Source organism: Falco cherrug, chromosome 8, assembly GCF_023634085.1.
Source record: "Falco cherrug isolate bFalChe1 chromosome 8, bFalChe1.pri, whole genome shotgun sequence".
Classification (NCBI taxonomy): Eukaryota; Metazoa; Chordata; class Aves; order Falconiformes; family Falconidae; genus Falco; species Falco cherrug.
The window spans coordinates 39,407,203-39,479,291 of record NC_073704.1 but is presented as its reverse complement, the minus strand read 5'-3'; the positions used below and the strand labels follow the sequence as shown (position 1 = coordinate 39,479,291).

Here is a 72,089-nt window from a genome sequence, read left to right as displayed (position 1 = left end):
TTTGCCTTTTTAGCACAATGCTAAAGCCTGTTTCATTTTCATAGTGCCAGTTCAGAGCTTCCTGACATTTTCAGTGGAGAAGGGGCAAGACAACCAAGGCTGAGGATGCCCACACAGAGCACCGTGGGTCACCTCAGTCTGGGCCTTTGACAAAAATGCCACCACAAAGGATGGCAGAAAAGCTGAGTCCAACACAAATCTGCTACACAGCAGCTTCTGAGACTCCAAAGATTATTTTTATAAACACTAAATCAAGTCTTCAGAAAATTTTTGCAATAGTTAGGCTGTTAAAGAGCCCATTCCAGTCCCAAACGCAAAAACTTAAGTATTGGAAGTCTGTGCTGATGTAAGCTGGCCTGGTACATCCTGAAGTATAGCATTTTCCTTCATTCCTAGCAGAGTGTCCAATTCAAAACACACACAAAAAAAAAAAAAGGCACAAAAACAAAACAGCCCCCCGTAAACCAGGTAAAGCTGAGTTTCATGCTGGTCTGACACACCATGAGCCACCTACTTTGTATTATCACACTAACTAAGCATTCTAACAGCAGTGGAAGGTGAAAAACATTTTGGATGTTCTGAATCTCCTGGAGCTGTATGACTTTCCAGGCTTTGGTTCTTCAGAAGCCCATCCAGTAGATTAAGATCTTGCAGTGGTCAGTTGAATTATATATGGTTCTCATTAGAAGCCTAAAGATAAATATGAATTCCAAAGTATATGTGTGTATAGACACACATAGCTCTGGGATTTAATCATTCCGATCACAATGGAAAGTAGTTTTAGCACAGCAGTGAATTTTGCCTTTCCAGTGTGTTAAAGAAAGAAGTAGAGCTGTGTATAGACATAAATCAGAGTGACCTTTACCACTTCTTTAACTCACAAGGAAAAGCCATCACATTTTAGGAAAGAATAGTCTCCGTTAAAGGAAGAGACAAGCAGCCCATTAGGTCAATTTTAATTTTAAAACCAGAATATTTAATACTCCCTTTGATTATGAATTGTATTAAAGTGATTAAAATCTTCTAATAAAAAAATCCTAATCCCAGACCTGCTGTCATATAAATATATACAGTTCACAATGTTTCAGTGCAATGTAACATTTGTAATGAAGTACATAATTTATTAGAAATATAATCTAACCACATTTAAATCAATTTTGAAACTCAAAAACATACACTTTTACCATCCTACTGCCTGATATAAAAGAATTTAAGTAAAACCACTGATTGCTTCTAGCCTTTTACTTCTCTTCTGTTAACGTGACCACCTCTACAACACAAAAACGTCTTGAAGAGCTCAAGAGAACTTCATCAGACACTGCAAGAGATGTGACAAAAGCTACAGGCAGAAATCCTAAGATTTTCCTGAAGTATCTTTGTTATTATTTATAAACACTTTTTCTGTTGCTGTAACACAACTAGGAGACATATGCAGATAGATAAAACACCAAATGTTTATTTATTTTTTTTTTATGTTTTAAAGTGATCTTTGCATTATGCAGGATTTTTCCTTCAGATCACTGGAACAGTCTTCTGAGAGGCAAGCTGCAATCCCCATTTGACTCATCAAGTTATGTGCTCGTATTAAGTTCTGCATTAAATCCCAGTGCCAACTATAACTTACTACTAATATCTTTACACCACCGAGGCTTTGATATTTGTTGGAAAGCCCCTGAAACCTCACCGAGGGTCTCATCAAATCAGGCAAGCCTCACTTTCCTATGTATTTACCAACTGAAGCATATATTCAAGTGAACCTAGTTTGAGGAGTCCATGGTTGATTAATTAGCTATGCAGAGTTTTCTCAACCTATTGTTTCTGTCAATATAGCCAAAATTCTATGAAATGGCATCCCTTGATGCCATACTTGACTATCAATGCTTTACCTGAATAGAATCAAAATGGTATCTCTCGGTCACACTAATTCCTTGCTTCTCGCTTAGTGCAACACATCTAAAGAAATGAAACTTATTGAATCAAGTTTAATGACATAATAAATTCTTCCCTTCAGACAACACTGAGGCTTAATTCACTAGTGCACTTTAAGCTTTTGCCTTTAGCATCTGATGGGTCATTAGTCTGTAATCCAGCAGCTAGCCTGCTTGGAATCTAAACTAAATCAGCAAGTACCATATCAGTACTTTCTGAAATATGACTGGCAGGTCAAGTGGCCTCAAAAAGACTGCCTGGGGCAGTTAAGACTAGGATAGGGCACGACTAGAACAGAATCAGTGATGAATCTGGAAGCATGTACTCAATAAAGACTTCATTCATTCTAACTCACTAAACAGCAGTTCTTCAAATGACTTGACTTATATTTTTGATGTTTTTAACTAGTAGGTCATGCAATAAAATTGTCCAGTATGTGCCAATAGGCTTAACACACAGATCATTGACTTGCATGCTTGGGCATATTTCATTTGTATTTTTCTCCTCAAGTTTTTCCGTAGCAGCCTGAAATAGGCAATAAAACTACCATCGGGTGGGAAAACATGTAATCTAGTGGACTTAGATCACAGAATTTTCAAAAGCAGAAAGTTTGATGAAACACCCTTTTGTCCAAAAAGAAAGAAATTCTGAAATGCCCGTTCCTACACCTGAAAAGTCACATTCTTGAGATGCTACTAATAGTCTGTGCTCCCAGCTGAATGTTTCTCACATTACATATTAAAAATAGCCCTTATGCAATCATTTTAGGGTTTTTCAATGCAAGCCAGAAAACCAACTCTGCTTTAGAATTTCAGGCTTCTTGGCAAATGTGCTTTGCTCGTCTCCATCACCCTCCGTTACAGCATATGCTGAATGCTCATAAGACTTGATTCAAAGTCCACTTCAGTCAATTGACCCCAGTGGTCTTTAGATCAGGTCCTTAATCTGTACATTGGACTCAGATAATCAGTAACAGCTCAGTTAAAGGACACACATTATTCTTTTTTTTTTCCCCTCACCCATCATTACCCAGATTCAATGAAACATTTCCAAACTCCCCAAAATAAAAGACTAGCACTTTCAGCGAATACAGTGTCATACACTATAGTCACGATTTAAGTGATATTTGGAGATTAAAAAAAAAACAAACCACACAACACTTGGAAAAAAATAAATAGATGAAAAGAAAACATGATCTTGGCACTTTGACTCCCAGAAGATGCATTTTCTTCGCTGCTCCCCTGAAGCATGTTTCAACTCTTATGCCATAGGAGTTCCTCAGTGGACACAGAGGACATCGGCACCAAGAGGAGGGTAGAAATGGAGACTAATTCTTGCATCAAGGTCCATTTTACTTACTTCTCAACTTTGTTTCTTTATTCACAATAACGTCTGTACTATAAAACAGTACTTAATTAACCAAGTAGGACAAATCCACTTTATGCTAGCTGAGATATGCTGAGCGTGTCACAACCCTGCAAAGGGGCTACTGACTTGCACATGACACAAATATCAACATGCAGATGCTCCAGAGAGCAGCAGTAGCAGGAAATGGTTGTAAAGCAATTCTAAAGAGCACAGCATTTGGGGAAATTGTATGGGCTTGGCCAGTTCCTTAAATCAATGCCTTGCACTGTAGGTCTGTGGTGAGACAAGAGTTTCCAGCAAATCAAGTTGTAAATTATCATAAAGAAACCTGCCTCTGCTGTTATTACATGTCACCAAGGGAAAACAAGGTTTGGAAACAGAGCATGAGGTTGGGTTACGAACTGCAGACCAGAGAGTTACCCCACAGCCCTTACAACAGCAAAATACCAGGATTCAGAAGGAAAACAGGGTCATCTCAGCATCCCCACTCCCACCGCAGGGCACGCATAGGACAGGAGGCCACAGCAAACCTATCTGATAGTCACCTTTCATGGAGCAGTTGCGTGAAATTCAGCAGGGTGAATCCCAAAATATCCCCAATTAGAAAGATAACTCATTTCCAGATCCAGCTTGCTCAAAGTTGTCTACAGAATAATTTAAATATGCATTAAACACACTGTGTAACAGAGGCAAAATCACTTATTGCTTTAAGCATGCCCATGCTATTTAAAATAGGCTGGCCGTCATGAGCATTTCTCCTATTGCCTTTGGTGACATTTAATCAGTGCTTAAATGCTGGGAACACAAGGGAAAGAAATCAGGTTATGTATTTGGGAAGGCGACTCTTAGAAATTAGGCTTCTTTCCAAAAGAATACTTAACCAGTTGCTCACTGACTAAGCAAACGGAGTCAGCACGTACGCTTTCTCCCTGGTAGGAGGAAAGTCAGAAAGTCACAGGATACACCAGCCAGGGTCAAATCCTTTCTGGGGACACACCGGCAAAGCTGAATTCAAATTCCCAGGAGATTCAGACCAGTAACTTCAGCCTCTGTGCTAGTACTATTCCCTTTTTCCCTGTCTCTCACACACACTGCAGAAGTAGAAGGTATTTACAGAAATGAGAAAATGTTTTTTTTTTTAATTTATTATTGAACTATCAAAGGCGCTCTGTCATTTGGGATCTCCCTCCATCTCCAGCCTTTGTATTCCAAGGTACTTCAGTAACAGCAGTAAGTGAGCCTAAAATGCCAACTTGAGATTTGCATTATAAATGGCATATACAAAGAGATATTTTTTTTTAAACTTTGGTTGATCTAGCATATCAAAGATCTTTTTCTCTCTTTTTCTAAGCTACTTCAGTGACTGTATTGAAGTGAACTGAAAGGATTAGCTTGAAAGTGGCAAGAAATCTGGCATGAAAATTTTTATTTTTTTTTACCCCCACTTATTTCGGTTGAACTTTTCATTATATGGGGGGCCCTTTCCTCTTCTGAAACATGTTTTTCTCTCCATCTCTCTTCATGCTACCTCGTGCTGTGTCAATACCAAACGAGGTGAAAATATAAAGCATGCAAGAACAGCTCCTGACACCAGTTCTTTCAGCCCCTGTTCAACCTTCTGCGCTGCTGAACCAAGCACTGGAGTGAAGATTACAACACACTTGTTTGTTATTTCCTCTTTAGCTGGAGCTAGTGGTAAATCCAGCAATACTAATGGCCTCTGCCTCTCCCACACCTTATCCTGAGATGCTTCTCTGAAGCACAGACCATTTGTGTGGCTGCGGTACGGGTGGCAGAAACACACATGGAGCATGTTCTCCTCTTCCAAAGCAAATCACACTCTGTTTTCACTGCTTGCGGTGCGGTTAGCATAGTCTTGCTCCAGTAACATCTATCTGGGAAAAATGAAACAGCATGGAAAAGTCACCGGGGGAAGAAGAGCAGAAGGAATGACTCAGCTGTGAACCTGAATTCAGACGAAAATGAGTAAGAGCTCCCAAAATCAAAAAAAAAAGAAAAACCTTGACCGCTGATACCAATTCTCCATTCAGACATGTTCCTATTTAGACAGTTTACAAGTCAGAATATTCTTGTAGAAACATGGGTCGCTTTGCAGCTCCCTACCTAGCCTGAGATCCCTTTCCTTTCTTGTTTTTAATAATTAAGCAAACCAACTGCATTTACTTTTTGAAACAAAAGCCCTTTATGTTCGCCAACACCTTCAGTGACAGTCCTACCCAAACAACCCGCATCCCCTAGATAACAGCCTCAGAAACCAGCTCCCAACCTGCGTTTGGTGAAAGGCTGAGGGGAAAGAAGGGGCCAGCGGGCACAGGCAAAGAGAAGGGCTTGGGTTTCCCATGCAGGGGCTGAAAACAAGAGGGTGGCTGAGTCAGAGCTGCAGGGCTCCGCCAGCGCTGCGTCTTTACAGACTAAATTGTTATTCCCATCGCAGAAGTTTTGTGCTGGCCGCTCTAACCCAAGCTCGTTCCTCTTACATCGGTGACTTCAGAGCAAGATTAGACAGACAAGCAGCAGGGAAAGAGTGGGTTCGGGACAGTGTAACCCTCACTTTCCAGACTGACTTGCTTGTGCCAGGATAGCCCAGGCACTTGCGGTGGAAGCGGTGCACGCTTAGGCTCGCTGCCGAGTGCCACGCACGTGAGGGCAGACTGTGGGACAGACAGGGTGCACAAAATACAAGGCATGTTATTCCAAACATAACCAAATACAGCTTATAATGACATGCCAGTGGGGCAGCCTTTAATGTGTGTCTTCTAGAAGTTGATTTATCAGCAGCTAATTACAGAAAATACTGGGGGGCTTTCTTCACATCACGTAAGCTACAATAGAGGCTCCATCCTTCAGTGCCAATGACACAGGCCCCCTGTCAAAGCTGAATAGCTGCCTACTGACCCCTCCTCTTCATCAGGGAGGACTTGCTAATGTCCAGAGTTAAAACTGCGCCAGCAGCAGCTGGCAGGCATGCTCATGAACCTACAAAACCCACCCCGAAGACAAGCAAGACCTCTGAAACCTGCAGAAGACGAGAATTTTTCCTTCATCCCAAGATTAACTGCAGAAGAGTGCTACAACAGCTATTCATCAACACCACCACCTAAAGCCTTCCTTACTGCATATGTCAACATGTCTAGAGCTGTGACTAATGTAAAAGGCACCACCCTATAAAAAGGAATAAAAATGAAGAAACCATCAGTAACAAGCATCAAGTCAGCTGTATGAAGCTAACTTTAATGGAAAGATTTGAAGTAACTACAGACTCAAAAAGAGGCCTTTTTTTTTTTTTCCAAATCTCCTCCTGATAAAGAAATGCAAAATGTTAAATCAGTTTAGTAGTTTTAAAGAGATAAATAAAAATAAGCTTCCAAAACACCCAGGAAAGCCACACAAGCCTGTGATCTGACGCATCTATATGGATCCTGAGCCACACGTAAAATATTGTTTGCATGTATGAAGTTCAGCACACAACAGGCTTCTGAAAACCAAGTAATATCAAATAAAAGACGAGCTGTGTTAATAGCTATATTTGCTTATGCTGTTGCTACACTCGATTTTCCTATAAGACAATGTATATGTAGAGGAATTAATTGTCTGGGTGCTCACAGAGGAGAGCCCACCTTCTCCAATGACCCATCCAACTGGGTCAGCCTGAGCCTGATGGCAGAAACGAGCAGTAAAAAGTTTAACACTATCTGAAATAATCCCGGATGTCATTTAATCTCCCTCCTAGTACTAAAAATAACAGAGAGCAATAAAATCTCAGATGGTGCATATTGCAAGAGCTGCCGTTTAATCTTGCTGATGGGAAAAAGCGACAGACCCCTTTCTCAGCTTCCCAACACTCAAATTTTGGGTTTTTTCCTGCACTGTTGGAATATGCACCTACTTCCTTGAATTAACAGATCTCCAAATAACACACATAGGGGCTATTTTCCTGCACATAGACATGCCTCCTCTGTTCACAAGAGCATAACTGGCTTTGGGAAGAAATATGAAAGAGTTGCTAAAGCCAGTAAAGTAATTTCCTCAGCCACACATATGGCTTCTAAGTTTAATAGCAATTATGTCACTTTTATATATGATTCACTTGATGTTGTTTTTATATGAATCATTTGACATATATAACTCCAGTAGATTTCTTAAATAAGCATATCACCGGAGAGTAAATTACTAATCAATTAACCAATTCCCGCCCCCCACCACCTTTCCCCAACTTGACACGCAATTAAGAGAGAAGACTAAACTTAGAAAGGCAGTAGAGGCACTTCGAGAAAACAAGGTTTGATAAACCATGGATTTTCATTTGCGGGGAGGAAAGGGATTGCAGAGCAATGAACTGGGGGCTACAGCAAGCAAGCACATAAAAAGACTTAGCATTCAGCTGTCTCCCTGGTGTGACCTGATGAACATCCCTGCAGCACCCAAGGCTTCTCCAGCACCCCAGCTGTGGTGCAGCCACCCTATGCACGGCTCGTGGGGCTGCAGCCCTTCCCTTGCAGGAGCAGCAGCACAAACGTGGCCACAAACACCTGCAGTTCAGCACTTCAGCAGGTGCAGCAGGGACACTGACACCCCCAAACACACCATGTTTTAATTCTCACTTCTCTTCTTGCTGGGGATAACAGGGGAGGGCAGCGCTGCAGAGGGAACAGGGAAGGAAACAGCCCAGTCAGAGAGGTGTTTACAGTTTTCTTGCCTGACCTCCTTGTGCTCTCACCACAACACACACCCTTCTTCCCAGAAGAAATTTTATACCCTGTGACACCCCTTCCTCATTTTCAAACTGTTTGTCGTCCTGGTGCTGGGTAACCTGCTCCTCAGCCCCAGGCAGCAAGATGGCTCTCCATCCCCTTCCCTGCAGACATGCAGCTGGCCATCCCCTTCCAGTATGGGATCAGATCAGCTCTCTGTACTTCCAGGATCAATGATCAGAAAGGTTTTATTTTTCCAACTTAACCGTTTTTAAGCATATTTCTAGTAGCTTGCAGCTCAGCATGTAAAGGCGAAATACCTGACTCATTGCATTTATGGGGCTTGAGTGAACCAGGCACAGACATTTTCCACACTCTTCTTCTTACTCTGCTTGGGGAACAGGCACCTTCCAGAAGGAAAGTCACTTGTCTTGCTAGAAAACAGCACTGAAAACCAGTTGTAATGCCTTCAACTTTAACTGCACACAAACACTCTACACCTACAGCAGTTTTTCATTAATTATTTCTTTCCCCCTTATAAGCCTCACTAGCTAATACATAAACAGAGGGGTTCTCGCTCACAAACACACAGAAAGAAGAAAAATCAGTTCACCAAGACTATCCAGGTCAGCTATCTATGTATATTGGCTAGTAACAAAAGAACAATTAAGCACATGCTTACTATAATCACACAAGTAAATGCACTAACTCCTTTGAGACAAACTTATTTGCTTATTTTATCTAAGAACACATTCAAGAGATTTACTTGAAGAAACCAAAGCAAACAGCAAGACCAGAGCTCAAATACTAAACATCCACAAGACCAACCACTCCAAGGCTTTCACAGCACAAAAAAAAAATTCAAGTTTCACCATTTAGTTTTTAAACAGAAAGAAATAAAAAAGCTACCGTAACTTTGGTTGATGTACCTCCGGTAGCTGTTTGAACCTTAAAAATGAAAATGCTTGCTTGCTTCTTTTTTTCCTTCTTCCTTGGCCCAAAAAGCAACAGAGCTCAGCTCTTCTGCTAGTCACCTCCCTGCAATCAGACCCAAGTGAAGGCACCTGTGCTGATGCAGGAACAGCCCCACCTGTGCCAGCAGCACACCTGGGCCGGGAAGCCTCAGCAATGCTAAGTGTCAAGGCTTTCCTCTACCACACACACCTGGGGGCACATGAAGGAGGTTCATGACATTCCATAAGCCAAGCTGTCTAAATTGGCGAGACACGTGCGGCTTGCATGTTTACATCTACTGAGACCAGTAATAGTCTGCCTCCTAGGGTGAGCAGGCATTCTAGTCACCTATTCTCTGTTATTCATGGTAGTCATGTATAGCTTTGCCTCCAGGTAGCAATCCTGAGGTGTGGGAGTAGAAACTGGTCATTTCATCCCCAGCATGTACATCCCAAGTCGCTGCAATGAGAGGGTCCCTCAGTTTCTATAGCTGAGGTTGCTCCTCTGGGTCTCTACCGCTTTACAGTAGTATATTCAAGATGACAATAAGAGCAGCTGTTGGGTGAAGCCCTTCCTGAGCAGCCCTAGGACCTCAAACATGCCACTGCACTTACACACATGCTCATATTAAAGTGCAATGGTTTCAAGAGGAGTGGAAAAAATCTTTGTACATTCAAGAGTAAATTTTTCTGGATGTTGGGTACTCGCCTCCAGATCATTACCACAAGTCAGGAGAAGGTAATATTCAGTGCTGGCCTTCTCCTGTAGCAAACCCACTGCCTGCAGTGCCTCCTCGCCCCTGCGGGCAACCCAGCACACTCAAAGTGGCTGCTGCAGAGTTGAGCCCCTTGGGCAGGATAGGTGCAGGGCAGAGATGTAGTGAGTCACAGCAGCTTTAGGCACGAAACAGGCAGTAAATCACCTGCTGGCATCCAGCGTTTGTACATCTGTGTGGGACAGGAGCATCAGCATCAGGAACTGAAACCCAGATGAAGGGAGGAGCAGGGAGGGTTTGTGGCACCCAAAGGGCAAGATGAATTTCCCTGGTGAAAACACCCCAGAGACACCAGGATACTTGTCATCTCCCAAAAGAGTTAGCTTGGAGGTGAGATGTTTTCACACTGAAGTGAGCAAGTTAATGAAGTTTATTTCTTATAGCAGTGGTCTTCTCTCTTGCTGCTCACTTATTTTTTCAGGTGCCTATCCCAGCTGCTCATGCTCAGATGTTGCAGATTATCACTGATAGGAGCTCTTCACTCCTAAAAGTTTTGTTCATTTTCATTCAAAACCTGTTATTTCTCCCTTTTCCTTCTGCTGTAGAGATCTGGCAATCTGTTTTTATAAAACAAGTGATTCCCCAAAGACAAGTGTACTGACAGGAATCAATACAGCTGGTTTGTCTCCCCTGAGATACAGCTTGTTCAAGGTGAAAAGCCTGCTGGGCTTTCTTTACCTGCTGGTTAACGACTGTTATAAATAAGAGAGTTATGAGCAAACAGAGTTCACCTCTTCCCTGTGCATGTCTGACAGGACCATCTTCCCTGCACAGGAGACAGAAAGTTCAGCATCTGAGATGCGGCTGCATCATGGAGGACCAGCTTTGGAGTAGCTATCCCAGCTCTTGCATGTGACACACCCCCCAGTTTACTGGCCAGCATTTTCCAGTGGGGTGGTACCTAACACTGCCATCTTTTCTCCACATCACAAACATTATCTCTGCTGGTGTACGTGCCACCGGTCCGGTGTTCGTCCCAGGACCCTACCTTTGTTTTGTGAATACTCAGTTCCCTTTGCAGGGGTGCCTGCAAACCCACAGCAACTGGCTGTGGCTTCCAGGGAATTGCTTGTGCTTCCTCAAAGCTTCAGAAAACACTGAAGCTCGAACACTTCTCAAAAGTGAATCCCCCTGCCTCCTTTTCGATCCTGTTTACTATGTACACTTGATTAGCAGACTCACACTGAGGCTGCACGTTATCAACACCACATGCCCTGGTCTAACAGAAACCAAGGCAAAACGTTAGTAATAAAGCCCCTGCTCTGCCAAACATGCCTATGCCGCATACCAAACGGCGCGTCTTCTGTTGCATCTCCACCTTCCTCGCCTCCCTTTTTCCTGCAGCTGGTCCATCTGTCCTCACTTGGGACCTTTGATTTCACACATCTTTACCCACCACATCTCACTGTATAATCCTCAGGCACTTTGTGATTTGTAAACCTGCACAGCAGTTACACTGTGTGGTTTCCCATCGCCCCTGGGCTGCCCCGACTTCTGTATTTTCTACTGCCAACAAACCCACCTTCCATCCCTTGCCAGGCCCCAGGGCACATGCTTCCACCCACCCCCTGTTTCATGTGGTCTGTGCTCAGGGTGTCAGCGGTGAGAGCTCCTTGCGCGCTCTGCCTGATGAGCTCCAGTGATCAGCACCCCATACCCTGCCATAACCAAATGAAATAATCCTGCTGGCAGGTGGATGGAGGTAATTTTACAGAGTGGTTGCATCCTTCCCCCCATTCTCCTCCTCATGGCTTGCTCGTCCAAGCTTTGCCCCTGTAGACCTCCATGTAGTCACACCAGGAGGGCTGATGATGTCCTGCTGAGATGTGCCACCAGCTGCATCCAGCTCAGGAGCTCCTGCTCTGCTTAACTCACTTAAGAAAGCATCCAAAGTCCAGATGAGCCGTGAGAAGCATTCACACAAAGAAGACACACCAGCTGCAGAATCCTCAGTGCAAGCAATCTCTGCAGTCCCAAACCCAACACAGTCAAAGGTTGGACTGGACTTGTCAGACATGCTCTGAAAAAGACATAGACAAAAAACTAACCAGAAAAGCAGCAGAGTGGCTATTTTTCTATGAAAGCAAAACAAAGTAAAAAAGTTAAGGACCATCCTTGCTTCCCTGTGACTTAGTTGGCCAACTAGAAAATAACTAGCCCAGTCCACTTTAGATGTCATTGTATGCTGTGTAACAAAGATATTAAAATTTTCCAGGTTTTTCTCTTCCTCAGACTGATTGATGCTGCAAAAGGACAGAAAAAGCTTAACCTAAATGAATTTTCAGAAGTCTTTTCTAAAGTAAATGTCATCTATTTGGTGAACTGGCATGCTGCTTAAATGTGTTATTGGCCTACAGAATGAGACAAACACACCCACCCAAGGAAAAACATTAACTGAAAAATGGTATTTCTAGGAATTAAAGTTATTGGAATCCAAGCTGAAGCCCATTTCCAACACACCATCTTAATGTGATCCTCAGGGAGCTCTGGAATTATCATCTTCAAGTAAGTGATCTTTTCATGCAATTTTATTCTAGCACTATATCTAGGTATCTTCTCCATAACTTCTATGTCCACAAGCTTATTTATCTCCTTGCTAAAGTTCAAAATCTAATTTCCAACACAGGTTACTTACTGTAATAAACTGTACAAGCTTTAAAGTGACAAGTTGAAAGATACAATTTTTTAGAGTTATGAATTAATAGCTATATATGTCAAAGAAAGTGCCAACTTTTTCATATTTATAGATATATTATTGAAATGATAAAAAATGAACTGAGGAAAGAGAAAAGAAGTGAGGAGAACTACATATAATGAATCAAACATACTTAACAAGACATGTACAGACACTTTAGTGTGCATCTCTTTTATTACATTACATTAATCAAATTCTGCTAAAGACATTCATCTAAGCGAAGTGTCACAGTGATATTCTATAAAAACATTCTTTTGAAAAAGACTCTTCCCTGACAGCAGTATCAACTATACTGTCTTAAGTGATTGTCAGGACTGCATTACTCAGAAATTAAGAGAATTTATGTAAGTGCCTTGCGAGCGCCCCTGAAGAAAAAATAATTTAATTGGTGCAAGTGTACAAACTCTGATAAAGGCTGGTAAAACACGGATAACTGATTTAACTAGGAGAAGCATGAACAGGGGGGGTGGGTCTGCTTCTTCCTTCTTTCGTTCACAGCACCAACAGACTTCCTTCATCTGGAAAATCCTGAAAGAAAATCCTCCCCTCTGCTATGATGGGTAGAATATAAGCATTTTTTCTAAATTATCCAGCGAGATCTGATCAGCTGGGATTTGGGGTTTGTTTTGTTGGGTTTTTTCTACGTGTATTTATTTATTTATTCTAATGAGCTTACAAACAGCTCTCAGGAAGGTGATGGAGGTTTCCTTGCCATGCACATGTGAGCCCCAGGTGTGGCACCTTGGGGAGCAGAGACCTCTCTGGCAGGCTGGGCAGTGGGTCATGTCCGCATGTGAGCTCATGGCGTACATCAGACCTGGCACAATCTTCTGCCTACCTACTGACAGCCAGACACTGCAAACTAATGGTCTCATTACAAGTAATGTGGTATTTTTACAACCTATTGTAGCTGCTCATCTCATGGTGGGATTTACACTGGGTTTCCATTTGTTGCTTTAAAAAAAAAAAAAAAAAAAAAAAAAAGATGTGTAATTAAAACTTGGGGTTAGTTTTTGTGTTATTTCATCTCTTTTTTTAAAACAGTCTAATCCAGGATTTCTTAACTATGAATTTGCTTGGAAAAAATATGAATACCAAAACTCCCATTGAATAGCAAATTTGGATTATGGGAAGCTGCTTTCAGACCCCAGCGCTGGCAAGGCACAGAGAACAAGGGGTGAAGGGTATTGCATCATTTCTGCTCCATTATTTAGATGCAATGGGATTCATAAATCCATGGAGGTGACATCCATTAGGTAGCATTAAGGTAGCACTGGTATTCCCACTCAGTTCTGGGCTTCACGTTGGGGAGCTGATTTTACTCCCCTGCAAATCAAGGGAAAGCTCCTCAGGGTAATCCCTTAGTGATGTGGCATCAAGTGTCAAAATAAAAGGCAAGGAAACAATTCACAGGGAACAGTTTTATCTAAATGATTCTCTGACAGATCCCAAAAACAATGATTTGACATTCCCAATTATTCCCTAATTTCATCATCAAACTATGAGCCTGGATGCTATTCAAAACTCAAGCCCACAAAAGCTAAACATAAAATTCACCATTTGCATAAATTATTAACTGAAATATGTAATTCATGTGACGGACAGAACATCAACTTCAAACTGTGTTTTCAGCCACAACGTGAGCTGTTTGATCTACGCGGGTTAGTTCAGGCACCTACTCGGGGAAAAAGCTCTCACGCACACACACACACAAAGTCTGTCGAAGCAGTAGATGCACTGCAATTTTGCAGTGAACTGTGTAAATACAGGAGAATTGAGAACACATCGGATCAAAATTCTGCCGTGAATTCAAACTAATATTTGCCGAACATCCAGTTCGCTGTTCGCTCAGCTGCTCTTATCAATGTTATAATAAACTATAAATCCTAGCGAGCCCTGAGGCAACTTAACTGCTGTAGTGATGCTGGAGGGTGATTAGGAAAAAAAATAAAGATAAGATCCATTGTTTTTTTTCATGGTTGTGCACATCATTTTTCTATTTCTGATGCTTTATGTGTGATAATCTGAGCTTCCTCAGAGGTAAATTCTCATCTAATCATAAGTCCCCACACATCAACAGAACATATCCTATGTGGTCTAACAACAGAAAAATAGAGAGCAAAAAGTGCTTCATTAAGAACATGGATTTAACCTACTGTAAGCTCATTTTTAGGCTGCAACAAAGGCCCCAGAAAGGTGAAAATTAAAAGATGCCACCTAAAGAGATCTCTAAAATTAAAATTAATTTGAATCTGCCTGAAAAAAATCTGGATGGTGCTGAAAGCTATGAAGATGGGGGCTATTTTAAAAATACATACAGTATTAAACAGAAGGAAAAAGCAGCCCTATTAATAAAACAGGGCAGGTATTGTGTCCTGCTGGTCAGTGTTATACCTATAGCAAATGAAAATGTATTGACAGGGCCCATCCTGTGGCGTGTTTGATATATACAACATATAGGGATGGGATTCAGGGTGCAGTGAGGTTAGGGCAAGGGGAGGGAGGGCACCAAAAGCAGGGGCAGAGGACGTCCAAAGGCATCACCTCTCATTTTGGTAGCCCCACAAGAAGGGTCTTGGGTTTCAAAGGGACATCAAAAGGCCATGTTGGTATACTCTGATCCATAACCACTCCCCACAGCACTGGGAGGCAGGAGACATCTCCTCTCACTATTTCGGGACTGGAGCATACCTGCCCCAGACAGGTTCTGTTGCTTGCCCTGATCCACCACATGCAGAGCAATAAAGCAGGAGGATGTGGTGACTTAATATCAGGTGGGTCATTGATAGTTATTTCCCCCTTTCCTGGTGTTTCGGCCTGCGGGGGGTGGCGCGCAGTGTGCCCACCCCTGGCTCTCGCAGGCCAGGCCAACCTTTCTCCAGGCAGTCCCGGCAAGCCGTGTGTCACTCATACACACAGCACTGCCAGGATCAGTCCCAGCAACTGGAATTTGTCTCCCTCTAAGTGACAGCTGCCATTTTAATGATCCAACAGCAAAGGTGAATTTCATCTCAGGAGGCAGAACAGGAATAAAAAAAAAAAAATTAAAAAAAGTGTTTCCACAAGAAGCTCCTGAAGATCAGATGGCTAGGAAGCGATTTGGGGGTGAATTCTATATTTAAAAAACATTTTTAGTCAATTTAACAGATAACCAGTTGCTACGTTGCACTGATGTATATTTATAACTCTATTGGAATGGATCTGTATTAAATTGTCTGATTTTCAATGGTTCTTAACAGAACCCGACTCTTCCCTGTCCTCATCTGCCTGGTGAGATTGTCCAAAGACAGCCCCCTGCCAGACTATTACACTTTAAAAATCATTTCGATGACTTTCCCCCTTGGTAATGAGATGGAGTGATTAGAAAAGCTTTCACAATTACCCCGCCGTTTTCCTTTAAGACACATAAGAAAATTCCTTCCCTTTCTCAGCCCTTGGCACATTCAGAGTTACTGTTCCCACTCACAGCTGTCACTACCATGCAAACTTAATAAATTCCATCTATGCATGACTTACTTAGCTAACCTCCATCCACCAGAGATATACGCTTCTTACTCAGACAAGCAGGACAATAACATAGTAAAGCTTCAAAACAATAGCTCTCATGTTTCAAATATGTATAATATTGCAAGGGGCTTATCCCAGCCCTGGTGATCCTACCCTAACAGAAAGGAGCTGTTTTTTCATACTATTTAACTTTTGGAATTTCTTTTTTTTAAGGGGGGTGTTCTTTTTTTTTTTTTTTTTAGTGGATTTTAGGGGATTGGGTTTAGGGTTTTGTTTGTTTGGGGTTTTTTAATTCAAAAGAAATTTGAAAATGCACAGGATGGCCAATTGGAAAAAGAGAGCTCTTCCAAAAACATAGAGGTAATTTATAAAGGAAGAATTAAATAAAGGAAGAGTTTGGACAGGATTTCCCTCACTGAGCAGAACGCACCCCAAGACACAGGCAGCCACATTCTGACCTAACCCACCTTTGAAATTTCCAGTAGCAAATGGAGCCTCTGGAACTGTTGCAAATTTAAATCCACATAACCTAGAGTAAAATCTGTCCCCTGAACAATTTTGTTAGCAGCAAATTTGTCATGCGCGTTAAACCCTCTCCAACAACAGCCTCAGGTCACCTCAGCTGGGACCCTGCACCATGCCCAGTACTGTTCCCCTTTGCCACCTTGCCCGTCAGTAGAGCGATCAACACTTTTTTGAAAAGCTCAGCATTTTTCAGAATTAACACCATAAGAGAAGTAATCATGCCCATGTTAAATAAATACTCCCAAATGCCAGGTGAAATGCACATCAGAGTGCATCGGGTGGCCACACAAGGTGTCTGGAGGCAGAAGAACAAAGTACACTTCACTTCGCATTAGAGCGGCTGAGCATCGAAGCCTGCGAGCAACAGAAAAACGCAGGATGAGTAATTTTACTAGGTGCTTCCTCGCAAGATTTCCTGGAGCCAAGCACTGTCCTGGCTTCCAACCTATGTAATTTCGAATAAATCGATAGCTGTTTATCAGTATGCCATAAAATGACAGGAGGCAGATGCAACAGGATTGAACCCTAGCACAGGTAAGGGAGGAACAGCGGCAGGGCAGCTAATGCCAGCAGCTGCTAGGCTGATTAACTTTGGTCTGAGAATGGGCATTGGGAAAGTTCATTCGAGCCTTTAATAGTTTGTTTCTCCCATTGGGTGTCCTCTAGATCATATTAAACAATGGCTTTTCAGACAGATTTAGCCTACTATATATTGCCTAGGGGCTATGAGACAGTAGATCCAGTCCAATTTTGAAAGAATGAATCCAGAAGAGTAGGATTTGAAACACGATGTGGACTACCAGAAAACACCTTTTCTTTTTGTTTATTTGATATTTCGAAGCTTTTGGGCAACTTGAAAAAGGGGGCCACAAGAATCAACTTTTGCTTGGAGCATGTCTTCCTCTGCTTGCCCTGAGCTGCTGATGGCACTCTTGACCTCACTCCATGGTCCATGGTCCATGGTCCATGGTCCTTGGACTCCAACCCCTTGCTGCTACCAGACATGATCCTGCTGGGTGCCCTTGCTAAAGATGGATCAGAGGAAGCTTGAGGGCATTCAGTGAGTTTGCAAGAAATCTGGATCTTTTCCTAGATGAAAGCTTGCTTACCATATCTCCCCTAATCTTCCAAAGAAAAAGATTGCACAAGTGGGATGCACAAACATATCAGAAAGGTATGATGCATAACAAATATAGTTTAAAGGTACCATTTCTTATAGCATATTCATACAATTAAATTCTATTATAGTCTCAATTTCCACTCGGAAAATGGATGTCATAAGAGCATTTATAAATTATTCACATCTTTACTAAATGAGGGGCTATCAAAAAATTGTCATAGGCTATCCATACGCAGTATGACTTGAGACGCAATTGACAATGTAACTAATATTTTTAATATCTCAGTTATTTCGTAATTACAAGAACGCTGATATTTTACAGTACTAGTTCAAAGTGTGAAACTAGGAAGACTAGTAAACTTGGTGAAACCTATGGGCTGGATCCTGCATCCTCTGAAAAGCCCAAGCTAGAAGCGTAGGGTGTTTTTATGGACCGGTGGGTACCTTTGGGTATGCGCAGAATGAAGAAATAGAGCCCCATAGTGGTTAATCCCCAAAGCTAAAAATAAAAACAAAACAAAACCCTACTGAAACCAAAGGCTTTTAAGCTGCTATCTCATATTTTAAGCAATTTATTAAAATGTTAATTATCTGAATAACATTATGCTTGAATACAAGGGGAAAAGACATTTTGAAAATTGTGTGCTTTTTTAACTTGGAGGGTAATTCACAGATTTCTTCCAAAATGACAATTTCTTTTTTATTCAGCAGCTTGAACACTAAGTCAGAGCACTCTTCAGACTGCAAATATAGCAATTATCCCAAGTAATGCTTTGACACTGTTACCACAGGCAAGTGGCCAAAGTGCATCAGCAGTCAAAATATCTAAGCAAGTTAACAAGCTCCTTTTACTCTCAGCAGAGCAGGAGAAGAAAGGGAATCCAACCCCTGAGAAATGTTAAAATAAAGGAGAAAGAAAAGCTGCTGGTGTTTGTTAAAGAAAATGGTGTCACTGTCTCAGCCTGATCAAGGTGTAATATCTGAGTCCCTGACAGATGTCCCTGGCTGTGCGGGATGGGGAGGGCTCTTCCTGAGCATCTCTGCCGCGTGTCCCTGGCTAATGACTGGCTGCAGCCCACCAGGACCCGCCGGCAGCCCACACCTTGCTCCTTGGTTTGGTGCTTTTTCTTCTCTCTCTTCGCCCCATTTTTTTTTTTTCAGCTCCATTTGCAAAATACCCCCACATGTACCATACAAAAGACATCTAAACTCATTAAGGAAATTCCCAAAGAACTATTAACAAATCATTTTGCTTCAGCCAGAGATATCAGATTTAATTAGGTGAGCGGTGTTGATGGGGTGCAAAAACAAAAGCCATCTCCTGTCTGAAAAGGTTCAGGTCCTGTGTAGGCCCCATTCTTTCCTCTATGGCACAGACAATAATTGAGCATTTTTTTAAAGGACATAGGGATGAAAAGAGGAGTCTGTCTCGCAGACAAAAGCTTTCAACTAAGATTTGTTTTCCTTTCTCACCAGGTGACTTAAAGGGAAAAAATCTTCAGCTGTAAAGAAATGACTATAACCTACAGTGAGAACACAGCGACAGAGAATATAAAACAGCTCTAACAAGCATAATTTTTGCAAGTGATTAATCAAAATGTATTTAGCCAGTCATTCTCAATGATAATCAAAAGACCTGCTTAAAACAATAATCATTTTGCAATAATAACAGTTATGTTCATTCAAACGCAGGCAGGCTCTGCTGCCTGGAATGAAATGTCAATGTTGGACCCCGCTACGATGCCCCGAAAGGCAAAAGGGTTTCTCCGACCGGGATATCACCAAAATGGAGCCTACAGGTTGCACAGATTAACGCCCTGTATGGCACTGCAATGCAAAGTACCGGGGAGCCAAAGGTTTATTTTTCCTCTCTTGTTTTAAATCTTGGGTTAATGCTATTTGCAGGTCTGGCCAGTTGTCATTTTAGGGCAGCATTATCTGGGTGGTGGGATAATACCACCGTGTTACTTGGTGTGTAATGGGAATGTTTTTCTAACAGCTTCCAGAAACTCCAGAGATCACATATTGTTAAAGAAAAGACTTATCCCATTTTTTAAAATATATCTTCAAATTAAGAGGCTTAAGAAATACTAACAATTGACATATGCCTTTCTGGTACCAGCTATTCCTCCAGACCTTCAAGCATATTCCTCATCTCTCCTTCCCTCTTGTACTGAGATGGGAGGGGTGGGGGGGAAGAAAAAAAAAGCAAATCCCACGTTAGTCATCAGCATATGAGATCTAAAACCGCTCTAGGTTCTAAGAATATATCTTTATAATTTAAGGCTTACAAGGAGCATGCACCAATTAACACCATGGAGCAAGCTTTTGATACAAATCATCATTAAATAAACACGCCAAAGCTTTTCAGAACTAGAAGCTACAAATGATAACAAAAGAAATCAGCAGATCCAGCGTGAAAGCGCAAAAACCTCCTCTGAAACGTACTCTGATGCCATGACACAAAAAAACGGCGGCTGGCAGAGATGCCGTCAGCAAGAAAAAAAGGGGGGAAAAAGTTTCAAATCTGCCATTCTAATTTTTAATCGCTTGAAAATGTTGAACAGCATATACTTTATGCCTGTGAGAGATAAGTACTGCAATCCAGGGCAGGAAGAGTAACAGGACGCTCTTCTAGTCCTGAAAGTCAACAAAAAATAATTTGGAAGTATTTTTAACTTATTTTATCTGAAGACCTGACAGTTAATTTGGTGTGAAAAACTGCAACAGTAGAAAACAGATGTTAAGGGGCAAGCATATAGTTAAGGTCAAAACAAACATAAAACACTGCTTCCATTTCTAAGGGGAAAAAAAAAAGATTTGTCCAGCAACAGGTTTTATGCTAAACCTGCTTTTTTATTGTTCTGCTTGTGATATCTGTAGACTACACAATGCAATACTGTCTGCCATAGTGCAATACCTCTCAGCACTAGTAATTTAAGACTTTCTTCTCTGTAATACACTAAACCATCATAACCTGTCTCTTCCTATTTAGTTTAACCTACAACCACCACATACTGATTTGGCTGTGTGTGGCTTTCTCTATTGCCATTTATTACTCTGCTCGACTCCTGAAATTCTGTTTGCAATTTAAGGCCACAAATTAGAAGCGTAAGTCATCTGTTTCCTATAATCCCCCTGTCAGGGCTGGAATCACATTTGGAGCTCAGCACCAAGCGTGGTCCTGGGCCGGCGCTGCCGCCCCGATTGGCCACGCGGGCTAAAAGCTGCGCTGGGAATAAAGAGCAGGCAGCCCGGCGTAGGGCTGGAGGCGGCGCGGAGAGGGGAGACGGAGAAGCCAGCCGGCTGCGCAGGAGAAATAAATACTCTTTTACAACCGTAACCTTTTGGAAATATTCTCACCAAGTGATGGGGGATTGCTGGGGGGGGCTTTTATATATGCATACATATATATAAGTGTTTATTTTTTCTGCGTGTTTTTTCAAGCCATCTTATAGGGATGGTCATAACTTACTCGTTCAATGCGAATCTTTGACGAGTTCTACCACCTTTGTCACGCAGCACATTTGCTCGGTGCTGTCTTTTGCTGTACTAATTAACTGTTTTCCCCCCGCGTGGCAGGCACTATACAGAGCTAAAATGGAGATTTTTAATGCACTGACTCCATTTTTCTCTTTTTTTTCTGTAATTATTCTAATGAATCCATGCATTTGTTCCTTTGATGCCAGTGGAAAATGATTTTAAGTATGTAGATGAGAAATCTTAAAAGTGGGTCCTTTTTTTTTTCCGATAACAAAACCTTAGTTAAAATAAAAAAATACCAAACAACAATTCTTTCATGCAACATTTGGGGTTATGTCCACAATTTAAATATTATTTTTTTTCCTTTAAGACATTTTAATGGTAGTTCCTGAGCACCACTGATTGGAGCAAAAATCAGTCACTATTTCTTACTCTAGATTATTTTAAACTTTATTGCACTGTGAGAGAGCATATCCTGTTACAATCTGAAAAAAAGCAAGATAAAGCATCTGTAAAGACCCCAATCCAGAACAGCAGTCAGTGGGGAAAATATCTCCAGCTAATAGCCCAATGAGAGAACTGCTTTGCTTTGAGGAGGGCTGAGAAGAAATAAATAAAAAATAAAGCTAGATTCCATTAATAAAAATTCCTCTGACTGACTCATATTTACTAATAGATATACTTTTACACAGGCTTTGAACTGCTAGCAAGGCAAATCAACTTGTTTTAAGTAGCATACTCTGGTTGTGTAGACAGCCAAATGCTGAATTTTGCAGTGTGATCCAGGCTGAGGCAAATATTTTTTTTCTCTTGGATTTAAGCAAAACAATAAAAACCTTATAATTTTTGTTTAAGTTAGAGGAGTCCTAAAAAAGAACATTCCACTGCTCTTTGTGCTTCTGTAACTTAAAAATTGGCTGGGCTTTTAAGTGAAATTTGGCAGGCTGTTAGTCTACAATGTGACTAGGATATTTGGACATAACAAAATTGGCCAAGATATGATATTTTAAATGGAACTACTGTTCACGCAATTTCCTAAGGGTTTGGTGGGGTTTTTTGGTTTTGGGTTGGTTTTTTTTTTTACTATGTATTCGGTATTACAGTTTTATACACACAAATAAATACATATTATGAGTCCATAATATACTGTCAAATGCAAACTATTGTAAGATGCATTTACAGCGTGTACTGTGATGATTCCTGAGCAAAAAGGCGCTCTCATAATAATGAATGCCCATTATTATAAATAAGCACACAGTAGAAATAACTCATGGCACACAAAAGCACATGCAAACCACTTGGTTTGTTCCAGAGCTCAGACACCAGCGCTACTATTGCTGAGCTCTGCATTGGAAGAGCAACTGGAGTCCTGCCATGGAAATGAGCAGCATGCTAAGGAGCAGATGTTCCTCTGTGGAGGGGTGGTGGGGGGAAGCCCTGCACCAAAATGTTGGTGGCCCCTTCTGGGTTTACGAGGTGACCCAACTGCTGAGGTGCTGCCCTGAAATTCTGGTGGAGCTGTCTAGCAGGAAGGTGGAAGCTGTAGGAGGTGAGCCTACACTGGCACTTAAACATTTGGGAAGTTGCATGTAACCAGAGTTTCAAACCCATGTCAGGGGCCAGGAGGCTTCTTCCCCTTCCCCAAAACTTCACACATGTCCAAGTTCTCAGAAAAAAACGCATGCACATCAAAAAAATACACTGACCATCTTGCTTGGTAGAAAAAGGGTTTGCGTGTGCCAGGTTCCACACAGACAGACACATGGTATAAAGTCAAATTGGCCATTGCTTTTATTAATTACCAATTGAACCAAACTGAGCAACTTAACCCCAGGCCTGGAAGCTGTGCCAGCTCCACTGTGAGCTACGCCACCGCCCAGCCTCCCCCAAACCCTATCAAAGTGAGCATGTCTGCCTTGCATCTCGCTCCACCAACACGTACAACACAGCCCCGAATGCTGCAAGGCAGCTCTGCAAACAAGAAAAAGCCTTTCTGCTAAGCCATGCTCACTCTCACTTTCTAAAAATTAGAGAAAATCTGTGTTTGTTTCACTTGTCCCAGGGTCATGAATTAAAAAATGATTTGTCATATGAATGATACAACTATATTTTACCTAGCAGCACACAAACCACATCTCAAAATGCATTATGCACTAAAATACATGGCAGCAATCTTAATGCAAGTTAGAGACCGGAGTGGTGTAAAACCACTGTATAGTGAATAAATGAAAATATTCTAAAGGCCACCTGGCAAGCTGGTAGCAGAGGCAGGTGCAGGAATCATGTGGTTTCAGAGCTTCAGCTCGGGCCACACCACAGCACTGGGAGGGTATGAAGAGCTCTGGAGTAGAAATCAGAATCATACAAAGCAAAGCACCTTGAGAAGACATGGGAAATGCCCTTGGTTTTGAAGACACAGAAAACCAGGGAGCTGAACAACCACAGCAAGGCAACCCAGGAAGAAAAGATGACACAGAAATGGCTGAAACAATATAGGAAATGAGAGGTGGGGGGGAAACCACAAAACCTGATCTTGGCCAAAGCCCTGGATTAGCTTCCAGCAGTCATAGTCTGATGCTCATCTTGTGCTTCCTCAAAACCAAATTAGACAAACCTATAGTCCTTCACGCGAATTCAAACACCACTTGGGGACCACTATTTGGAATAAACTGGAGGAAATGCACGAGAGGTTTTAAACTAAGAATGCAGTTTTGAACTAAAAAATGTGGATTTGATTTCAGAATGAAGTTCTGAAGCAGAGCCTAATATTACCTGTGGAGAGAAATGCTTTTGTCCTGCTCCTTGGAGCACAGAGGGTGACAGGCAGCGAGGAGTGCTGGCTGTGGTGAGAAGGCGAGCCTTTTGGTCTGTGCTTTCCAGGTCCTACAGGAAACATCCCAAATCCACACAATGTTCCCGAGCGCTACATTTTGCCTATGGATCTCCAAGCGATCTGACAGATGTGTAAATTCACACCGAGCCAAAAACTGCCCCGGGATAATACAGCTGTGCACTCTGAAGAGCGCAAGTTATTCCAGCATTAACTGGTGGACAAAAAATAAAATGTCATTTTAACCCACCTTTTGCTTCCAGGTGTGCCTGAGGTCATTTGGGGCTGATTTCATGGCATTGTGGTCAACCTACCCCGTTTTTGCCCATTAAAAACTCCAATGCAAAGAGTTCTTCTTTTTTCTTTCTTTCTTTTTTTTTTTTTTGTGTTTCTTTGGTTTTTTGTTAATAGAGTGAGTGTTTAACAGGCGATGCGAGGATGAGCAGATTTTCTTAAATGCCAAATGTTGATGGATACACAGTGCAGATACACTAGTATCATAGGCTGTAAATGTCACTTAGCCTCAAGAATTCCTCTGTCCAACACTGTTATAACAAGGTGCTTTTAAAATTGGAACAGGATTTACACCAGAGAGGTGTGAACCAAGGATACATTTTTTTACCCAGTGATAGCTCATCAGCTCGTTACAGAAACCTGGCATGGTTTAGGCAAAGCTAGATAGTTACTCAAACCCACAGTGATTTACAGGGGTTGATTTTAATGCTTTTAAAAGGAGCTATTACTGGATGTCCCAAAACTAGCTTTGAGCATAATAGTCTAGTTTGTGATACACCGACCAAAGTAGCCAAACAATCCGGAACATATTAATTACAGACAGAAAACAGATTGTTCCTAAAGATACAGTTTTGCTCTGTCTTTTCATGGAACAGCTGTTTCTGCGTAGGTGAAGAGCACAATAATTTGCTCTCCAAACCAATGGAAACATACCATTAATAGGGGCACGGTCAGCAGCAGTCACTCCTTTACACCAACATTCACTGGACAAAGTTATTAATCCCCCATTAATCATTGGATAGAGTCATAACGGAGTCATATAATAGCTGAAAGATTACAAACTTGGAGATGTGATGCAGAAAAAAGGGGTTGCAAAGAAGAATAAGTGCTATATTCAATGAATTCTCAGTGGCTATTACTTCAAATCAAAAACTTTGGCTTTCCAGACACTCTGCATCAGTGTATCAAAGGATACTCAGAAAGTGTTATTTTCAGTCATTTGGGATAGGGGGAAGGGGAAAGAGAGAGAAGAGGAAATATATCCCAGTGGTAAAAGCATCAGATGAGAAATCATCAGCCCCCTCCTTGCTGTTCCACCTTCACTCCATCTGCAAATTGTGTGGGGAGGAAAGGGAGATGCATTGATAATACTTCCTTGCCCTTGAGGATGTAATTGAGGCTCCAATTCATTAATGCTTTTAAATCACTGTTAAATATCCAAGTGACCAAGCAGTTATTGCACAGGACTAGGGGGTCCACAGCATAATTTTTCTTTCCCTCCAGTTTCTCTGAAGGTATTTTATTAAAGATCTCTGAATTTGCAAGTCCCCAGACTTGTAGAGCTAAGAACAAGGTAGTGAGACAATACTGTTCAAAGTACTCATCCTTTACCAACAGCAGCTATCTCAACCATCCCCATATCAAGTTAATGGTGCCAGAGACAGATGGGTCCTCCTTGACGGGCAAGATGCTTACAGCAACAATGTAGGTACAGCACAGGGTCCTGGGGTGCCTCGATAGCACAGCACCAGGGTTCCCAACCAAAATCTCAACATGCCCAAGATGGATGTACCCTAAGGATGTGGAATTTCCCTTTCTCTGTACTGTACACTGAGCATTCCTGTTTCTAATCGTTTGCCATACTTGTGGTAACCTGGGGACAACGCAGACCAACTTGCTGCTGGCTTTCCAGAGTCAACTGAAAGGCTGAATGAAACAGCACTGCCAAAAGGACTGCCGATCTCCTCATTCATTCAATATGGCAAGATTAAGACTGAAGGGCCAGCTGTGTACAGCTTTGTACAGCTGCTTTCCATACCAAGCCATCTCATGGATGCTCTTGGGGAACTGGGCGGCATGTGCCACATCATGACATTTCACTGGTGTGGTGGCATGTGCCATAAAGCAGAGCTAAACATGCAAGAACACATACCAAAAACCCATAAAACGAGAACACTTGCTACTCTATTAAACACAAGGTTAAAAGTTGCATTTGCATTACTTTAACCTACAAAGCACAGTATCACTCATTATGCTTTGTGGGCTTATTCCCATAAAACTTGATGCAGGAACAGTGAAGGTAGTTCCATTTAATAAGATAATAAATGTTTCTGAATGACCTAAAGTGATGCTCAGATTACAGCATGAAAACTAAATTCCAAGAGGAAAGCCACAGATGGGAGCAAAAATCCCCACAGATTATCCTCAAATATTCTGGAGGATTCTCTTGGGATCCTCAGCATAAACAAACCGAAACTCCACTGCAGCTATTCAACACAGAATTTAAAAGGCAGAATACTCTCTGACCACATTTTTGTGAATAGATTTCCCTGTTGATCACCTGTCTGTATTTAGTGCACAGGAATTTCTTTTCTGAGATTTCGATTCTACAAAATACTTTGAATTTTCATGTGAATTCATCTTTGAAACCGCACTGTGGACACACGCTTTGTTGAAGGACTTGGGAGCAAATCCCTCAATCAGGCATTGAGGCTCCTTCATGACTTAGGACGGTTTCTCCCTAACGCCAGCGACCTAACCCAGGCAGCCTCTGCTCCCCACACCGATGGCAAAGCAGGTCTCTGCTCTCTCTCACCTCTGCCTTCTCTTTACTGCCTGTTTATCTCCTAAACGGTTTAAATCCTTATGTCTGTCCACATGGCCTTTCTGATCCCCCCCAGGCATCTGTTAGCAAACCGATCCAAAATTCCCCTCGTGTTACTCGCCTTTGCCAGGTTTCCATACCCTGCGTCAGGGTGAGCAAATTTGAAGGGAGGAGATGCCATCTCGGAGCGATTAACATCTTTCGGGGTTACCAGGAGCAGCTCCCACCCTTGCAGCAGCCTTCTGCACTTCACCCTTGGGGTGACTGTTGTCCCCTGAGCACTTCACAGGTCTCACTCCTTTGCTGTGATTAGCCAAACTTCTCAGCCCTTGTCAGGGTCAAATTCTGTCACCTTTGGGATTTCAATCATTATTCTCTCCAGTGCCAACTCTTTTCAAAGGAAACAAATACATTGTACAAAGGAGAGAATGAAGAAGAACACCCGGCTTTTGAATTTATTGATATATATGAATGTAAACAACTTCAAGGACCACTGCTTAGTGAAAATGTTATTTGCCTGCTCTTTTTTATACGTGTATGTTCTGACTTTGTGAGCATTTTCAATCGGTTTTTATCTTCGAGAGTAGAAAACTGAAAAGTATAATGCTAGATGGCCTGTAAAATTTCCTGCAGATGGAGAAAAATGTGCTAATGGACCTCACAGCCTCAGCTAACTGACTTAGATTTCTTAAATTAGACAAAGCCCAGTGCTGGTGACAATACTTACTGCCTAATCCAAAACCCAAAGCTGGATATCTATGATATGTAAGCCATAATAAATGTTTAAACAATTTATGCGATTTCCAAAGTCCAGGGAAACCTCTCAGACAAGTTTAATCTCCAGGCACCTCCTCAACATGGAACAAGATCTTCTGTAAATGATTAACACCAGCCCTCGTTTCACTGCGCGCATCTTCTGGCCAGCCGCATGCTCCACTTGCTCCGGTGGCAGAGGGAAGCCAACCCTTAGGAAATGGGTCTGTTGCAGTTTACAATGTCTTTTAGCATGGCAACAGTAAAACCAAGAATAGCTTTCTAAACCAGAGTCACATTTACATATGTATTGATTCCTTTCCCTTTTGTAGCCGTGCTTAATGCAATCTGATGAGCCGCATACTGAATATTTGAACACTACGAAAATCTGCTTTTTAGGATATGTGTGTGATAACTTGGATGCCACTAATGTAATTTTAAATTTTTGCAGCATGCCAAAACATCTGACAAATTTTGTACCTTTTTTCAAGAGGCTTTGGCATTTTTCTGTGCTGGTTTCTTCAAACATACGTAGTAGATTCACTTACTACTGAAGCACAGCAACCTCTAGCTCAGCACGTATTAACTCTTTCACAGCACAGGACAATGCGCTACCACTTTGCACTGGAAGTGAAAAATATTCTATCCAATTAAAATTGCACGGAAAATGAATGCAGGCAAAATTTAATTACCCAAATTGGAATTTGTCTAGGACATAAAGGCTAACACCCATAGAGTTTTCTAAAAAGGCATAGCCCCTATAATGGCCATAATTAATATTTTATACATAACCTAAGGTTAAATCTGAAAGATCTTCTATAGATCAATTATAAAGCACTGATTTATCCTTGAAAAGGAAGAAAACAAGTAGTTTTCCAGTACAGCTAAAGAATGTTACAAAACATCAAAGACCTTGCCCTTTTCCTGATAATATAGAAATCAGGCACTGATGGAAAAAAGCTCTCACGATCACCAAGTAATGAAACAGTAATGAGCATGGCAGTCGTCTTCTCTGCTGTCTCATTACAATACATGATGTTGTGGTGTGTTTGCCAATGTTTGCAAGAAAGGGAAAAAAGGCTGACATGTCTACCCAATATTATCTTGGGTAGAAAAACAAGAATTAATGTAAAACTGGTTTATTTCCTCTTGAGAACAATAATCTTTCAAAAATTGCATTCTTGATTTAAGCGTTCGTGGATTGTGGGTGTTAGCAGAGCCACATCACCAGAGGTTGGCTGTTGCTTATTTGTTAAAGTCTTAAAAAATTACCCTGAGAGGCGATGGTCTTAATATGTTTTTACTTATATAATTCCATGACAAGAACCTTTTTTCTCCTTAAGAAATGAGCACAAGACAGATTTTGTTACCTATGCCCTATCCACCTCAAACTGAACATTATTTTTCAGAGGTCCAGTGAATTCAGCGTAGAAGAAATCATGGTACTCACAGAGAAGTTCACATGAAAGAGTTAATGCACTTGCACTCACTAGACACAAACATGAGTCTTTGCAAGTCCCGCTGTAATGCGGCTCCCCTGATTGCCTCAAAAAGACAAATTTCTGTTACAACACAGAAACATTATAAACTAAATTCACCAGAGTCCCGTTGTGCCTTAGCTAGAGAATATGATTCCTGTATTAAGTGCTTTTAATTTCAGTGCTTGGGAGCTGGTTTAAAACTGCTAATTTGCGACGCTGTAACAGTCGCACTCCTGTTGTTGCAATCAGAGACAGAACTTCTTTAACGTGCCTCTTCCCATGCCACTTTGCTCAGCGATAAGCCTGGGCAGCTCTCCACCTGTCCTGGCAAATAAATCAGCTGTCTGAAGCCTCTGAGAAGTGAATTTGTCAAGCCTTGAGATACCCCTGATAGAAGAGAAATCCTCCCGTGACAGGTGATGCTCAACCTGGTTTTACACCCAGCTCTCCCAACCCGTCTCTCCTAACTCCTGGCATCACCATCATCCACCTTCATTGCACCAACACGCTCTAGGCATGTTAACCCTCAGGAGCCCAAGACTTCAAAATGATGAACCGACTGAGAGTGCTTTTGCAAAACGTGTTTGATGGCACCACGTACCTGTCCTGCAAGCTCACACAGGACCACGCACTCAGCATCGTCCCCTGCCGCTCCCTACAGCTCGTCCCTGCAGAGCATTGCAGAGCAGAACAAGCAGGTCCACCTTTCTCGTTGCCAGCTTGCAAAAATAGCAGATGGTTGTCCTAGGTCCTGACCACAATGAAATGCTTGAAAAACATCCAATTGACCAAATATTGAAAAACTTCCTGTGGGGAACATCAAAGAAATATCAAGTGGATGTGGTCCCCTGCTCCTCTGCATCCCGTCAACTAAAAAGATGTCACAACATTGTTGAAGGTTACATGATGTAATCTGGCACAAGGTGGTAAATATTGAAGGCTTGGGGAAAAAAAAAAAATCTTTAAGTTCAGTACTCAGTAGTAGATATTTCACTGGAATTTATTACAGCAGGTGGAAGTAGGGTAGATGACAATGACCTGCAAACCATAAACTTGTAGGTATACTTTTTTCCCGTGGAAGTGAATTATTTTCAGGTAGTTTAACATATCTCTGATTGTAATTACTACACAGACCAAGATCACCCTGAACATTTGACCTGAGTAGCTCCATTTCTTTGTTTAAGAACAGATTTACTTGAGGCTGGTGCAATATGTGAAAGGAGCTCGGCTCCACTGCTGTGAACAAAAATGGAATAATAATTAATTATTTTTTTTTAAATTACTATTGTGTCATGACTCTTAAAGTGGGGCATTTTTCTGTGTCAGGAAATGCTTTTTAAAAACGTATCTTTAAAATATTAAAAAACAAAAAAAGAAGAAGAAAGAGAGAAAAAGAAATCATTCTTCTTAAAATTGAAAACAGCATAAAATATTACCCCAAAAGACCTGGGCTGATTTCTTTATAAATGAGCACAACGTTCTAACCATGGCAAAGGCAAATTGGCCTACAAGTAAACCGACAGCTTTATAGCCCCTGCCTCTGATTGAAATGTTGGGAAATCTCTTGGCAATTCTCCCAGACATCCAGGTAGAACAGTGAGTTCACTGATTATGTTAACTAAAACAATCTGCCTTTGCACAAACGCACCTCGAGCCCAGCCAAGTGTGAAGGCTTATCAACGTGCCAGACCAAGAAAAAGACCTATTTACCTGCGGAGAGCAGCTAAACGACGGGGCTTTACAAAACAACCCAGGGACATCAGAGTGAAGGGCTTTTTTTTATTACTTTCTTTTTAATATATAGCTTAAATGAAGGCAACGAGCCCTCAGTGGGACCGCGTGGGTCTTAAACAAGAGTGCGCTTCCAACTGGTAGTAATCATTAATAACAAGAACCACCATCCTAAGGAACACGGTATTAAAACACATACAGACAGGGAGAATAAACTTATTTTTGGGAAAGAGAGGCTCACCATAGTCCTCATTCATTATCTTTTCGGCTGGCCACCGCACGGACGAAGCGCTGCCAGGACACGGGTGTCCCACTTGTGGGGCAAAGAAGGAAATTGTTTATGTTTTCTAAAGGGGGAAAAAAATGAGAGCCATAATAAACCTAAACAATAAAGATTACAAAAAGAAACAACGCTGTTAAGTGGCAATCTTCTGAGGTGAATGCATAACTGAATGTTATTTTAAACAGCACATAACCCAGGGAATTATGATGTTGTTTACACAGGCCTGTCTCTTGGAATCTGTATATGTTTAGAGTTTGGTTTGTTATATGTCTTGGTTAAGCTCTCCAATCTGCCTGTCTTCTGAAAAAGAACCCTATGCTGGGCTAAAAGTTAGCTCCAGCATATTAAAAATACAGAGAAAGTACCTTAAGTAATGTCCCTTTCCCCAGAGATGCCCTTGGTAGCAGTCAGTAATGCAATCAGATATCTAGGGTTATTTCGACTGCCTGCCAAAACATCACTCATGTCTATTAAAGCATCCTGAAAAACACCATTACATCAATTCCAGCAACGGCATAATTATTCTTCTTTCTGGAATGTCTTCTGATGTGAGTCACCCTGCCGGCGTGGGATTTCGCTGGAAAGAGGCTGCAGGAATGTCCCAGAGGCTGCGGGGTGGGGTGGGGGCCGGCAATGAGATGCTCTCACCCCATAACTCAGAGGATGCTCAGGATGGTGGCTGGATGCACCACATGGTGACACCCCGCGTAGGGCTTAGATATGACCCCCTTTCCCAAAGACATGCACCCCCTACACATTTCTTCTGCGCTTACATACTGGATTTTGAAAAAGCACATTTTTGCAACTGGAAACCAAAGCAAAGCACCAATGAGTATATTTTTGCTGAATAACTTGGGATTTGCCTTAAAAACGCACGCAGCAAGCTTCTAGGAAGCACAAGGCACAGTTACAGTAGTTTATGTATTAATGAGCCCGTCTGTGCACTGTAAGTCATTCAGACTGCAGTTATCTTAGGATTCACACAAGCAATACAAACCACACCTCCTTCACCTGCTATGGAATGACTGCCACTGGGATTGCAGTTTGCGCATCTTTAGGGACAGAAGGATTATTATGGGCCAATATTTTGAAAGTTAAGAAAAACATACAAGAAAATCTGTGCAAGAAACTCTGGGTTTGACTACACTAGTGTAAATCCCGATTTCTTTGATGTTAGTGAGTCGTCTAGCTCAACACTCATGCAACAGGAGAGAATTTGGCCCTCTGCCTTATTCAATCTTTCTAACAGAAAAGTTTAACCTGATGAAATTCTGCTTCATTGCAGGAATAATACTGGCTACAATAATGCAGTATTCATTTTGCATTTTAGCAGAATAAAGAACATTTGACGTTATTACTAAATATGCAACTAGATCAAAAGTCATCCTTAAAAGAACTACAAGTAGACAATTTTTAGCAAGAATGCAGAAATGGGCAAGTGCCATTGCTAAAAAAACATGGGGGTTTTTGTTGTTGTTTTGCATGAACATCCAAACTGTTCCTACCCAGCCCCACGAAACTGGCAATGCTAACCGACTTGTGATGGAGACCTAGCCTCATTGAAATCAGTCAAATTCCCAGCGACTTCAAAATCTGTGTCTTTCAAGCTATGTTCTGCTTGATAAACATCACAGAACCCACACCAATGAAAAAATAAAACATTTACTCAGCTGTCTGATAGATCCTAACATCACCATCGAAATGACAGTATGGGAAAGGTTCTTGAAACAGATTCTTCGAGCACCCTTACAAAAGAAAAAACTGTAACTGAAATGCTGAATAGTCATCTGCAATGACTAGGCATGAGGACAAATGTGACATTCCTCTTCATCTGCTGTGGGGGTGCCTGTTTGATGCTGGTGATTAGAAAAAAGATCGTCTAAAATTTCACTCTTACTTTCAAGGAAGATTTGTTAACAAGCTGAGAAGAGAACTTTGGGGGGAAAAGTGTGCTTTCACTGCAAGACTTGTATTAACAGGGTATCTTCATTAGGAAAGTAATCAAGCTGGAATGTCATCAGTGTGCATGTGAGGACACTGCCATTTCACAGAGCGTAAACAAACACGAACTGCAGGCCCTCTCTGCAAACAGAGAAGATGCTATTAACAGTTTATATTTTGGGAGTCTTAGCATATGAAGAATGCCATCAGGCTGGATGTCTGTGCTGCCCCGAATGCTGTATCTCAAAGAGCCACAAAGAGCTACATTAGAGGATCTGGAGAAGGAAGGTGATGAGGGTGGTGATGGAGAAAATACATCTTCCACTGGAAGCCTGAAGTAACTCCTGCATCCTCCCATATTCATTGCATCAATTCTGCCAATCCAAAAAGCATTTTTCTGGGGCCAGAGATGTGAGGTCAAACCCTTAGCCCTGTCCTGTCCACAGGTAACAAACTCCCCCCCATGAAAAAGCTAGTTGAACAAACCCTCGTCCCACCAAATTCCACTCACCACCTCCCTACAGGGAGGAAGGTCATGAACAGGCCATCAGGAGGTCCCGGCTTGGCCTCTTCATTACAAAAAAGCCATAAGAGATGTGAATGTGATTAGGTCCATTTTATCAATGAAAAAAATGGAGGTAGGGAAACATGAAAAATTTTCATACTTTTCAGCAGGATATTTTCATGCATTTGGCATTTATCACAATTTAATCTATTTTGTTTTCCTGATTGTTTATTGTAAAATGGGATAGATACTTTGAACAAAGCTAGAGCAGGAGATGAGTCAATATCCAGCAGCAACAAATATTGAGATGCAACAGATTTGTAATAATTAGATGGAGACAAGAGATGATGAATGGGTAAATCTGAAAGTCTTTGCAAACTCTGAAAATCTCAGATGATCGTTTGATCCACAAACTATCTTCTTAAGAAATACAATTATAGAAACTCCTGCCAAAAAAAAAAAAAATCCTTACTGTAATCCTACCTTCATCTCATCCACAAATATACATTTGCTATATAAAGACACGATCCCTCATGAAAGTTTAGCATTTTTAGCTGGCTACCAAACACACCAGTATACCTGCACAACCATTCAAGCTCTTTACCCCACCTATTTTACAACCTGCAGACACTTCTATGGCAAACAGGGGAAAACATCCCATTTCTACATGGCAGACATATGTTTCTTCACATACCAATTTCCACTTCTGTTTCTCACAAGTTACACGGAGCTTAGATCCCCTTTTAGCTGAACGTAAACTGAACTTATTAAAGACGAAGTGAACAGGCATTGCCTCATAGTACTGCTTCACACACGGGACAGCTTAATGGCTTTGCAATTAATATGTGCATAAGTACAACCTGCAGCAGTGGTTGTAAAAGGCAAGTTGGCTACTTGGTTACGCATGAAAACAATACCAAGGTTCTTGCAACCAAGGTTCTTGTGCTATACCTGTTCAAAGTTGGTACACGGTGTGAGCCTGTACAGAGTTTCACCCAAACACATGGCTAACTTGCTCTGACATGATTCTCTTTATTTTTTCACCCTGTGGAAAGCACCTGGTCTCATCTCTCCTGGTGATGAGCAGCAATTTTTAAATGGTGCTGCACAAATCACGCTAACAACAACAGAAAGCCTGGCCCAGGAGCTATCTGAAAATAAAAACAACAAAAAATGTATTTTTTTAAAAAAGTAGGATATCTTAACACATTACACAGAACTGTTGCACGATGGCAATGGGGCCCCAGAAAGGGGAATCTGAGGAACTATCACTTTATGGAAATCAAGGATAGATATCCTTACATTAGAGGAATGAATATAGGTTAAAAAATCCTGAGGAAGTTTGGGGAGCTGAAGTAGATTTTTTTAAGCAGAGCCTTCACACAATTCTTAACTCTGCAGTTAAATGGAAATGCTTAAGCCTGTAAAACTAGAAGGAGATGAGGAAAGGGGGGAACCCATATATATGAAACTAGCAGATATAGAACCACTTTATACAGTTCAGTAGGCAGGCTAACATGAACTTAATAGTGACAATTGTTTTAAATTGATTCAAATAACAAATACACATTTCAGAGATTATGAAGTTTTGCACTGCATTTTTCTTTTTATCTTTCAAAGAAAACAATGCTAATAGTTTCCTTTTTCCTACGCTCAATGACTATTTACTACTTTCTTGATGTGGACTTTCAAAATACAAAGAAGGTTTGGCAAGTTTTCAAAGTCTTTCTTCAAAGTCAGCTCTTAAGTACTTTTTATAAAAACATGAAGAATTCTTCTTACTACGGAGAATTGATAATGTACTGCTTTCGTTATTTGTATATGAAATACTGTCAGATAAATGCACATGGATTCATTTGTTTGGACCTTCTCTGTTAACCTTCTGTAAGAAATTGATTTCAATTGATCACAAGAGTCAGGAACATAACAATTGCTTTCAACCAAAAGCAGCTCCAGACATTATAGACCCAAGTTTCAAAGAAAAAAAGTTCCTGTGCTTGCAAGTTTAGAGTCAAACTTGGCAGTTCTTCCAAACAGAGTGGTCAGAAGAAGAAAAATAAAAACAAACATCCTTCCAAGATTTTTTTTCTTCAACTGCCATACAAAATAATGGTACAAGTATGTCACAACCCATTTCAGAAAGTTATTCATGAAGACATAAGCAAAGCATCTTGAATACTTTGTTGCTAGATAGCTAACATTTGTATAGCATTTTGAGAATTTAAGGAACTTTTAAAGTTGTCAGCTCTTTTCTGCTGCACAGAGCTAAACTTGAAAATGGACATGAATCAAAGCAACCAACTCCATGTAGCAGACCTAAGCGGTTGGACCATTTGTAGCCAATCACACAGATCTGTTTATTTTAGTGGTGAACTGAACTGGGGGCCAAATTCAGAGGTGATTTGTAAGGTGGTGCAAATTAAATTGTGTAAGTAGGTGTAAGTAGATGTGAGCGTGTGTGAGAGCCTGGGCTGGTGGTGCTGGGACACCAAGGGGCTCAGAAAGGTACCAACCAAGCCAGGAGGGAGAGGAGCAGCCCCCAGGGCTATGGACCTGTCTTCTTCCAGATCTAGCTGTGCTAGCTGAAACAGTAGTACCCATCCTCCGCATCCCTTGCTCACCATCCGGCAAGGCCAGCAAAAGAGGGTGCATGTAAACATCCCCTAGCCCAACTCAGAAATACCCAGCTGGGTTAGTTCAAGGGTTCTCTGTCAGCAGGGTAACACAGCCCAGGTTGCTGTGGTGGAAGTGGATAATGAGCATCTACACCACCTCTTCCCCTCCAGAGCTCTGCGGGCAGCGGTGACGGGCAGGAGCATTTTCAGCTGGCACAGTAGGTTTCCAAAGAGGTATGTCTATGCTCTTACCCCAGTTGTAGGTCTTCCCCTAATTATCTCCAGAAATTACATTGTGGTTTTCATTTCTCTCCCTATCCCTAATGCCCCGTTCCTCCAATTTCCTGTCTCCAGTGTCGACACCTCTTTGTTCATCTCCCATCTTTTCTCTGTCTTGTCTATTTAGACCGTAAATTGTTTGATAAAGGGACCATGACTTAATAGGTGTTTGCACTACATCTGGCACCATTTGGTCTTAATCTCAGCTGGGATGTGAAGTCTCTACTACTAAGCAAATAATTAATAATGATTAGGTCCTACAGCAGCAATGTGAAACTCCACTAACCTTACCCACTGCTCCTATCACTCTTCTATTTCTTCTCATGCTTGCTCGCTTCAGCAGGGATTACTCCCGAGCCACATGGACCGACGGACAGCAGGCACTGCTGTTCAGTAGCCCACTGGATACTTTCTCTCCTTTTTGGAAAAAGGAAAGTTAAACTGGAAATTATGCTAAACACGAGTGCAAGATCTTACAAAAACTTATAATGTATTCTTGTGACAGGGCTATGCTATGCATAATATAAACAGCTGTATGTAAGAGAGATCACTGTTCTGTTTCAGGAAGTAATAGCTAAAGAAGCATTTATTTCTGACAATTAATGGACATAAAAGCCTATGTATTATCTAAAGAGAAGATTAAAGGAGGGAAGTAGCTTACACTATTGGATTGGCTGCACCAAAACAAATAACCTCACAACTTCGTTTTGTATAGAGCCTTCCATAAAGTCTGGATAATAAAATGCTTTACAGCAAGCAAAGAGGGAGGGAGGAAGCAGAAAGCAGAACAGATATGTTTTGAGCCGAGATTGGATCTGAAGCAGCAAAGCCGTGCCAAGCAGCAGGAGCTGCAGAGGAGAAGCTCTCACCCCAGCGGCAGCAGGAGCCCGGGACAAGCCAGGCAGCGGGCTGGGCTTGGGCTGAGCAGTGAGAAAAGAAAAAAAAAAGGGGGGGGGGGAATAAAAAGACAAGAAGCCAAATTTTTCTCCTGATTCCACCAACGCAACCCACTGACATCAATGGGTGTAACTGAGAACAGAGCCAACCCAAGGCAGCCCGACACACACACAAGGAGAGGTTGAAAACAAACAGGATGCTCCTGATGGGTGAAGGAAGATGGATGGGGAGCTTGTGGGGGACCCCACAGCCACCCCGCTCCATGGGAGACCCCATCCCAGACCCGCACGGCAGCAGCTCACCGCAGCTGAAAGGTTTCGCTCAGGAAGCCCCAGGATCTCCCCAGAGCCACGGCTCATGGCCTGGGGCAAGGGCCGTGTACATTAAAGCTCCTGGTCCCCATAGACTAGTGTGTCAGAGCTGGGCCCACAGCAGGCGGATGCTGGATAAAGGGCTGTTCCCTAAAACTTCACTGGTTCTAACGGGCTGCTCAGCCCACTTCTTAGTGCAGGGGGAAAAAACAAATCGTAGGGAGCCCACTGCAAGAGAAGATGTTTATCCACGAAATGACAGGACCCCCCGCAATTATTTCTGGATTCTGTTGTAGCACGTAGAAAGATCAGATTCAATAAAAAAAAATATTTCCAGCTTCCACAGCACAGAGATCTATGCAAGACTTAAAATAAAACTTGATTTCTCCAAGCTTGCGCAGTCTTGTGCTGAGTTTGGTGGCGTGCGAAGCAGACACATTTTTATAGAATCTCACCCTAGATTACTTTCAAAAGTAGTTTTTTCACAACATATTTGTTTGGAAGATTTTGCTGTCTCTTCCTCTTTTTTCTATTTTCAGACAGCTTCACTTAGTGGGAATTAGATAAATAAATGCAGATCTTTTTACAGATACTCAACATTTAAAAACTGATCTACTAAAAAAAATAAAACTATTCAGAGCTTGTGGGACACACACATACATACTCCTTAGTTCTCTAATCCTTCCTAGAAAAAAAATGTCCAAATAGTCATTTTGAAAAGTTGCTGGGAGTACACAGACAGCTGTTCCTCATACATACTGCAAATGTTTCTTTTAAATTCCTATGGACGCAAGAGTTTGATACCAAGCCAGTACCTCTAGAAATGGAGAAAACTAAACACACCCCATACTGATGCTTTTACTGTCCCAACAAACTTTCTCCCACAACTAAAATGTTAAAACTTTTACCCCACATCCCACATTGTGAGATTAGTCCAATAACTAATGTTCTGTCCAAGTAAAATACATTTTGTCATTGCTTGAAAATGTTACCTTTCACAGAAGTATAGTATTTCTGACCAGCAGGGAACATATGTCAACATTATCTATTATTACACAATGTCAAGACCAGAAAGGGAAGGTGGGTGGTGGATGTTAATAACAACTTAAGCGATTTTCTAAAAGAGGCATTTGAGAAGTACAAAGCCAGAAGTTTTAAATGTTTTGTCTGATTGTAGCTGTGTCAGCAACCTGCCCCCACCACTAGCACAAACCTAATTCTTCTGCCTGTGACCCAGTGCCTAGTTCTCTTTTCAATTTGAGCCAACACATTGCTAAACTGGAAAGTTTGAAAAATACCTTAGAAAACTTCTCCACCAAAAGGAAAGAAAAAAAAAGAAAAGAAAAACTTATGATCAGCCCTGGCGAAAGTGTTAAGGCTGCAATCTTAAGACAGAGATTTTTCACTTCAATTTCCTTTAACACTGTGTTAAACTGCCTTTTGTGCACTGCTACACATAACTGTATTTGTCTGAAGAGTGTCTTCAGGTTAAAGATATTTTTTTTCTTGATGGTAGAAGGGCACAGCCCATGCAGCAGCCTGTCACAGAAACCATCTCTCTGTTCTAGCCAGGGAATTAGGAAACCGGGGTTCGCCCCATTTCCTGCCACTGATTTCTCAAGTGCCCCAAGTCATGTCATTTTGCTCCGCTGCACCCAATTCCCAGCCCTGCCGCTCGCAGCTGGTCGCCCTTCCCACCTCTCCCAAGTGTCATGGGGTGCATATGCCAGAGACCATGACACAATGACAACAAAAGGACCTTCCAAACATCCAAAATGAACGGATAGCCAGCTGCAGTGTTAACGCAGGCATGCGCAATGTCACTTCGCTAGGCAAACACAAACTCTTGAAGCAGCCCGCTCGTGTCCCAGCCGTCACTTGGATGCTGAACAACGGATCCCTTTGGGTGCTCCATGGGACAGGTTCGACACCCCTCTGCACCACCCAGGATTTGGGGAGATTTGGGTAGTTCTAAGGTGACCAGACAATCATTTTTGGCATGGACTTACCTATTAAACACTCACTGCAGAGAGGTTTGGGAGACTCCCATTTCCTGACAGAAATGGAACAGGGAAATGCTTGCACTAATCAGAGGGAGATGAACGGTGATGCCGTTATTCAGCCACATTTCCAGTAGTAATTCTGTAAGGCAATGCTGAATTAGTATCTCCAGAATCTCTTCTACAGTCTGGTGCTAAATCAGAGAATAAAGGCAGAGGAGAGGTGGTCTGTGGTGCTTACCCCTGCGGGAAGACCAGCTCCCATCGCCCATCCAGGGATGTCTCCCCACCAGCACCGCATCAGGGTGAGCATAAGGGTCCCCACATGCTGGGAAGAGGAGAGGAAAATGGCATTTTCCTTAAAACAATTGCCACGTGGGAGGCACGTTCGGTGCAGGTATTTCTTAAGCAGCACGTTTCTACCTAGGTGGTGGACCAACATGTTTATCCCAATGCCACTGCTCCACGAAGAGCAGACAACCCCTTAGCATCGTGCTGGTATTTGGGTAGGGTTGCCATTAAACCCTGTTTTCTGCATAACCGTTTTGAATAATGGGCCTCACGTTCAATTTTACAGTGTGGATTTGGGTATTTAGAAAGAAAAATTACTTCCCCTGCCACAAACACAGTAGTGTCAAAGTTGCCAAGCCCAAAATATTTCCTCACCTTTTTGTTTTGTTTGTTTTCATATCTGTTTACAAAATCTATGTAATTTCTTTGCAGTGTGTTCTTTCCCCAAAAGCAAATCCTTCAGGGTATTTATTCCCCTCAAAATACAAATTATTCTGTTCCCCAGTAATTATCTGTTTTGCATACAGTTACACAGCTGAATCAGAAGCAGCAAGATATGAATAAATATATAAATAATGGACACACTGAGGTGTAGTTTCTCATGTTTAACATAACACAGGGGAATACATTTTTATAGCAAGCCAGTAAATGTTGTAAACTGATGTTTTCAATTCCAGTGACTTAGAATTAACTTCTAACTGTGAGATCTAAACTAGCTGCGGTCTTTTATAATCTCATGCTTTAAAGTTATAATGGTGGGGTTTTTTTCATCTGCTGTTAAAGAAGAAATTATATTTTACTAGGAGATGGTAAAGGTAAACCATGGAAAAAATATACTTCAAACTGCTTAAATATGATTATTTTTGTTCCATGTGATTTCACTCAGCAATATAAAGGAGAGAGCCCAGTTAGCCTATTGGAATGGGAATGTGCTGGTGAGTAAAGAAAAGCACACATTGTTTGCCAACGCTTATGGAGTTTACATAAAAAAGGAGAAACATATCAAAACCTGTAGGAAAAATACTTTTTTTTTCCCCCATAAGCAGCAGTTCAAACGTCTACTGAAAGCAAAATTTTGTCCTGTGACTTTTTTACGAGGCCCAAAGCAGTACCTTTAGAAGCAAGCTCATACACACCAAAAACCCCACAAACCTCTAGTCCTTTTTGGAAGCACATGTTCCTCCAAGCCATGGCAAGGGCTTGCCACCTCCCAAAAGCCATTGCTCAGTCCAGTGCAGCCATTGTTTGCCTTGCATGGGTTTGGACCGGACCAAAGCTGGCCCCAGGATACCTTCAGTGAGTATTTCCTTATATCACTGACCTACAACAGTCCTCCTGATCTGCTACATCCCTTTGTTTGGCCCCTGCCAGCCCACCTGGCTTCTCTGCAGGGCTGGAGGCACCCCAATGCCCCACGGCCATCACCACTTGCACCATTCCACCCAACAAAAGTAACTCCTGAGCGTCAAACGCTCCTGAACCTGGGCTTGGAAATTTGAATGCAACATGAGCTGGAGCTCGCTGGCCTGACTAAGCTTCTTCAGGAATGAGGTTGGAGCTCTGAACTCAGTTCTGAACCTGGGTCTTGGGTTTAGAGCCAAGGTTTTGGGTTGGGCCCCATCTCTAGTAAAAAAAGGATAAAAAGAGATGAAAAGATAATTGTAGAAACTTAAAAGCCAGCGCTGCATTCTTTTAAAATTACAAATTAAGCTATAAGCGAATCCAAACTATGCTGTTTTTATTAAAAATGACTTAATAATCTAATCTTCTTTTCCTTTCTTTTCTTTTGGAATTTATCCTATATCCTAGTAATCACACATAGAAATTACACAACACCGCACTGGATACTCCTGACAATATAAACACAATTGTTTATCCAGAAGCATTATAGGTTCATGCAAAAATATGGCATTTAAAGCTTGTGGTCAGATCAAGAAACCACAAGTATAATTGTTTGTTTATCCAGCCAAGCATTACTCCGCCGTGTAAGTTTATGGGGGTTTTGTATTTATTTATTTATTTCTAACCTGGTTTAAAAATCAAAGTTATGGAGCGAAAGCAGACACTTAAAAACAAACCCAGTGCACAGAGGGACGTTTTTAATACAGAGATCGCACCTTTGTCATAGCTCGTGTTACCCGGGTTCATCCTTCCATGGAAGCCTCACAATAACAGGGCCCTTTGGTGGAATTTCGACATATTTTTCCCTTTAGTTCGGGGCAGCTGGTTTCTTTCCTCTCAGAGGAGAGAGACGAAGTATATTTATCACTCCAGCAGTGACTCAAAACAAACAGGAAATCTTCATCAGCAGGCTCCTGGGCAAGGCAGATACCAAGGTACTGGCAGAAAGGAAACAGAGGCTTTCAGCTGTGGGAGTCTGACACACAGCATATATTGCAGCGACAGCAGATAACTCAGCTATAGAGCCACCAAATTATTTTTAAATTATATATATATTTATATATATATATATATAAAAAAAGAGGAGTTCCCAAGGTAGCTGAGAGCATACATGGCATCCTGGGGGGCGGCTGAGCTGGACGCCCAGCCCGGACATGAACCTGGGAGCGGGAGGAAACCTGTGTGCCAGCTGGGCTCAGAGGTTTCACTTTGATCTAGCTGCTTAGGAAACCCACTCCTTTTGCCCCAGCAAGTCCTTCTTTCAAAGCAGGGGTTTCCGGCGGGGATGGCTGCCTTGCAACCAGGAGAGAGGTAAAAATGAAGAAAAACAACTTTAAAAAAAAAAAAAAAGACACCCTTGATAACTTTAACTATTGATAAGATTGTTCATGTTCACACGTGGTTTTTAGAAAAGCCTCTGGAAACAAGCTAATACGTTTGATTACGGATGACTCCTCCTGCATTGATTAGAAACAGTCCTGACACAGGGACTGCCCTGTTGGGTTGTGGTTTTTTCCTTTCTTTCTCCACCAGTGTCATTAAACTTTGAACTCAAATACTTCCGTCCATCTTAACAGCAAAACACAAGCAGCACAGCACAACACCAGTGCTGGTCTTCTCCTTGGAGACACCTCTGTTAAATGGCTGCAACTCTCAAGAGGATGCTATGAGGCTGTAGATCTGCCACCACACTGAACACACAAGCGGTGCAGTTGGTGTTGCGCTCGTGGGCTCGGCTGATCCATCAGATTAAGGAAACAGTTGTTGAAAATGGGGAGGATTGGGAAGAGTGACTATCTGCTTCCCCTGCTCCTCTGCTTCTCCCCAGGCGCCTGCTGTTTACTGCGGCCAGAGACAGGGCACGGTGATCCCTCACTCTGACCTTCTGTAGGCTTATCTCCAGAGCTGGCAGGAAACGGTGGGGCTGGCCAGGCCATGCTTGTGGGGGTTAAAAGGAGACTTGTGCACCTTAAAATGTGCCACTGCCTTCCCGTGCTCTTGACCAGCCCCAGAAAGTTGCGGCGCTGAGAGCCCACCACACCAAACCACCTGCCCTCTTGAGCCAGTTGTACCCCTCCACCTTGGAGGGGTCTGGAACGGTGAGCTCTACAGTGGTCTTGTCACATGTCCAGGCTGGACTTGGTTTGAGCATTCACTACCAGCCCTCCAATGCAGCAGATGTCATGTCCTTATCGCCAAACTGCACCCTGTGACACCTAACCTCAACATCTCACCACAGAAATCCAGCCCTCTATTAATAAGGATGACTGGCTTGGCTGAGAACCTAAGGTGCAAGAGGCTGATATAGGGAACACCAGACACCCACATCCTCGCAAACAGTTGGAGGGGTGGTGTACTCGGATGCAAACACTGTCTAACTATGGAAACAACAGAATGAAATCACCGTGGCCTGAGACATCCCAGGCAGAAGAAGCATTAGCAGTAAAAGAACCGGTTTAAAAGCATGAGTACTTCATACTGGCTCACATGCAATCTCCACAGGACTGCCTTACGGAGAGCTGGCTAAGGTCTATGTCAGAGAGATGACTACCAAAACCTCCGGATCAGGACAACTCTTTTTTGAAAGCATCTGGCAGAATGTATCACCGCTGTGTTGACTCACAGATGTGTCAAGCTAGGTGGGTAATGCTGGTGAGTTTCTCTAGAGATCAGACCGTCTGTATCCTTCTGAGGAACAGTCTGGTCTAACCGGCGTCTCAGCCACTGCCAAGGAAGGGAAACCTGGTGAAGGCCGATGTATACTCTGCAGTAGGTGGCAAGGTCAAGTTAATGAGGAGAAGGAGAAAACATCAGGGTTGCAAACAAGAAATATGTGCTATGAGGGTGCTAGAACTAGCCTGCTTCCAGCACAAGGCAGTTTTGTTTCAAGTGTGTAAGCTTACCAGAACATTATGTTGACTGCATGCCTACCAGATCAGGCAAATATCCTATGCAGCCCAAACTCCGGAGCATCAAGAGTCTGGAAAGGCCACAGTAACTGGAGCTCCCAGTCCAGCTGGACCATTGTATCTGGCTGAGCCATAGCTGGGATGGCTCTGCACAAACCGTGCCAGCCCAGCACTGCCCACATGCGATGCCTGTCCCTGCTGCTGGGGGACATGACAGCTCAAGATTTTCTCCTTCCTCGCAGAAGGGTCAGTGGGAAAGTGAGTCAGAGCAAACTGTAGCAGGGCAGCAGCACGGCATCCAGAAAGTGATATCCTTTCATCTTCGTGTCTTGGTTTGGAAATGGCAACTTGGCTTACCAGAAGAATCCTTCACTACTCACTCACTCCAAAGCGACTTGAGTGGTAAACTCCAGCTAAAGTTCTGAAATTAAGAGACGCTTACAGAAAGCACAGCAGTGGGGACGTGATCTGCAGTCACGGGGAGCAAGCGGCAGAGCTGAGAGCAGAGATTGTTATATCCAACGCCGTACCTACCTCCTCAGACCTCAATAACATTCAGGCAAATTAGCAAGATCATGGCAAACACTAACCGCCACACCTAAAGGTCAGCCTTGAAAGTACATCAGCATAGTCTTTGGGCTGCTCTGGCTAGCTTGTACTAGCCTTGAGTTTGCCATCTGCAAGCCAAGGAAAGCTGGAGCACAACATATTCCCACCACATGTCTTTCAATCCCTTTCCTCGCCTCTGGCACAGTCTTTACAACCAGGGTTGTGGCCAGTAGTCAGTGTGCAATGCTGGGAAGATGCTGAGCAGGGGGGGCAACCTTCCACGCAGCACCAGAGAAACCCAGCAAGGCAGACACCCATTCCCAAAGTGAAAGGAGGGCACTGTGGTCTCAGTATTTGATCTTCAACCAGTGACATTCAAAATATTGGATAGCACAGGCCTTTTTGAAGCTGCTTTGCAAGCGATAGAGGATTATTGGCTTTGGTGATGAAGTGCACTGGTCAGGATTGGTTGACTAAAGGAATTTTTTTTTCCTTGGCATTGCTCTGTGCCATTTTGTTTGATTACAGTATTTCTTCCTCTCAAATGTGCATTTTCCTTCTCCTAGTCTTTGAACAACTTTGTGTTGAAACCCGAAGGTCTACACGTTACACTGCAGCATATTGCACCATATCCAGGATCCAGATCCTGGGCGTTTGCCACGTGCCGCATGGCATCACAACAAACCTGAGACACCATCCTGCCTACAGATCTGACAAGCGGCCAGCACGAGGGCATTGCTTGGTGTGTCTGTAGGAGATGGTGCTCAAGTAAAGCATGCAGAAGTTACATGTTTAGTTGATTTTTACCATGATTCATTTTTAAAACCAAAAAGGCACATTTTCCACCCTATTCTTCACATGCAATATATATAAATCCTAATTCTTACAGAGGGTCAAAAAACAGATTGGAAGAATCGAGGGGAATTTATGCGGAATCCAGAATCGGAGAGAAGAGGATGAAAGCAGAGAAAAGTGCTATGCATTCAACTGCTTAAGTCCTGCTCAACTCCATGATGACAAACAAACAAACAAAACCCGTGTCTCTTTCTCAGCTCAGTGATTACAGCAAACCCACAGTGCCAGCTTCAGACTGGCAAGGCAACTAGCACTGCTCACAAAACCAAATTCAATGGATTTTTTTCCTCTTTTTTTTTTTTATACTGGCTGATTTAACTGTAAGTGTCTTCTACACTCTCACCTATTTCCCTGCCATCAGTCAAGGGATATTTCTGATTCCTCTGTCTTTGTTTCAGGCTTATGAAATAGTGAAAACTGAGGAATGAGGGGAAAAAATCATGAAGGTATACTGCATATACAAAACTCCTCTGAAGCAAACTCTTTTCTTTTTAAGTCACCAATTTAAATGCACGTGCAAAAAGGAAACTCAGGAAACCCACGTTGCCACAGCAATTCTGATCGGCCTCAAAGCTCCCACCCAGGAAAGGTGTCTCTGACGTTACCTAGGTGTCTTCCAAACAAAATATTTTCAAAAGAGGTACTCTCAAGCCCTTTTTTCTTCTAACCCAGCATTTCAGCTGGCAGTAAGAAATAAATGAGAATCAAAACTTCTAATTAAAAAAAAAAAAAAAAGAAAAAGGTTATTTATCAGGAGATTAACTCCTGGGATGCCTTGATGCCTGGGACCCTAACCTGGCTACCCTACTATTCTGGGCTCATCAGGACATCAAGAATACTAATTTAGACTTAGGGCGTTAGGGAAAAGCTCTCCTGTTTTGCACACGGAAAACTGTTACTCAGTTATTTCTTGAACAAATACACTTCAAACAATGTGAAGGAAATGGCACTTCCCATTTATGTGAGTTTACCAACAACAATCAGGTAAAAAAGGAAAAGGACAAAGAGAATTTCAGGTTTCTAAGGGCTGTCCATTATAACACACTGTCCCGTGCAAGAGGGTGTGTAGACCTTGTGGGATCTGAGAAACTTAAGTTCTCAGAAGCCTTCAGCAAAGACAGCGGCCCATCTGTATTTTAAATGCAGTAGGAGATTATCATGTCCCAGAGTATCATTCATGAGGGTGGCTCTGCCTCCGAGTAATGAATTAGCCACTATTTGAGGCCAGTCTCCCGTGAGACCCTGGCGCTCACCCTCTGCCATGCGGCAATTCACTTCTCCCACCAGACCTGCAAAGGTGGGTTCTGAGTTTATTCAAGCCACTGCAATTGGGGGGGGGGGGGGGGGGATCACTCCTTCAAAGCAACAGGTTGCTCAGTTTGGGGGGAGACTTTTAAAAGGAGCAGAGCCTGCACCAGAAAGTGTAACAGGCAATTTCTGCTCTGTGCTTAACCTATGGAAATCAGGAGTAAATGTAATGTTGTTAGCAGCCGGTCAGCAGAGTTTGGCAGGGGTAACAACAACCATAGGGAGATAAGATAAGGCTGTAGGCTTTAAAGGTTAGGAAATAGAAGTATGGGGATTACCAGAGCATTTATAGCCAATTGAAGCTGTTCTCCCACTCTCTTCTAGGAAACAAAAACTGATCCCCAAGGGAGGAAAATAATCATTAGCTTTACATTAAAAAGACACATAAAATAATTGTCTCTAAGATGCAGACATACCTAAACCGAGTAACCATATGTGTGTACAGCTGTAGCTTTTGCCGTTGTGCCACAAACTACCCCTACCACTAAGCTACCCTCTCCAATCAGGTCATTTCCAAAACGTAGCTGGCTGTGAACTGGGACCACGCTCTGTTGGTCTGCATAGCTCCTATTTTTACCACTATAAATAGAAGAAACCACTTTGATCGCCTGTTGTATTCACCTTCAAATCACTTTGTAGGTTAAACAAAACTTTAACTGTTTCAGATAAAGGCAGGCAGAAGGTGTTTTTTCCAAACATCCCAAGTGAAGGAGTGCATTTCCTGCTTCCCTAATTCAACCTACGGCATCAGACATCTGTAACTCTGTTTACATTCCAGCCCTTCACAACTTAATACCGCTTGAAGCATCAATAATATAGGGCACATTTCTGACTGTTCTTTAGATATTTTTTTATCTCCATGGGACTTCCTGGTTTGGGATTTTGTAGTTTACAGTTTCTCCCTCTAATAGTAACTAGCTGCAGCATTTGGCCTTAAGAGTTTACATATTATTTAACTAGATATAGGCTGCCTATTTTAATTACATTAAAGAGCCCTGTAGAGGGCTTGTCTGTTTTTCCCCCTCCGACTATATCAGTTGGCTTAATAAGGATATTGCCACTCTTTATAAACCAGGCTGTGATCAAGTTCTTAAATATTATAGCATTTATTAACATACTTTTGCTATGTTAAAAAACACATCCTAGCATAGATCTTCAAGTACTTAGATGTCCATTGCCTTCATGAAAGCAGTGTGAGCTTTCTATAGTGTGCACACATTTTATTTTGTGTGTGTGCATTCCAGCACTTTAAGCAACTTGCTCTCCCTGCCCAAACCAGGAGCCATCTGCTCTTGTCACTGTATTAAAGGCTGCTATTTAACTGTCCGCGCTGCACTCTCAGGATGAGCTCCCCTTTGCTGGGGGATGTACAGCACAGGATTTCCTCTCCCCTACCTGCAGGGCCACCAAGAGGTATGCTTCTGCAAGGAAATTCAAGATTCAGCATAATCCTACTACCTCACATCTATGTCCCTGGTGCCTCTGCATCCTCATCTTCAGGTCCTGTCTTCATATTCCTTATATACTCTTGCTACACGCGCTCTCCGACACCCATTCAGATAGCTTTCACTACATAACAACAATTTATTTCATTCCTTTGGATAGCTAAATTCTTGCCCAGAGTTGGCACTACGTGCCCCTAAGCCCAATTTAGATTGGCCAGGGTCTTGCTGCTGCTGGCACTTCATTGAATTCCACGTTTGAAGCCAAGGTGAGATACTGAGCCTTCAGTTTCCGTATTTTACAGGGCTGCTTTCCTCCTTAAGGTATCAAATTAGTACCTGAACGTCACCTACCAAATCGACCATGTATATTCGCGACTCTTCTAACATTTGCAAATAACATTACTACAAGGGAAAGCTCTAGACAGCTTGATTAAGCAACTTGCCCAAGGTCATACAGGAAGTTGTAGAAGAGCTGAAAACAAAAGCCAGATCTTCTTAGCTCCTGTCCAACCCTCTCTGGAATGAAAAGGCCAAACTGCTCTGTGGAAATATTAGCAAAGTCATAGATCTCATCGTATAAATTTCATAATGAATTCACGACTTCCCAAAGAAAATACACAGAGCTCCCAGCACTGCTTTCCACTGCTTTGCGACCCTGACGTGGCAGCTGGGAAGTGTTCCCCAAGCTCCGAGCAGTGCCGGCCATGGCCACAGTCCCTCTGCTCAGACAAAAAGAAGGAAACAGGGAACACACTACCCTGCGAGCATCAGGCCATTTAATGCAAATGGGTTCTGCCAGCCTTTTTCTAGCCACTGTCCTCGTCCTTCAAGAAAGTGGAAAAGTGCATCTATCGGAAAAAAGCTGCTGAAGTCACTCAAGAGTGAGTATGAAATCAGTCAGGATAGCAAAAGGAGCATCCAAAGTGTAACAAAGGTGGTATTTATGTCTGTCCTCCTCTCTGTCTGCGTGGCTCTCAGTGATAGCCAGAGGAATAAACAATAGCCTTGGCCCCTTGGTTGCAAATGGTTCGCTGCAGAGGCCCAATTAAGTCGTTGAAAGTCTAAACACAGGCACAGGAATCCGCTAATGCAGACAGGCCTGCACAATAGGGTCTCATCCTGGCTCTGCTCTGCTCGTGCTGAGCACCACCTTGCTGGGAGAAGAGCCCCCCACCACCAGCGAGGCTCTTCCACGGAAAGGTCCTGTTCCACCTTGAAGCCCAACCCAAATGCAGGCATTTCCACCCATACTGGGGAGGATTTCTGGCTCCCTGCAGCATCCAGCTCGTGCTCAGTGAGAGGGGTTGAGCGACCTCAGGCTTGCTACCACCTGACGAGTGCACACGTGCGTGTGCGCCGACAGGCAGAGGGTTCTTAAAAAGCGATCCCCTTCTCAAACCTCCATCAGTTTCAAGCCTCCCTGACATTATAAACACTTCAAACAGCCTCACTAGCAATGCCAAGAACAGATAGAGGCTTCGACATTGTCTCAGTACACAGGATGCCGGCTTGACATCATTTAGCGGAGACAATGCTCACCCTCTTTCTTTTGGAACCACGTAAAAAACTTGGCCGAATATAAAACGACTTCAAAGACACATTTCTGTGCCAGCCAGGATGCATCAAAGTTGGGAAAGGAACGACCCAATTCACCTGATCCAGGGAGCTGATAGAGAAGTGCGGGGAAGCGGCTTTTATCAATGTACCTTCCCAGCACTTCCTTCCTGCCCCTGATGCTATTTAAACCCCTCACGCCTACCTCCAGCCAGACCTGCCATCCTCCGCTCTAAGGAGGAGAAAGGAAAAAGCAAAGGGAAGCCCTAAAAAAAGGCGTCCCTGCAAATTTCTGTGCAGTTACCGGGCAGTCATATCCTTCTGCTTTCCCCTGAAAAATCAAGTATCACCTTATCGTTTCCTCACCAAGATTAACTCCTGCTTCCTGAAGAGTATTTCTGAGGTAGAAAGCAGAGGTGGTGAAAAAAAATAATAATAATAATAAGGGGGGGGGGGGGGGGGGGGGGGAAGCTGAGAAGCCCAATCTGTCAAGCTGCGTTTTAGAAGAAAGGAAAACTGAAAAGTGAACGTATTTAACATGAGCTATTTCCTGCACTCAGGAGGGAAGAAAGCATGCTACTAACTGTGTGCATGAGGAGATCTGCACTAGTGTTATCTCTGACCTGCAGCTTAGCCCTTGTGTCTCAGCTGCCAAAAAGCTCCTATTCAACGTTATGCTGAGTTCATCAATGCTCCACGTGTCAGGATCCTAACAGGAAAAAGCAGGACAGACAGTCACTCTATTCAACTGCCTGGGGACCCCATGACAACTAAAATCCCCTTGCAGACTGTCCATATCAACCTACGGCAGGTCAGAGCGCATAACCCCTCCAGAACCGCAAGCCCAGGCCCACACCCTTTCCCCTTGTCAACATTGTCACTTTAAAACAGCCCATCTAGCCTTATCGCCAAACCTGGAGTAAGTATGACAATTAAGATGGATTGCAAAGCCTGCTTGTGCTTTACAATTAACAATAACTTGGCAGCGTGTCCCACGCAACTGTTGGGTGGTATGGCAAGAACTTTATCCCTGCTTAGTATTGCATTAGCATATTTAGTAGGCTGCAAGACATAATTCCTCAGATATGAACATATTTTGTCTTTTCAAAAAATCTGCAATTAAGCCATAACGTGCAGGCAGTGTGCAGCCGGCAGTAAACTTTGTTATTAGGGGGACTGTGCAAAAATGGCCTTTTTTGACCTGATGTCAATTATCTATTTAATAAGGAATCTATTCAATTAAAAAAATGTCTTAGCGGGGTCTATGCTAGGAAGCAGCAATATTCCAGAAATTGCAGCGGATCCTCATCCAACGCTGCATTCGCTCTGTCACAGCACAGCCCTTAACTGGGTTTGGGGGAGGTCATTTAAAAGCAGGGGTTGGGGGATATTGTTGGGGTGGAGGGGGTGGGGGGGGGTGTTTCAATTTTGGACTAGAAAATGCAAATGCTTCACTTCTGCTACTAATTTAAAAACTTTCTGCTTAAATAATTGTCAATGCAAAAGAAATAAACCTCAGTTAGCAGCATCTTCCTCTGTACATTGTGTATCTGGTGGTTTTCCCTCAGGACTGTCGAGTTTACAGGTAAATTAACAGTTTTCTAAAGTAATTAAGCGCATTTGAGGAGCGGTTATTTAGCATGGCCTAACTTCATCGATTTCCTACATGCTGCACAAGACACCCCCAACCCCACTAAGCTTTTAAAGTCTGTATACGGTATACATTTATCTAGAAAACCTGATCAGGTTGGGGCGGCGGCAGGGGGGGAGAGGCAAAGATCTTCCCTCGATAACCCGGACATTGTCCCCCTTGACATCTGTGTTGCTGGTGGACAGGATATCCTGCCAAATGCAAGAAGACAACTGTGTGACCCACCTTGGGCAAGAGGCACCGCTCACTGATGCAAGCACAGCGGGAGCGGGTGCTGCTCTCCTCGCCTGGAGCCGCATCCTCGGCACACAAAGAGCAGCCGGAGAGTCCTTGCAAAAGCAGGGGGAAGGGGGGGGGGGGGGGGGAAGCAGTTTAGGTGAGTAGCACATATTCGATAAGGGAAAGCAGATGAGAGCAACAAATGCAATTTTGCAGACAAAGTCTTTCTTCATAAAACCGGCAGAGGAACGGATTAAACCACCTGGCAATCTTGGCAAGAAAAAAAGAAAATCTCAGGCCATGACAAAACGAAACAGGTGTAACAGGTATAAAACTTTTGCTTCCCAATAATACCCCTCTCTTCCCTGGAATGCTTTGACAGGTGCAGAAGTTCAAGTTACAGCGTGGAAGTGGCAAATAAATACACAGCATTAGCGTCTGACGTGCTCGCCGAGCAACCGGGGATGTTAATAACTGGCAAGGTACACTAATCTCTGATTGCAACATTTGGTTTACCTTAATCTGGAGGGACAGCTGTATTAAAGAGGGAATTATACTAATCAGTTCAAGGCCCTTGCATATAAAACTTCCCATTAGGCTTAAAGTACAACAGCTTACGCTCATTCTCTAGGAGCCTTACATCTGGTTCTGAATAAGGCTGTCTCTCATTTGCAAGGTACAAACCGAAAACAAGGGAGGGGGGAGCTGACAGTTGCTGGAGGATGGTTGATAGAAGAACAAGCTACTAATTCTTTGAAATTTTTTACAGCACAGAACTGGCTGTAAGGCATCTTAATACTAAAAAAACAGGCATGTGTTATCAACCCTAGGCCATTTTTTCCTGTTACCGGAGGTGACCAACATAAAATAAAATTGATGATGTCAGTCAAAAACAGCTAAGCACAAAGCTTGGCTTTGTTATCTTAAGTCAGAAGGTATGATAGGCCGTGCCATATGGCTGTAATCCTCCTATATCTTCCATCACCTAACAGGCAACCTTCATGTAGCATGACCTTATTTGGCTGGTCTCAGGTTAGGGCTGCCCAAAGGGGATTTTTCTGTTTCTGTTATATCCAAAGGTTTATGTTGATTTTTTTTTTCTTTTTTTTTTTTTTTTTTTTTTTTTGAGCCCTGCAAACTATAAATCCGACTGATTACTCTGCACTCTTTTGCTTGACTGAGCCTTTACAATCAGACATCCCCGTTAACAATAAGCTCCTAATGAATCAAACATCTATGGCATTAGTTTCACCTAGCTGCCTCTTTCCCATGCACTGCAGCTCTTTGTCAGACCTGGCTTGATGAGAAAAGCTAGTGACACTTGGTGCACCTATTGATAAACAATTCAGTAATGAGGGGCATAACAAAAATTACCTAAAACAACCTGATTAAAAATGACAGGCAAAGGGTACTACAGAGCTTTGCAGTTAAGGTAACTCTCGTATGTCGGGAGGGATGTAAAAAATAATTAGGTGCAACACAATTTGCTTTAAAATTACAAGTTTGCACTCACATTTTGGCTTTCCCCCCTTCCCCCTGCCCCCCCCCCCCTTTTTTTTTTTTGACTAGGAGTTTGATGGATGTTAAAAGGAAATTGTTCCATCATACTTTATAATAGTTTCATCTTTTTCGGAAAATTTGCAACTCAATAAGCTTTTTCTCTCTCCTTTTTGAAGTACTACATTAACAGCAAAATGCATTGCTATTTGTAATCCAACTTTCTATTTATAGCAAATTCCTATATTATAACTCAGCATTTTACTTCCTTTGTTTAAATATTGGTTTTGTTGCTTAAAAGCACATGTGGGCTGTAAACAAAGGATAAATAAGCTGTGAAAATAAAAGCAGACTCCAAGGAATAAATAAGAACAAAATGGAAAAGACCGCACCAGGCTCCTGTGATGAACACAGGAATCTCTTTGTGAGAGGGGGGAAAATGCGTTAAAAGGGCACATACTGCAACTCTGAGGCAAACTTTGAAATGGAAGTGTGGAAGCATAAGAGCATTTGATTCAAAATCAGCAATGTGTGGGTTTGCATTTGCGTAGCAGCATGTTGGGAGGGTTTCAATCAGTGCACAGATGCACTTGAAAATCAAATATGGACATGGGGAATGTTTTTGGATATAGCAAATGAGGACTGATGACATGTTTACACTTTGCACATGGATCCAGTACAAAACCATACCCTGCAAAGAAACAATAACCACCATTTGCTGCTTTTTCAGGGCTGTAACAAAATGGTGGCAAAGGAAAAAGAGTACAAGTGAGTGTCTATTCCCACCTGGGAGGGGGCTGCACCGTCTTCCTGCCGATGGGCTTATTTTGCTCATCGCTCGCTTGAGAAAGGGATGTTTTAACAAATGTTGAAAATAAGAAAAGGCACAGCGGTTTCAAAAACAACAGCACGAGAGGAAAAGGAGAGAAAAATGCAAGTTTCAATCATCATTAATGTCTTTCTATGTTGTCAAAATATTTTCTTTACAGAAGAATTAAAATTATAGTTGGAATGGCACTGGAATGGAATAGGGAATAAATGTTAGCAAATGCACTTTCACCATCTCCACTGGTAAAATTGCAGTTTTGACATTATTTCAGTATCTGGCTCTATATATCCTTAAAGGAGAAATTCCTGGCTTATAAATAACGCATTCCAAGCTATGCTGAGTTGTTAATGAAAGTTTATTGAGATGGCAAAACTTTTTTTAAAAGGCAGTGGTAGTTGCACGCAGTTGCATCTGACCAGACTATAATGTATCCCTCTGGAAGGCAGCTCCAATTCACAGTATGAAGTAATCTTTTGTGAATGTTTTCCAAACTGTGGTGCATATTTTACATTTTAAAGGAAGAGGCAAAAGTTAGCTATCTCTGAAGAAAGGGGGAAAACATCTGTTCTACACTTTCTGCTAATCAGACATTAAAGAAATGCACATGAACTAATATCCCAAGTTTTAAACTTTTATGAAGAGTTCCTTTCAAACTTTTGAGAGGGTATCGTTACAGTTCAAATAGTCCTTCAGACATTTGACTTCTGCTACTGATTATTAATAATAATCATCCCATTTTCCCTTACACTTTTCAGCATGAATTCAGAATGTCAAAGCTAATTTTCTCATCAGTCTCAGACTTAAAGTGCCGCAAACTTGAGACTTCAGCTTTCTTCTGACACGCTTGGGATTTACAACACCGTGGGGTTAGCATACAGTAGGTTCCATGACTGTACATGGGGTCACATCTGTCTGACCAAGGGCCGCGCAGAGACCCAGCAGCTGGATTGTCACTGACAGTACCTGATTCCGGGGGTGTCTCAGCCCTCTTTCTGGTACATGTCCAGCCAGAAGCCCATGGTTTTCTCTTGGCAATCCTAGAGCCTGTGTGGCATCGTGGATCAAATGAAAGTGGAGTTAGCTAAACGAAGTCACACTACAGACATCATGAGATGTTTGTGTGTGTATTTCATAAGCTGAGGTGCTCAAACCATTAACTTTTAACAATTTCTCTCTTTGCACGTTGCTAGAGAAAGATCCAATTCACATTTACGCTGTGGCCACTTTGCACCATGCTGTGCCACCTCATGCCCTGCAATGATACCAAAGAGCTTGGAGCTCAGGTGCGGGTCCCTGCTCCATGCAGAGCAATGCCACTTGCTTGAACGGAGTTACAACCGCATACATAACTAGAGACTATGGCTCAGTAAGTACAATTTTTTTTTTTTTTAAGTCTGTCTTCTGCTTTATTTCCAAGTGCATGCTCTAATTTGTTAATTGTATATACAACCAAGCCAAAGTGCTGGTCAAAGGAAATTGTTTCTCTGCAGTCATGATTAAGGTCATGTTTACTATACACACTGTGAGTGTGTTACAGAACCATCTCTGTCAGCAAGCGCCTCTCTCATGCAGACCTCCTGCACAAGCCTGGGGAAAACAGATGCTCAGGAATCACCTGCTTTACTGACAGGTGAGTGGGAAAACAGCCCTACATCTTTTGCAGTTACACCTTAACCTACCTTGAACAACCATCTGTGATGGCAAGTACAATATAACCATCATAATAATGCAGCCTTGCTCTTCAAACTTGTCTCTTCTGGACATATCCCCCTTTAGCTAAGAATTTAGCATAAAGGCAAAGCAAAGACCAGCAAATGATGCTTCCTAGTGTCACGGGGCACTGACATGTCAAGTTTGGTGAGAGGTATGCTGAGTCGTGGCTTCCTCCAGAGTTAGCTTCAACCCTCTGCCATGCTATTCTGCCCAGTGTTTGTATACAAAATCATCTAGGTTGGAAAGGATCTTTAAGAACACCTAGTCCAACAACAAAAGGAGGAACATAGCATGTTAAACGTCCAGGTATGTATGCTCCATAATAAAGTTTCTAAGAGATTATTCTCATGAAATACCACCAGGCTAAAAATCATAGTAACCATATTTAAGAAAGCAAACTGAAATTTTGAATTGTTTCCATGGGTTTCCTTTCTAGTACAGAGTAAGGAATTTCCATTTATTTCTCAGATAAGAACAAAAAGTGTCATTTCCTTTTGTTAGCCAACAATAAATATAGTTGTGCTTTGGAAGACCTTTCATTTACCATCTTTTCTTTTACTTGGGAAAGGAACAGACAGTCCAGTTGCTATAAAATTACCACAATTTCCAACAGATAGAAATCAGCGTTGTGCCACTGATGTCACCTAAGCGAGACTCTGAGAGGAGGGTAACACAGGTTACCCTTCCAGTCACACACAGAGCCAGCTTTAGCACCACAGAGTGAGGCATGAGGTGGTGGATACCAACGCTGCCTCAGGTCAGGATAGGACAGCGTGCAGATTGTGGTAACACAGAATAACATGTGGATTAACACTCTCACCTTCACTCGTGCAGCTTTGGAACCAGCTACCTCCCTGCTCAGAGTAATACACTAGCTGTCTTCCCATCCTTCTTTGGATGAGAAGGTTCCTTCTGCACCACCTGTCCTGCACCTTGTACACTAGAGAAAAGAGACCATATGGATGAGAGGCAGGCAAGCCCTCACACTCGGGGCTAAGGAGGTTTAAACTGTCTTGATTGCGTTATCTTGGCAGTAAGGAAAACAACTCTGATGCCTTACCACTTTGCCAGAATTAAATGTTTTGTCTCTCTATTGTCCTTCACCTAACAGTCACTTTAACGCTGTAGTTTAATATTCATGTCATTAACATTGCTAACTGTTAAAACCTGAATGAAATAATGAATTAATATGTATGCGCAGATCTCTATTTTGTCCAGTATTACTTACACCTTTTTTTTTATTGGGGCCTCAGCATTCTGAAGGGAAATACAAAGGATTCTTCCCCTTTCAGCCTGACTCTGCTGTCGCCGTCACTGCAGTGAGTTAGCAGCTCCACTGCAGTTATGGCAGAGGAGAGGGGACTTTGCTCGGGTACCTCCAAACGGGCCACCCCTGCCACTGCATCAGTCAATGTGTGCTAAAGTGCCAGGCAGCCCCTCAACAGCCACGGGAATGACCTGGGTACCTCAACATCGCTTACTGAGTTGTAATGAACTTAGTGGTAAGGTCTGTCCTTACACGGGCAGAGCCTCCAAGGGCTCTACCGAGCTAGGGCATGCATGACCATGGCACAGGCCTTCGAGGTTAGGAGTCTGTTTGATATCAGAGCCAACTTAGTGAATTTACTGTAAAGGCACTTTCATATAAGAAAGCAAAATCTTACAAGGTTCACAGTTCAGCTTCAGCTGGGACTTGCCTTCAAAATGCATCTACATGCTCAATGGGCAGAAAGGAGCTCAGCTCTTCTGCCTCAATAGAACAAATTGCATTTACATTGGCAGTAAATTTGGCTCTAGCTCTGCATTTTGGGAGGGAATCTGGAAAAACAATCTGCACCAGGATGTGTTGGGGTGGGGGTGTCCCTGTTTTTGAAAGGTTCATTGGAATAGACTCTTATGTGACTCTGCTTTCAATCCAAACTCCACATAAGACCCAGCCTGAAATAAAAAGGAGACAAGATCAGCAAAGGCTTAATTCTCGGTTTTAGTTTTAAAAGGAGTTGAGGCACAGAGAAACCTGAAATAGACCACTGATATTATGCCTAGGGCAAGATTTTTCAAGACTGTATGTGAGCTGGGAGATGCAGAGGAACACCTGGTAAATTTTCAAATTCACTTAAGATGAGACGCCCAGAGCAGCGTGGTCCTCTAGAGCAGTCTTACTATCAGAAATGCATTCAAAGAGTATTCTTACCCTCTCTGGTATCAGATAAAAATACATTTTGTGGAGCTCCAGCTGCCTCATAGTTAATGGCAGAGCTATATTTATCTTTTATCACTTGAAGGTCTGGTCTGGTTAAGTAAAAAGTCCAATTAATAAAGACTACAAATTTATGTAACTGTAAGCCATACACTCAGTATATTCTCTACCACCACAGAGACCAGATGACTTTTCACATCACGGGTCTCTAGTTCAACACTTGCTCAAACACCCAGTTGTGAGAAGTGCCACAATTTTGAAAGATTTCACTGAAAGTCAGGCATTAAGAAGTTAGGTGCCTTTCCTCAAGGCAACATCTTATTTAGATCAGGAGATCATTTTCCCTTCCTGCTCTTGAAAAACATTTTGCTATTCACTCGGTGTGTCCTATTAGCAGAAAATAGAGGAAGTTCTGATGCATCATAGCACGCATCTGAAATTCTAATTAACAAGAAGTCATCTGTAGTTGTCCAACATCATATTATTAATTCACAAAGCAATAAAGGAATATATTTCAGACTGAATGAGAAGATAGGTACTGAATGGGGTCATAGTATTTCACTACACATAATTTGTCATGATCTTTAACTATTTCAAACCTATAGAAGTCAAGTTGTACAATGCCTTACCGTGAATGTAATTTCTCACATATAAAAAGCGGTTACACCGGTATGATTTATTCTCGTGAACTTAAATCCTAAATTAGATCTAAATCTATATAACCCCAGGTTGCATAAGGAAGTATATTTTTACTGTGAATACTAGACTTTTGCTCTTTTATGTATTTTTGAGCAAGAAAGGCAATTCTAGGGACATTGTAATACGCTTTCTGGCATTATGATCAATACGTACATTAATTTAAAAATTATATTTAGCAATGGGAACAGTAGATTTGATGATTCATTAAAAAAGCACATCTCTGTTAAATTCTAATCAATCTCTACATTCCAAAAGTCTTAAGGAAGGATTTTTTCTTTAACCCACACCCCAAAAATGAAGACTTTTCCAAATGCATTGCCAATGACTAGAACTTTCTTCTTCCTGTTCATTTCAAAACATTGTTAATTCTAAAGTATAGGGAAACCCAAAATCATTCATCCATTACCTTTCCAGCAAAGAATGTGCAGTTACTAGAATTTTGCACAATTAGTGCTCAGAGTCCTTTAAATGTAAACCTGTAAGAAGAAAGTAAAACAAGTCAAAGTTAATAGTGACTGGCTGGAACAAAATGCTTAAATCAATATGATGATGGCTCATCTGCTTGTCATTTAGCCATTACCTAGGAGTCGAGGACCTCCTGCTATGCCAGATTTTTTTTTTAATACAGATTTATCACTGCCTCAGTTCTGCAGACACATATGAAGCCAAAGTCATTCCAGACTTGCCCTGTCATACTGTTTACTCTTCATATCTTATTTATTCCTGTTTGTTCTTTACATTGGATACAAACACAGACAACCATTGGGAAGTTCAAAAAGTTTAGTACAACAGCAAGAGGGCAAAAGCCACCATCTCACGTTTACAGGATCCTAGAGAAAATAACAACATAGTAATTCTCCTAAAGAAGAAAAAAAAACCCACCACATATTTAAATGTTTTCTTTGAATTAAACCTTAAAATAAAGCTGTGTAGTTTAGAAATATTTTGAGGTATTTCTTCACCACATATAGAAACCAGGTTAAAACATGTTTTGGGTACAAATTTAAACACAGAGAAACCTCATTGTCTGGTGTTCAACATAGGAAAAGCCTAAGGACATAAGACATACAACTAAGAAAAGGGCATGCTGGTGATGACCCTATGGACACACAGGGCCTGATCCTTATCCTACTGGCACCAACAGAAATCCCAAATCTGTTCAAATCAGTGGTGTTTGACCAGGGTCTGCCACTGGGATCAGAATCAGGGCTGTTTTGTATATGCTCAGCTTTTACAGAAAGCCACAAAACTTCCCCAAAAACATAGTCCCCAGGGTTTTTAGGCAATGAGCATCTGGGCAGCAAAGGCTACTTGGTCGTAATTGTGACAAAGCAAAATCTTTAATTCTGGTTTCCCCAACTGGAACACATGACTGCTCCTTCTTTTGGGGAAGAGTGAAACAGGAGCCAATGCCATCTCTGGAAGAAAAGCCTATGATGCAGCCTCAAAATAAATACACTTATCTGCATATACAAACACTGGAGCCTCATATGTATCCACCAATACCCCTTCCTTAAAAAAAAAATAAAATACTGCATATGCTGCAGCTCACACCAAGAGGAATAATGAGGGAGGTGTTGGGTTTTTTGTATTTTTTTAAGTTCACATAACTACAGTCACAGCAACTCTAGGTTCATCAGAACTATCACATAAAAAAAAAGCACTTATCACAAACAAGTTTATTAAATAATCAGCTGCCTTAGTTCCAGTCCTCTCTCAGACCCGCCTGTGTACGGTCTTTATTACAGCCTAATCACATCACGGTTTTGGAAAGGCAAACTCTGAACTGAACAGCTACTGTCACCTCCCTCTCTCTTTTCCTTTCCCAAAAGGTTAAACGTGGAAAATGCTAAAAATCTACTGGGAGTGTGTCTAAAATGAAGTGTAAATAGGTATGGAAAACCTATAAGAAAACGGAAGGTGCCTGAATGGCAAAGTGCAAAGGGTGACAAGAAGAAAATTGTGGTGGCATACAAAAGGCAAGAGAACAAGAAAGATTTGATACAATAGATAGCTGGCGTGAGCCTATCCACTGGCTGGTAGCTCCTGTTCTACCCACCTCCCCCTCAATACCTTCATTTTTTTGTTATGATAAAGAACATTCATGATCAGTAACAATGTTATAATGATAGTAAATGCAGGATTTAAGGTATATAAAACCTTCAGCCAACATTAGAAAGCCACCAAGGGGGAGTTACCTTGCACGAGGTTCTATTTAGTGATGGCTCCACTCTTTCACTCCCTGACTGCAAATCAGCATTTTTAGTGGACAATAGGCTCAGCAGTGGCCTTATGATTGCCTCTTTTCAAATGGAAATGGCTATCCTAACTCCTCTGCCAGGTTTTTCTTACTAGAGCACAAATTGCAGTTTACAAGGCTCTAAGGGGGAAAAAAAATCTTAGCTGAATATCTTTTTTTTATTCGACAAACTGACATGTAAATTACCCTTTAAGTGCTCCACTCTAGGGCTCTGATCATCTCCTAATTGTCACAGTCAATTGTAGCCAACAGTCTCTTCAATCCCAAGCGCTTTGACAACAAGCATAAGGATCAAAGCAGAATCAGCTCCCTTCAATATCCTTCTGTTTAGGATGCTACAAAAAGCCTGAAGAAGAAAGGTGTAAGGGCATTAGTGGAGAAGGAGCCGAGAGTAGAAAGTACTATAGCAGTCATTTTCTGCTTCACCAATATTATATATCTTTATGTGCTCTGTTATCCCATGTTCAGCATGAATACATAAACATCCCAGAGAATAAATATGGTTCAAAGGGACTTGGATATATTACTACTTAAAAATAAATGCAGGATGCACTTCCGATGCCTCCTGCATGCCTCCCCCCATCCTTCCCTCTCCAACTTTCCCCTTCACTCTTGGAAAGAATACAACTGCAGTTATTTCTCCAGCAAAGTTGTTTTTTCCCAAAACAGTCCCACACTGTCTTCCAGGATGAACCAGGCTGCAGACCAGCCTACCGCAATGGAAACCCATCCCAAGTTGCATTCATGGGGATGGTATGACTTAGACATGAAGCGTATCATTTGTGCCTCTGCTTCTGCTTTCTGAAGCGCCTATAACCCAAGGCCAGGCAGAGGCTGGAGCAAAAGCCCCTCATTCAGTTGGAGTCCAACTCTCAGCACAGCCAGTTTCAGTCACATCCAAAATGATTGGGAAGAAATACAGAAATACATACGGCAGTCCTCAAAGTCTGCCCAGGGAAAAATAAATAAATAAATTATTTGCTGTGATTCTGAAAGAAGATTCACCTTTTATTGTATTTCAGACCACTTTAGATCAGCACCACACTATACCGCTTAAACTTTTGTACTAGCTTGCTGTGTTTGATGATACGAGCTTGCTCGCTCTGCAATACGCTTTCATACCCTCAGCGCCTCACAGACGCCTCAGAGTGAGCCTTGTTGAAGTCATGTTTCTAGGGAATAGGAGTAAGGCGGAGCTATTCTGAGTCATATTTTTACTTCAAAACTTGTACGTATCCAGGAACGTAGCAGTAACTCCCACAGAGGATTGCAAACAGCTTCTGCCATACAGGCTGCAGGGGAGGAATAGCATGGCTCCTGCAGAAGATGAGCTGCTGAAGTGGGAGAAAGCCTGCAGGATACCAGGGAGGCAAACTGGGGATGTGCCAAGCTCTAGACTAACTCAAAAGGATCTCCAAACGGGTAACCAGGCTCTGCAGGGTTAGGCAACTGGATCCTTTCGGCCTCTCTGACAGCCTTGCTGCTACACGCGAAGGAAGCAAGAGACTTTCATGCATTTTCCTGGAGACCTCTCCCACTTTGGCAAAAGATACTTTCCACAGGAGGTAGCGTGAACACCTGAAGTCCAAAAATAATGGGTATTTGGAGGCGAAAACCTATTTGCTCCCTCATAAGGAATTAATTCACTCTTACAGCTATTTTTAAGAAACTGCCACTTGACATTTCTTAAAGATGATGCACCTTATCCATTGGCTCACATAACACTAGAGAAATGGTTAGACGAGACAGATGGATGAGTTTAACAACCTGCTGCCCCCCTCCTACAGATCCCACTTTCCTCGCCTAAATTCTGGGTTCCTGTGTACAAGATGAGCTGAGTCAGATCCATAGACCAGCAGAAAACCAGTCGTTTGTGTAATAGGACCCCCAGGCGAGGCTTTCGGTAGATGTTCCTAAACCATCACCTACACCACACTCCCCAAGGAAGACCAAAAGGTTTCAGATGCAAATAACCCTATTTTTTACGTAGAAAAGACTCTGAGCTCGTAGGCAAGACAGCACAGATACCACAAGGCTTCCTACAGAGCTGGCTCTGCACCCACTCACTGCTGCCTGCTCCTGCCTGCACCCACCGCCTTGCACCCAGCCATGCTCAGAGCCCCCGGCACCACCTTGCACACGCAGATGAGCATTATTGAGTTAGAGATGCTAAATGCAGATAATAGGCTCAATACAAAGACGGGTGAGAAAAGTGTTTTCCATAATGAATAGGAACGAAAACTCAACATTTCTCATAGGAAAGATATTCCCAAAAAATGGTGATTGGGAAACATCAAAAGTACTCATTTGAATGATGTTAAAATAATATAGAAGGTTCATCTAATATATCATTTAAAATAAATACAAAACCAAAATTATAAAACTGAAGTGAAACGTTTGTCTTGTAAAGCTGTTTTATTTCCATATTATCAAAGGGGAAAACTTTAACTCTTTCTGACCAAAACTTTCACTGAAAAAGGCATGTTCTAAAGAAACTGTTCCAGCTCAGCGAAACATGCTTTCCCCACCAGCAAATCGACACATATTTTGCAGCTCTATATGATGATTGATATCTTCTCCAAACAGCTAAATTCTGAGGTGGCTCCAGTTAAAACGTATGAAATATTTTCCTTGATATTCCACTATACAAGGCAAATCCCATTAGTTTCTAGGAAGAATATTCCAAAACACTAAGATACCTTCCCAATGAAACTTTCCCAACATTAGCAAATTGCTCTGTGGCTATTTAGCTCACTAGAATTAAATTGGTATATAAAGATATTTTCACCTCCTCATACACCCAAAAGTGCCACACGCCAATAAAAACCTGCAAGGTCACCGGGAATGTAATTAACTTTTTTTTTCTGAACTGTGCTTATTTAAACAACAGAAGCATTTCCAAATAGCAGGACATCAGCTAACACAGCCTGCACTATTTTCTCACCTTACTTGAAAATGCATCCAAATACTTACCGCATGAAACTGTTGGTTCCCAGCTTTGTCTGTGGAGTTGTCGCTGATAGTCTGCAGAGGGATGAGTAGCACAGTAATCCTGGCCATTTTCCTTGTTTCCAGCTGCTAAAGCATAATAAAGAAGGTTAAAATAATATTCTTTTCCTATCAGAACTTTTCCATGGAGATAATTGCTATAGTGTTTGCAAAGTACAGATTTCATTACCAGAAAGTAGTAGAGGGTCCACATGACTGTGAATGGGAGGAGATAAGCTCAATGGGACAATTTCCCCTTAAAATAAGACACACATTGTGGAAAAAGGTGAAACAAAAACCTCACAAACCTGCCCTATCAGAGAGTATGTCCTTTCACGCAACGCAGGGAACCCACAGCACTAGAGACTGTTACATGGGCTAAGCAGTTTGTTGCACATGACCATTTTGTGATACCTCAGAGCTGTCATTTATTATGGGCAATGGAACGATTGCCTTGCACAAGGGGAAAGGTGCCATAACAATGCCGGTGCACTGGAGCAACGGGTAAGAAAGCGGCTCCTCCAGCTGCCTCCCACACACAGCAGCAAGTCATGGGGCAGCCTGAGAGCACAGGGGCTCCTCTGGAAACGTTACCCCAAGAAGGGAGCACTGAATGCCAATCAGAAGTGTGGTTTACTGATAGGATGCTGCTGCCCTTTCCTACAGACTTTAACATAAACCCCCAATCTGGTTGTAAAGGAGCGGAATAATAGCACTCATTGTGTCGCTGACATTTCTCTCGGAGGGGGTGGCGTTTCAGTAAGCAGTTATGTTTCCTTATTTAGTTCTCCACCACAATCGTGGATTTTTGCAGCCCTTCTTTTTATGCTTCTGAAAAGTAGAAGGATGAAAGGTTACATTTGCGAAGTCTAGAAGCTATGGCCAAAGCACATGCACTGATGCAATGTGAAAGTCCGTGGCCACATAACCGCTTCAGGACCATCACAAGATTCCTGATATGGCTCCTAAATGGCCAATGATTAACTGATGTGCTCTGGTCATTAAATCTTTGTTCAATTCGGTCTTTCAAGCAACAAAGACATACTATTTCTCTCTGGGATGCCTTGCAGGTATCAGCGTTGGGTTTGCTAAGAATATACATAAAGTCATCACCTCTGCAATGGCCCAGGCTGTGTGAAGTGCCTTCAAAAGCCCTTAGGAAGCCATCTGCTTAAGCCTCAACTGAGAGTTGTTTTAAAGAAGTCATATGCTGCTTTTTAAGTGATTATTTCTAGATGGTGCTCAGGGGCAGGGAGGGAGGGTTGATGACCACAGCTCATTCTGTGCAAAGGCAGAGATTGAAGCCATTGAGCGCTGGCAGCAGTGATCATAGGACTTACAGTGAAGGAGCCAAATTGTACGCAACTGCTTGCTCTTGGGGAGAAGAGGCTTTCCTGGGTGTCTTCATAGCTCATCAGCACAGTTTCTACCGCAATCAGCTAACCACACAGCTTCCACTCCAGCCACATCTTCCTAAGCCCAGGAAAACATCACAATCCCATTTTACAGAGGAATACATAGGCACTGTTAGAACAGCGGGATTCAAGTCTATTAAAAGCTAATGAGAAGATACGCAGTCCAGTGAATTCACCAAAGTCCTAAAAAAACTGTTTCAGAGCCAGGGCCTCAGCATAGCAGCTCCCAGGTCCTAATCTGTGCTCGGGTTGTTTGGTGTCACGAAGACCTTCCTGCTTTTAACTCCTGCAAGGTCAATGCCAGGCAGCTAAACGTACATTGAGGACACTGCTCACTTCTAGGCTCATGCACAACAAAATAGAGAACAAGGGCATCATTCACGGACAGATGTTAGAACTTGATTGTAAAGAAAGCTGTTTCAAATAATAACCAGAGAGTTAGAAAAAGCATGTCTAACCACGTCTGTTAAGAAGAACATTATGCAGCATTTATCAGCTCAGACAGGAGTTTGCTTCATAAAACTGGTTTCAATATAGGATTTTAAGTGTATGGCAACGGATAGAGTGGATACAGACATTGCTTTACACGAGGAGAATTTCTATCTATTACTAAGCTGTAATTTTAATTGACATTAAGCAAGAACTACCACAAGAATAGAGTGAGCGCCCATTTCTCACAGCCTATTTATCTTGCATACAGTTACTTAGGGCTCATATACCACCAGTTTAGAAACATGCGTAATTGCTTATGGTCAACATCATATCACTGCCAGATCACACATTAAACAGATAACCACTATCATTATAAGAGCAACTTCCTTGACCTCATATTTTGGTCTGGCTCTGAATTCCTGTACTTTACCAGCTTGGTTTGTTCCGCTATGCCAGCCTTCTGTCTGTACATGTCATTTTCTACTCCTGTAAGTGACCGGTGTACTAGAGAGCTTACTATAAAAATGCATATTTGAGCACACGAATAGAATAAATTCAAGTAATATGATCACAGTTGCTCCTGCAATGTTTTTATAAACACAGAGTCTCTGCTTTTTTATTATAGTTAAGGTACAGTGTGTTATTTGGCAGAGGAACCTTACTTGAAAATGTAAAAGGTTCAGGCAACCACACATTTGGAAGTAGAAATCTTTCCTTAAAACATTGCTCTGGTTTTTAAACATAGCAAAATTTCTGGAAACTTCAGTTTCGCAGAGTCTGCCAAAGCTCCAGTCACATGTAACATATTCTTGGGGCTTACATATAATGTTTCAAGTAATAAACAACATCTTGTTTAGAGCAGGATGGAAAGGAAAAAAAAAGGGGGGGGAAGCACTCATTAGGAGTCAAAGCTCTACATCAGTACTAAAAACAAAATGCGTTTCTTGCAATGAAACTTCAGAATAACTTTTATGATGTATTAACAGGAGTTTCATTTGCTCTTCTCACCTTTAATAATTGAAGTTAAAACAGTAGGTTAAATTTTTACAGCAATTAGGTAAATTATATTACAAAAGAAAATTTCATGCTCATTGAAGTGCACTCAGGTGTTCAGTAACAGAACGGAAAGTCCTGTTCATCCTAATCTGGTAACAGAATGAGTTACATATTGTATATAACTATACATTATCAGTAGCCCTTCAATGCTTTCTGCATAACTCTTTTATTATGTACTTTTTTTCAGGAACAAGGCTGTATCTGGAAAAAAAAAAAAAAAGTTGTTTCTATATGAAGGCTCATCATGCAGAATATTCACAGCTTAAATATATGCACAGTCATCTCTACTAGTCAGACACCATTTCAGCCTGCTCATCGTAATACACATTAACAAAATGATATTGAGATACAGAAATAGCACACCACAGCCTGGATTAAGTATAGGCCATAATACCTACCTCTCTGGGATCTAGTAAGGTTTAATTAATTAATGCTTATGAAGCACTATGAGCTCCTCAGATCATCACTTCAATTCATTATCACCCCCATTTGTTTTGTGTCCCACTTTCCCCCTTAATTCAACAGTGAATTTCTTTTGGAAAGTGTTGCATTTATAGAGTAATGAACAGATGAAAGCCGTTGGAGTGATTTGGCCTCCCTGCATTTGCAGGATTATAAAAGGGAGCAGGAATCCTTCTCCTTCCTTTTTGCTTGAGCTATTTAGCATCGGGTCTGAGGAGAACATGAAGCTTTGTGATGTTTGATGCTTTACTCAAGAAGCTACCCTTGAGCAAAACTGCATCAAAATACAACTGAAAATATTGAAGGTAGGAAGGTAATGTTAAAGAGCTTGGTATTGGTCTGGGAAACCTCTTAGCTCACATTTGTGTTAATTAAAGATAGGCATGAGCCACAGAGCTGGAGGGGGGAGGCGGGGGGAGCGTGGATGCAAGCATTTGGTTCTTGCCTCATCTCTAATAATTATTAGATACATTGGATGGAAATAGTTGGAAAGAAAATCAATAAGAGAATGAATCAAGAAAATTAATGGCAATTTCAAATACTTGCATGTATAGGATTTCACTCAAGGGCAAGACAAGATAAAATTAGTAGTCTATATTAAAACAAAACAAAATACAGTTTGATCAAACTTCTATTTAGTAGAATCTTCTCTAAAGACTTCAGATTTTGGCACTAAATAATTTGGGTTAGAGAACTTAACAGAGAAGAAAAGAAAGATTATCTAGTGAAGCTCCAAGGGTTGTTATAGACTTTCAGAGAAGAAACCAGATTAAGACAACAAAATTACTGGGGGAAGAAAAGCTGATAAAGACTAGAATTTGATAATGGAGAATTTTAATTATTCAGGTATTGATTGGCATGATAACTATGTGGAGGCTAACAAAGTTTGTTTGTAGCAGCAATGCTATTAGTTCACTGAGCAGCCAGTAGCTATGCTGAGCCCCATACTTGGAGATAGGCATGTATACTTGTATGAAATTAACTTTCATTATAAAATTTAACTTTAACTATATGTAATTTCAATATAAATGTTAAAGCTAATGAAAGAGACTTCAAACCTCACTTCCATAAAATCCTCATAGATTTAAGGGATAAGCCAATAGAAAGCATTCTTACTGAGAAAAGCTTGGTAATTCATTTAAATACACTTAGGTCAAAAGAACAATTAAGAAAACCCAAATATGCTTTTATTATTCATTCAAAGAGAAAAACTTACTCATGATAAAAGAATACAGCCAATGGTGGGGGGCAATGTGCCAATAACATGTAATAGTGACAATCTGATAGTGGCAAACCAAGGGAAAGCAAATATACTTTAATTGGGGGTGTTTTGTAGTTACTCTGATTAAAAAGTTCTTCTGATTGGACTTCAAAGATGGGACCTCATCTTTCAGTACTTATATAGTTTCTTGTTTAGATATTTTTGTTCCTGGCATACCAAACCAAGGGCTAAGCAGTTTATAAATGGAATTGACCTTGTGCAGTCAGATGGCCAGAAGACTGGTCTCTAGTTCTGTATATTACATGTTTAATCATTGTAATGTATTCAACATACCTGGGAGAAGGTACTTAAAATCCAGTTCTTCCCCAAGATAGAGCTCCAGCAAGAAGAGCAGACAGCAACCACTGAAGCTTGCTGATGCTGAGGTTTTCATGGTTTAGGTCTCCTTCAGGCCAGTGTTAAAAATGAGTGGCCTTCCCCTGGGCTGGACACACGCTTTCATCACCACCTCATGTGAAAGCTAACCTCAGCGGCTGATGCTGTGCTCTGTGCAACACTGCAGACCTCTGCTCTGACACTGAAAGAAAGGTGTCTAACCCTGGTGGGGTGGAGGCTGAGGACCCTCACAGGCTGCTGGGTAACGCATGCAGAGCCTGCGGCGTCCCCAGAAAGCTTCCTGACTTAAATGAATGTTGCTTTACCCAGCTCTTCTCTTGGCTTGCACAGAAAGCTTAGCTCTCATAGATCTGATTGTCATCTCACGTTTCTACCACAGGTGAGAAAAGGGTGGTCCCAGGCTGACCAAGTCTTTCCTATCAATCAGACTTGATTTCTCATTGATTAAAAAGAATGTATCTTTTTCATGGAATCTAATCCTCTTTCAGGGTAAAATGCAGTTTTCATTCAAAAAAGAAGAAACGTGGGCAGAAAAAAACAGCATTTTGCTTTTCCATGAAAAAAATGTTTCTGAAATCATAACCACAATGCTCTGCTGCTTGTTTCTCACTATGATTTATAAGCCAGACTATGGTTCACACAAAGCATCATTGCACTTCAGCAGACACCAGGACACTGCAGGAGGCAGAGAGCCCTGTTCGTGGAGGACCGTGGCACCCCAACTACAGTATCTGTTAAATGGGTCCAGTAAGAACTGGGTTATACAAATTCCTTTGCTTCAGTCTTAAGTTTTTCATTTGGTTTCAATTCAAGGGGAGGGACTATGTCCTGTGTAAAATGTTAGCTTTCCAATAGTACGATCAAACTAAGTGTGAATCTAATATTAATCAACCACTTTACCAGAAATTGCCAGGTTCATCATTGTAAATAGAAAGATCTACAGATGTGAACAGAAAGCTGGGAAGGATAGAAAACATCCTAAAATAGTCAAATAATGGAAAAATAAAGCATAAGAAATTACTGATCTGATATAAAATATTATATAATACAAATAATTTAAAGAAATGTTCAGAATTATTTTTCCAGCAGCAAATAAAAATATACTTCTTGAGCTGAAGAAGTACATAAGAAATGTGGATAGAGATCTGTAATAAATTAGAAATGTTAAGAGGCATCCAAACAGTCATTTTGATCTCTTGGCACTGGAGTTAAGCAAGTGCTGTGCATAAGGGTTAACTCCTCAGCTCACATAAATCAAGCTAACACCATTTAAGTTAGCAAAATGTATTCAAAGTCAATTTCATTTACTCCAGCCAAAGATCTGTCCCTAACGCTATCCTTTGCTTTTTATACTGCATTAACTATTTTAACGTATTCAGCTTTAAAGCCTGATATACTTCAATATAATCTCCATTACATATACGCACTTTTGTGTACACATGCATATGCAGAGGAATACATGCATATAAAATATTCTTCTAAATCATAATATAAACAAATTAACATAACACAATTTGTAGCGATGAAAAATAGAAAAGGAAGAGTTTTGCAGGATTTAGTGAGGAAATGCACTGAAAATCCTAATTTGAGTAGAGTCAACCAATGTGGGTTTATGAGCAGGAAATCTTGCTCAAATAATTTGTTGGAATTCTTCAAAGATATCCCTGCCAAGGTAGACAAGAAAAATACTATAGATAGTATACAATATGCCTAGACTTTCAAAAGTGCATTTGATAAGATCCTACACTGGAGATTACCAGCAAGGTACAGAGCCACCAAATGATAACAAACTTTAATGAACTGATAACAGTCTGAAAACAGCATTCACCAAATGACTTAGTGATTGGCAGCCAATACAGGATAGTACTCTGGTCAGGTTAGGAGCTTGTCTTGTCTCTAATCTATGTAAAAGAATTAAATCAGAATATCAAAGGTAATGTATCAAAATGTGCCAGAGACATAAAAGTTACTGGGGCTCTAGCAGCAACTGTCTAACACCAGTTATAAATGCAGATCACCAGCAAATGCAGCATCAGCACTGCCGGGAACGTGCTGCTGTGCTGGAGCACGGGGCTGATGGAGCAAAGTAAATGGGTTTTTCTGATGCAGTGGAAAATGTGAAAACATGCTGCACGTGGGCAGAGGGATGTAATGAAATGGTGAAGGGTGCTACAGAAGGGGAAGAGGAATACCTAGGTGCTGCTTGGAGGGAAGGGAAAGGCTCAGGGAGGAACTGGAATTCCAGGAAAAGGAAAGGAAGGGACAAGAGGATGCTTTGAGTTTTTTAATCCCTAGATGGGGAGTTTAGAGGACTTCAAAAAAATCTTTTGAAGTTAGAAAAAGCCTAAAAAAAAATTCCCAATTTAATGGGATAAATAACATTTAAATATTTGCATAAGAGCTTTTATCCCAGGGATGGCTACCTTGTGCTCTTACTGCAAGGGTCAGATGACAAAGCTAACCCTGTCTCCCTTGAACCCACACCCCATGCAGTTTTGAAGCACTGCCAGTCTTTCTGCCCCAAGGGAGGTGGACCTGGCCGGAATAGCTCAGCGTAAGCAGCAGGCCAAGGGACAGAACAAAAGCCTCGGGGCTCAGTTCTGTGATGCTGCGGCTCAGGTCTGTGTTGGAGGAGCCTGACAGCCCTCCTGATACTCTTTGACAAGCACTGAAGAGATGATGGCTCCTAAATCCTATTTACAAGAGTGTTTCCTCACTGTGAAACTCAATTTGTGTTCACTTTCAATGTGCCCCTTGAAAATGGGGCTAGGCCTCCTAAAATTTGAAGGTGTTTTAGTGACTTGGAGGAAAGGGAAGATGCTAGCAGGGACACTTGCCCTTGCTGCCCATGGGGGTTTTTGTATTCCCCTGGAACCAGGTCTGTGAAAGGAAGATAGCACAGAGGCAAAGAAAGCAAGGGCAGGACTCTCAAGTCCAAAGGTTAGGCCCTTCACCTGGTGGAAGGATATATCCTCCATTTGATTTTTTTTCATCAAAATCTATTGAAATGAAAAAAAATGCTAAACAGGGCTCAATGGATCCACTCCAGCACCTGAGGCTATTTAACTAAAGAGTTTTTAGTAGTCATTTTCTCCCTGATGGTAATTTTACATGGAATTTTACCAGATATTTAAACAAAACAGAGCATTAGTTAAGAATGGCCCCTGCTCACCGTGGGTCTACTACTTTTCTCAACTTTTACATC

General features: G+C 41.9%; 2 long non-coding RNA genes across 2 annotated transcripts; one reads left to right on the top strand and one right to left on the bottom strand.

Annotated features, from left to right (window-relative positions):
• Nucleotides 1–35,945: 35,945 nt before the first annotated feature.
• On the top strand, nucleotides 35,946–54,239 carry LOC129736643 (uncharacterized). Its single transcript, XR_008733555.1, has 3 exons — nucleotides 35,946–36,280; nucleotides 52,098–52,197; nucleotides 53,943–54,239. It is a non-coding gene; the product is annotated as an uncharacterized LOC129736643 (long non-coding RNA).
• A 6,834-nt stretch (nucleotides 54,240–61,073) lies between these two features.
• On the bottom strand, nucleotides 61,074–66,423 carry LOC129736644 (uncharacterized). The gene is made up of 3 exons (XR_008733556.1): nucleotides 65,242–66,423; nucleotides 63,858–63,991; nucleotides 61,074–61,259 (listed from the first exon to the last, which is right to left on the bottom strand). It is a non-coding gene; the product is annotated as an uncharacterized LOC129736644 (long non-coding RNA).
• Between the last annotated feature and the right edge of the window lie 5,666 nt (nucleotides 66,424–72,089).